Raw genomic sequence first — 71,485 nt, 5'->3', positions numbered from 1 at the left:
GATACTGGTGGTCCTTAACGTCTTACATCAGGGTGGTCTGACTGCCACGGGTCAAACTATATGTACACATGCCACATATATTACAACAAGTTGCTCTAAGTCTAGGTAATCTACTCACGACCTATGTCACACCACTATTTACAACTAAGATATCGACGATTTAGATGAACTAAAAATCATCGAGGTTGCCCACAGAGGACTGGCTACTGGAAGAGGAATGATCTGGCTGAGGATTGGGTTCTGGATCTCCGTGCTCGGAGTCGAGATCGGAAACTCCTTCGATTTCCTCCGGGTCTTCTTCTCCACCTTCAGGGGCTACAGGTACAGCAGGAGGTACTAGCTGCTGCTGGAGTTTGTCGATGTGAGCATGGGCATCATCGACCTCAAGGATAAGGTCGTGGATTTGCTCCTGCAGGAACTCAATGATCGTGTTATGTTGAGTGATTATGGCATCACTCTCATTGATCTGATCCTCCCGGTGAAGAATAGCCTCTTCCCGTGCTGTGATAATCTCCTCCTTCTCCGTGACCAAGGCTGAAGCTCCACTATCTGGGTGACCTGTCGATCAGCATTTCGATAGTGACCTTGAGCTATGCCAATCAACTGACCCACACCACGGTGTAGCAGAATCTGATAGTGGTGCTGAACATTCATGAACCTGATAAGACCATGGAGCGTTTCTTCGGCTGAATCTCCCAATAAGTGGCCATAATGGCCTATCCTGAAATTCCACTCAGGATCACCAGAATCTATTGCAGGGAATAGGCCGATAGGATACCTTGCAACTTCCATGGGATGCTGGTTGCAGAAGAGGTGGATGGCTTCAAGAGCTGCAGTCTCGATGGTGTCAACAAGACGATAACCAACCACATCGACCTCGATGGGCTGCCACTAGAACGGAAAGGGTGCTGAGGAATAGTCATCTTGACTTTGCACCGGGGAACACCTTCTTCCTGATACTCCACTCCGTCATACTGGGGAGGCTCGGTGTAGAAGAACAAACTTAGTGATTCCCATAGAAGACGGGGAAAACCCTCCCAGTGCAAGGCATTGGTATGAAGATGCCCTGCATGATCCCAAAAGATGTTGGAAGGGGCTGCCATCTGCAACAAGAATGCAAATGGTGAGATACATTTACCCTGCTGAGAACTCACAAGGTAAATGGAACGAGACAAACGATTCTGTTAACAGCAAAGATTAGAAATCAGATGGATACTTAAGGTACTCAACTAAAGCTACCACAAGAATCCTATTGACCCATACTAGAGATAAACAACACGCTATATGTCCTTACAAGAACAATACATACATTGCATTTACTTATTTCATGATGGATTATGCATGCACGTACTATTCGATCTCACAACCAAAACAACTGCCGAATATCTTCGGGCTTACGTAGTTAATTTCGGTGGCATAATACATATGTCTCTCACTAATATCTAGTCGATAAGTCCTATCCGTCCTAACCTCTTAATCGTGGTTAGTGTACCTGCAGAAGATCATATTTATATAATCTGAATCTTTCATGGCAGCACGACATGAAAGCATCCCCAAACAGTACTGTTCACTATAGAAACAGTATATGTACCATTACCGCCGTACAGATGACGTTAACATACGTTATCGAAACAACGTATTCACGGGGGTACCGCAAAATGCGGGGGTATGAACAGCGATCGCCATACCCTACACCGAACCATATACTCCCAATATACTCAACCTAAGTTGATATATTGGCAGCATCTCAAGTAGGCCACTGCTTGAGAAACAGCGTTCGGTTCGCATCACCGATAGGAAGGCCAAGTTCCCTCAGTTGGCTGAGGATCCTTACCTCCTTACCTTACCGTCGAAGGTGTCATTACTAAATATAAAGTTGGGTTATATATAAATTTAAATTTTGACAGAAAGTAGTGCTGCAAGTTAGAGCTATCTATACATATATACATAATAGCAGCCACCTGATTACTCCCATATAATTCCCTAGGGCTTTGTGTTCTAAGCACCAACTTTAACGAATCCAACGCAATTTGTAAAACTCTTTTATTAGACCAAATTTTATACTAAAACATTTTTAAGAACTGCTGCAGTTGTAAGAGTAAACCTACAGCTCTGATACCAGCTGTGGCAGAACCGCCTGAATTATTCCGGTTCAAGTGCGCTAGTCATTGCTATACAGACGATACTAACTTAACGCACTTCAAATGGAACAACCCATTGGTCTGTCGGGTTTCTGCCCGATGCAACCACGGTTCAATAGGATCGAAGCAGATTTACCTTGCACGAAGGTGAGTTTACAGTCGCACAACAGCTCATCAACTTTTAATTCACAGCATATTAAACATTATTAAAAACCATTTCAAATTTAAGGTAATAAACAAACATTGTTTAAAGGGACAAGCTAAACATGCCTGTCTAGTTCAGAGCGGAAGAAAACTAACACGCGACTACACACGTCGCGAAGGTTGACACCACACTCAGCCCGAAGTATGGCGTCATTCAGGAGGGTCACTGCCAGCCGGGGACGGATCCCACTCTACGGACCAGCCAAACGGAATAGAAGTTGGCCATGCAGGACTATCCGTGGGGTTCTCAAGGGTCATACCTGAAAAATTCACTAGCAAGACTGAGTATAATAATACTCAGCAAGGCTTACTCAGGATTCTTGTATACTTTGCCCTTAACTAAACTCATGAAGGCTTGGAAGGGTTCTGAGTTTAATTTCAGCTGAAAAGCAACAAAGAGTATGAGCTATTTTCATATTTTAGCCTTCAGATTCTAGTTTCATTAACCATTCTAGGTAAGCACCTATACTAGACAAATAAGGTAGAGATTAGGATCCATCAAGATTATTCCAACAATGGTTGCTGTTATTGCTCTATGTGGCAGAAGGAATAAGCAGTCTCAATCTCCGCGAGAAACGGACGATTCCTGAATCGAATTTCAACCCTTGCAAGGTAAACCTAACTCACACGCTTGGAACACCAACAGGTCGTTCTGAAGCAACCGTTTTCCTCATATTCCGGGTTGTGGATCAGGGCCACCACAAGCGACTGCAGGACCGTACGCACACCAATTGTGCAGGACATACGTCCGTAGAGCGATACATGATCGTGCTCCTGTCTACTATGCAGAACGTACTCCCACACGTCGGTGTGTGTGTACAACAGAAACCGAATAATCAAGTGGTGGAGACATGTCCATTTGCCGGGCCAATCAGGTACTAGGCTTACCGCTTTACCATATTTTGTGGCATGTGGCTAGTACTTTCAAACGCTTAGCCACCACTACCACATGCTGCGACCTTAACAACTTTTATCAATATAGACGGGGTAACATAAAATTGTAGTAAATTAAAATACTGGGTTGGGCACCGGGGCTTACCTTCTTGAGCGGGGCTGGGGTCAGTGGTGTCAGAGACTTCCGAACTTAGGTTCGGAGCTTCAGTTATAGTCTCGGCGATGTTTGCAAGATCTTTAGAAAATCCTTTCTCATTTTCCGGGACTAGCTCGTAGTCTCCGTCGTCGAGTGTCGTTGACTCTACATTACATCAATGATTTGATTAGATGGTTCTTGAGTTAAGGATTTTATTTCACAATATAGTTGCAATCCAATAAATTAACAACCATAAACTCATGAAACAGGGGGTGGATCCAATTCTATTATTTGTTTTTAATTCATTGTCATACTAATGGAATTACTTTAAAGTAATTTGACAAGTTCAATTTTTATTTTGAAAACCATCAAGGTTCTGACTTTGAATTTTTGGTGGATAAGCTTATTTCTAACAATAAGATTATGGTGAATTTTTCATAATTTTCTGAAAACAGAAACTAAAGTATTTGAATTTAAATTCAAATTTCAAGTTTAAATTCAAATCTTAAACAAACAGAGCTTTTATTCCTTGAAAATTTAATTAGGAACTCATTATCAACAAATTGAGTTATGTTAAAAAGATCTAAGCAGGAAAGTTTTAGGAACATGATTAAATAAATTCAAACCATTTCAAATTTGATTTGGAAAAGTTTAAAAGAACTTAAACTATAGAGCAGTACTGAGTATGTAATTTTCACACAAGCTTACTTATTATTTAAACAGGCTACACACCAAAAATCATAAGAAAATAAGCTTGTATGCAAAAGTTATGCATAAGATTCCCTTTTACTTAAGTTTAAAATAAATCAAATAGTATTTAGTTTCAACCTAAAATTTATTAACAAAAGTTCTAGAATTATACTTCTAGATTCCAACAAAACTAGTTTGGCAATTTTTTGATTTTTCTACAAATTCCTATGGATTTTACAAGTTGGCTGTTTTGAATTTGAGAGGGGTACTGTCTTTTCACAGATAGACCCCTGGAAAGATTTGAACTGTTACAATTAGACCCTTGGTCGGGGTTTACAGAGGGGACAGATCAACGGCGACCCAAATCCGGTGAGGGGCAAATGGGGGAAAAGACTCAGGGGCTCACGACGGTCACGGGGGTGGCCGGAGTTGAGGCAGGGAGGGGCTGAGGCGGCGTATCGACGACGAACAGAGGCGGCCGGCAGAGCTCCGAGGAGGGTCGACGGTGTTCCGGTGGCTAGGGTGCCGGAGGGCGGTGAAGAAGCTGCTAGGAACCTTCTACGGGTTGATGTGGTGCTGCTGGTGCCCTTGGCTGGGGTGAAGAGGCTCTGTATCGGCGGGTCGACGGCGAGGCCGAGCGGCAGCGGAGCTTTGAGCTCGCCGGCGCTGTGGAAGATGCTGCTCGGATGTAGGAAAGCGAAATTGGATGGGTCAGTGAGCTGCAGTGGGTCACGGTGGTGCTTCTCGAGCACTGGATCGCGGGTTAGAGGCGGTGTGGGCGGTTGACGACGGTGAGCACAGGCTGCGGCGGCGCTTCGGCGAGGAGCTGCGCTCGCGGAAAGGGATGGCCGGCGAAATAGAGCGTGCGTGTGGGTAAACGAGGTCGGGAAGAAGCCTCTATGCATGTTTTAAAGCCGAGAGGGGTGCTGCACAGGCGAACAGGAGCTGGCGACGCCGGCGGCGCGCGTGGCGGCTCGGGCGGCGGCAGTGCGACGTGGAGCGGCCGGGGAAAGCCAGCGCGAGGACGGGGAAGCGGTTTGAGAAGCTCAGGCGAGCACGTGGTGCAATTAAGAGCGGCGCGGGGGCAGCTGGGACTCGGGAGAACGGCCGGCGAGGGCGGTGGGGGCGGCGTAGAGAAGAAACAGAGGAGCCGTGGCTGGAGAAAGACGATGAGGACCGATCTGCAATTTCTCAAAAGTGCAGGGACTCCACTGTAAGGACTCGATAACTTTCAAACCATAGCTCAAATGAAAAAGTGCCCAAAAGCAAAAGTGTAGGGTTTAACAAGATCTACAACTTTGCTTAAAGGTTCCATTGCAGAAGAGCTAAGGATTTGAAACTAATACAAAACTTAGCAAAGTTTTAAACTTTAATTAAATCCTATTTAAAAACTACACTACATTTACATCCTTTGGGTAGTTTCACCTATATTTGTGGTTTTAAATGCAAGTTCTTCACTTTTACCAAACAACCTTCATATATTTGGATTCTACCTCCCATTCTCACCCATTTAACACTAAAGGACCCAAATTTTTCAGCATTACATTAATGTCCTTTTCCCTTTTGCATTCCAATTTAAACACACATACAAGATCAATCATGCACACTTTATACTAATATTTAGTTTGTTTATAATCCTAATACCTGAATGTCACAAGAGTGATCCAAGAAGCCAATGATATTCGCCTGCGCACGATAAATGTAATCCGAAACTCGTTGGGATTACTGTAATAGACCTACGCTTCTGGCCTCGTGATGCGGACACTTTTGCCCCACTGTTTCACATGCCTGTATCATGAACACCCCTTACTCTCACCCAGTCTGTGGCGTGGTCCACACTTTGCTGTATGCAAGCATCAACTTTTCCCAAACTCTTTTGTTGGTGCTTTTATTGCTCTAAGGGCAACGCGTATCGCATCGGCCATGTAACCAATCGATTTGCAATCGGCTATGTAACATATGGACCATCAATGAATATCGCTTTTATTTTATTTTTATTTTTATTTTTTTCGGTAAAGGTGATATGCCTGTATCGGCTATCCGACCGATTCAGAAATCGGCTATCAGTCTGTCCGATAGGCATACTTATCAGCCTAGACATCAACCCATATGCTAGGGTGATATTTCTTCAAGTATTTGCCATTTAACGCTCTAGAAAATTCTTCTCCCTCCAGTGTCTCCAAAATGTAAGCATTACCGGGAGCACACTGATTTATCCTGTATGGTCCTTCCCAAGTTGGCGACCACTTGCTGAATTTCGAGTCCTTGGTTCCTATCGGCAGCACCAACTTCCAAACCAATTCTCCTTGGGCAAAACTTTTGATTTTCACCTTCTTCTCATACCACCTGGCTACCCTAGCCTTATTCACTTCAACATTTATGAGAGCATTTAGCCGATGACTCGCTAAATCTTCCAACTCATCTTTCATTAGAGCCGAATACTCATCGGCTGTCAGTTGATCTTGAAACGTTACACGCCTAGAGCCCATCTTTAACTCTCAAGGCAGGACAGCCTCATGTCCATACACCAATTGATCCAGGGACACCTTGGTAGCACCATGACAAGCCATTCGATATGCCCATAGAGACTCACTGAGTGTCGTATGCCATCGTCTCGGTTGCTCATTAATCTTTCTCTTGATCAACTTGATAATTCCCTTATTAGATGCTTTTGTCTGGCCATTTGCTTGGGCATAATATGGAGAAGAATTCAACAATTTGATTCCATTGCTAGCGGCAACATCCTCAAATTCACCAGATATAAACATAGTTCCCTGATCGGTAGTAATGGTTTGAGGAACACCGAACCGATATATAATGTGCTCCTTAACAAATTCCACCATATCCCTAGATGTCACCTTCTTCAAAGGAACTGCGTCAACCCACTTGGTGAAATAATCTGTCGCCACCAATATAAATTTATGATTCTTGCTGGATGCGGGATATATCTGGCCGATTAAGTTGATTCCCCATCCCTGAACGGCCATGGTCTAATTATAGGATTCATAGCCGACGCTGGGGCTCTTTGCACATTACCAAACTTCTGACATTCTTGGCAACCTTTGTAATATAAAAAACAATCCTCCAGCATTGTCAGCCAATAATATCCATTCTTTCTAATCATCCACTTCATTTTGAAAGCTGATTGATGAGATCCACAAACTCCTTCATGAATTTCTCCCATCAATACCTTAGAATCTTCTTTACTGAGGCATTTCAACAATACTCCATCAACCGTCCGATAATACAATTCCCCTTCAAGTAGCACATATTTAGTTGCTTGGAATCTTATCTTCCGATCCACTTTTTTACTGGGGTCCTTGAGATAATCGGTAACCTCGTTTCTCCAATCACCGGCCAGCAACTCCAAAGCTACCACGCTTTCCATTAGCCGATACCTAGAAGCATGTTGTGCCAACCGATTTGCATCACTATTATAAAACCTAGGAACATGCTCAATAGTTACCTTCTTAAACTCTCTCAAAAGCTGGAGGCATTCTTCATGATAAATCCTCAGAACGTCATCCTTACATTCATACTCTCCAATTAACCAATTAACCACCAGCATAGAATCCCCAAATATTTCTACAGCATCGGCTTTAATCTCCCTGAGCAATCGAATCCCCTTAAGAATAGCACGATATTCAGCTTGATTATTGGTGGCAGAAGCTTCAATCGGAAACGAAAACTCGAAAGTTGCCCCCCGAGGCGATATCAGCACAACGCTGATGCCAGATCCAACTCCACAAGAAGAACCATCAAAGAATAGAGTCCAAGGAGCAAGATCTACAATAGCCGACTCCGAACCGCAATGCTGAACAACAAAATCAGCCATGACCTGTCCCTTAACTGCCTTAGCTGATTCATATCTCAAATCAAATTCTGATAAAGCCAGAATCCATTTACCAATCCTTCCATTCAAAATTGGCAAGGACAGCATATACTTAATCACATCGTCTTTGCTCACCACAATGCACTCAGCCGATAACAAATAATGCCTAAGCTTTGTACAAGAAAAATACAATCAAAGACATAATCTTTCAACAGGAGAATACCTGGTTTCGGCATCCAGAAGTCTTCTGCTTACATATTATACTACTCGTTCTTTCCCTTCAAAGTCTTGAATAAGGGCCGATCCGATGGCACGTTCATCAGCTGATAAATAGAACTTAAACGGCTTGTGACTCTGAGGCGGAACTAGCACTGGAGGATTTGTCAGGTAATGTTTGATCCCATCCAGTGCCTTCTGCTGTTCTTCTCCACATACAAACTCCTGATCGGCCTTCAACTTCAATAGTGAACTGAACGGCAGAATTTTTCCAGACAGGTTAGATATAAACCTCCGGATGAAATTAATCTTGCCGATGAACGATTGAAGCTCAACCTTGGTCTTTGGGGCCTCCACCTTGTCGATTGCTGTAATTGTCTTCCGACTGATTTCAATCCCACGTTCATGAACTATAAAACCCAAGAACTGACCAGCCGATACCCCAAAAGCACACTTGTTCGGGTTCATCTTCAAGCCATGTTTCCTTGTGCGCTCTAGAGTTCTGTGTAAATCGACCAGATGCTCTTGGTATCCTTCTGATTTCACTACAACATCATCAATGTAGATCTCCACAATCTTCCTGATGAGTTCATGAAAAATATAATTCATGGCCCTCTGATACGTAGCACTGGCATTCTTCAGCCCAAAAGTCATCACAACCCATTCATACAAGCCGACATGCCTAGGACACCTAAATGCTGTTTTATGAATATCCTCTTCTGCCATAAATATTTGGTTATATCCAGCATTACCATCCATAAAACTAATCACCTTGTGCCCTGCAACAGCGTCCACCAGCAAATCGGCTACTGGCATCAGGTATCCATCCATCGGTGTAGCCTTGTTAAGATTCCTGAAATCAATGCACACACGCAACTTTCCATTTTTCTTATATACCGGGACTACATTAGATATCCATTTAGCATACCTGCATTGCCGAATAAACTTAGCCTCAATTAACCGTGTGATTTCGGTCTTTATATCAGGCAGGATCTTAGGGTCACACCATCTTGCACCCTGCTGATATGGCCGATATCCTGGTTTTATAGGTAAATGATGCTCAACAATAGATCGATCTAAACCAGGCATCTCATAATACTCCCAAGCAAAACAATCTTTATATTTTTTCAACAATTTTTTCAACTCACACTTATACTCAGGATCCAGGCTAGCACTGATAAACGTCGGCCTTGGTCTATCACCATCCCCAATATCAATTTCTTCTAATACATCGGTCGACGTAAACCCGTGCCCCAGCTTCCCTTCATCTTCAAGGAATTCATCCATTAAGACTCATCTGAAGAACCGACTGCTTGGATCGGTGTTTGTTCATAATCGGCCGTCTTCAAGAAATCTGTTTCCCAGGCTTTGCCAGAAAAACAGTAGGCTATCTCTCAACTCCACGTGTGGGCTTCAGTCGATGCTATACTGAATGATGAATCAGCCGAGACCACCTCAACAGTATCTCCAATCCATTGTATGAGGCATTGATGCATGGTAGATGGGATGCAACAATTGGCATGGATCCTATCCCATCCCAGAAGCAGACTATATGAACCCTTACCATTGATAACAAAGAAGGTAGTAGGAAGGGTCTTACTGCCAATTGTCAAGTCAACGCATAATGCCCCTAGAGCAGGGGACACTACTCCTTCGAAGTCCTTCAGCATCATGTCCGTCTTTGTTAAATCATCGCTGCTCTTCCAAAGCTTGCGCAGCATCACGTATGGCATTATGTTTACTGCCGCGCCTCCATCCACCAGCATCTTAGTAACTGGCTTGCCATCAACAAACCCTCTCATGAATAAAGCTTTAAGATGCCGGCTCTTCTCGTCTTCTGGTTTCTCGAACGTGGCCGGTACCGGCTCTAGAGCCAACTGGGCCACCGCTTCCTCCAATTCTGATTCTTCATCTGTAACACCCTAAGGTAATTTCCTTAAATTTTAACGAATTTATTTGGGCTTAAATAAATTTTCCAGGCTTTTCTTTAATTTTTGGTGGCATTTAAAGCAATTTATAACATAAGGAAATAAAATATATCATAGGATTAAAGTGTTTGTGCATTCATGCCGCAGCATTGTTTTAATTGTGTTGAATTTATGGATTTGAATTCGAATTGTAGTTTGAATTCAAATAGTTTGTTTGAATTAGTGGAGTGTAGAAAAAGAAAAGGAATAGAAGGGAGCCCAGCCAGCCGGCCCACTTCTCTCTCCCTCAGCCCAGCCCAAAACCCTCTCCCTCTCTTCCCCCTTTCTTCCCGCGTGGGCCAAACCCGAGGCCCAGCACCCTCCCTTTCTCTCTTCCCCCGCGTGGGCCACGACCCCGGCCCGTTTCCCCCTCAGCCCCGCGCTCCCTTCTCTCTTCCTCTCGCTGCCACTCCGGGCCCACCTGTCGGCGCCTCCCCTTCCCCTTCCTCCCAGCGCCCGATTTCCCCCCTCCTCTGTTTTTCCCCTCGCCGGTCCGGCCGCCCTGCCGCTGACCGTGGGCCGCCCCGCCGCACCCTGGAGCTCCCCTCCCCTCGCTCGCAAGGCCCCACCGGTCGGCGCCCGAGCCTCCTCTCCCTTCTAGAAGCCCGCCGCGTTTGGGTTGGATCCACCCGCATCGAATTCGCGGAAGGAGCGGAGGCCGTTGCGCGAACGACCCGCACGCCGAGGCCGCTCCGCCCTTTTCTTAGCCCGGCCGTACTCTCTCGTTTCCTCTCAGCCTCCGCCGCCTCCCTCAGCTCTCCTCTGTGCCCTAGCGCCACCGTGCCGCAGCTCGGCCCGAGGACAGCGCCGCCATCGACCGAGCCCCGCGCCGCCGCAATCCCACCTCTGCGCCGCCAATCCCTTACCGCCGGCCGTCGTCGCAGCTTCCAGGCGTGGTAAGGCTCCTGCCGTGCCCCTTTCCCCTTCCCCTCTCCCTCCGCGTAAGCGCGTTCCCTGGCCGCCGTGAACCCGAACCGCCTCCGCCGCGGGAAGCACCGCCCCGAGCTCCAATCCGCCGTGCTGATCGCCTAGATAGATTACCCGTGCCGTCGCCGTTCTCCAGAGCTTGACCTAGTCCCAAACGGAGGCCGGACGGCCGAGATCGGCCTAAGCCGGCGAGGTGCCGCCGCGGAGACGAACTCCGGCGAGCAATCGCCGCCACCTGCGTCCCCATTTTCCCCCGGCCGTTGGATTGGTAGCCCACGTCCCAGATTAGATCGGGATCTCGTGAAATCGTGACCTTTAGATCTGGATCCAGTGGATCAAATCCACCCATACCGGTTCACCCTTGCTTGAATCTGAGCCGTCCGTTCCTGATCCGGCGCGTGAGATTTGATTCCCATTATGATAGGCCCTGGCGCGTTAGATCCCGATCGGACGGACGAAAACCACGCATACCCCTTCGCGTAGCAGATCTAATCTGAGCCGCCCGACCTTGATCCAACGATCCAGATTAAAACGTACCCTTTCAGCCTCGTCTTTTTGCTAAAGAGCCCTCGGGTTTTAGGGAAATCAACCCGCCGTCCAACCCTAGCTCAAAAATAATTACAAACAGGCCCTTTTCTTCCCTTTTAACCCCTGAGCTTTCTGGAATTTGAACCCGCAGTCCATGTGTGGTGTTTTCACGCGCTAGCCCCTGTATCTAGGGTTTAATTAGGTTTTAGTCCTCGGTTTTTTGTGCAGAGGCCCCTGAAGTTCTGTTTTTCTTACAAATAGGTCCCTGGATCCTGTTTTAAGCGTAGTTTTCACGTTTTAGCTCCGTTTTAAGTATTCTTTACATGCACGCGATCGTTGTAACGCGTAGAATAGCTTTAGACTAGTTTTGTATGCTGTTTCTATGTAATGTTGTACTGTTTTCTTATAGTTTGTTCTTGTTATGCATGTGTGTATGTGTGGGCTATGTTTGATGATCGTGAGTAGACGCGGAGCCTTTGGAGCAGTACCAGGAGCAGCCGTCTTCCGAGCACTTCGAGCAGCAGCCGGGAGAGTACGAGGAAGGCAAGTATAACATGAATCTCCTATCACTTTTAAATACAATTTCATACTGCATTTTAATTCTGTATGCCTATAAGGATTTCCTAGCCACTTTATATCCTTTATATATATCCTTTGGGTTGCATTTTGGTTAGTTGTGCTAGGTTGCTGCGCTATAACAAATCTTGGTCCTTTTTAATTAATTTGATTAATGGTCGTATGCAACTTAATTCTGGAGCCGACCCTCTGTGCTGTGTGCTTGAGTGGTTTGTGCGTCCTTAAAAGATGTTTTTGTTAGAAACATGGTTTAGGGGGCCAGCACGGTGCTTAGTGCTTGGTTGGCCACTCTCCCTAAGGACCGGTTCATAGAGCGACAACCTGGGACAACCGCGCAACCACAAGACTGGAATGGGACGGTCTTGACTTACTAATTAGGTCGTGTTGGTTCGGGAGTAACTTACCTGCGTGGGCAAGAGGGGTGGTAAGCTTCAATGGTCCCTGCTTCTCCGGCTTGGTCTGTGCTGTGTGTCTTGTACCCCCGGAGGTGGGCCCCATCATTGCTGATCCAGAATCCTTAGCGGTTACACCTTACCAATGTGACTCTTTGTAACGGTCTCGTAGTGTGCTTGCTAGCCATCTCACCTAAGGAAGTGTGATGAATAACTAGTGTAGCTCACGACTTGTGGGTAAAGTTGTGCAACCTCTCGAGAGTGTAAAACTGATATATCAGCTGTGCTCACAGTCATGAGCGGCCCAGATCCTCCGTCTGATTAGTGGGGTTATCAACCTTTGACGAGGGCGATTCCCCGGGTGGTTTTGGTTTGGATGGTTCTCAGTAGTTCTTAATTAATATTGATTAATTCTTATGCAATTTGGGTTATGGTAATTCATCCACTTGCAGTAATTAGCTTTAATAAAATTTGCCAAGACTAAAAGCTAATGCAGTTGAGACAGCTAACCTTAGTGCCTCATGCTCGTGTTATACTTGTTGAGTACGAGTTTGTACTCACACTTGCCTCTCTACTCTTCTGTTATATTTTGGATATCTTCGACTGCTGCTCAGTGCCCGGCAACATGGAGGACTACGTCAGCGGCTTCGACGACTTCTAGGCGTTTGTCTCCCAGTCGACGTCCCTGTGGCGCCCAGCTCTTCATGTATCTCTTTTATGCTTCTGCAACTCTTGAACCGATTCTTGATTCGGTTGTAATAAAATAATTCATTTATTGATTCATTTACGATTTATATTAATGTTATTCCTGACATGTGTTGTGATATCTTGATAATCTGTTGTATATATGCGTGACTTGATCCTGGCGCATATATGATTGCTCGATTTATGTTCTTATAAATTGGGTGTGACAGATTGGTATCAGAGCCGTGTCGACTGTAGGACAAAGCCTAGATAGAATTGGTCGAGTTTAGGACTTCTTTTCTCTTGCTTGCCTCCGCAAATCCTCAACCATCATGTTTCTGCTTCTATTCCTTGAGTCTTAATCCCTCGATTTGCTGTTTTCCCCGCCTTTTCTGAGAAGTAGCTTGAGCTCTCCGTAGACGTTGGCCTGGGTCGCCTCATCTTATAAGTTATAAGCCTAGGTTGTCCCGATAAAAATAAGCTAGAACGAGTGTGTTAGTCGAGTAGTGTGATAAACTCGACTAAGTTGTGAATATTGAATGTTTGTTATTGTGCAAATGTTTGATTTGGATCTTTGGTTGATTGCATAGTTTAGTAGTTAAATTTATTCATGCAAATCGACACTAACCCAACTTGAACTAAATAATAAAAATTTGAGTTAGATCGTTGGGGGTAAAACCTATATTCCTTTCTCTCTGATATATCCTTCCGAAGTTTCATTTCCGCAGCTGCGCGATATCTTATTCTCATAAATTTTGTTGGTTGCAATCAGATGGTGAACACCAGGCGCACCGGTTCCGGTCCTGACCAGCAGGAGCAGAACAACCAGAATACCGGTCAGCCGCTGCCGATGCCGCCACCACTGACCCCGGAGCAGTTCTTCCAGCTCCAGATGCAGATGATGGCTACCCTGAACAACACCGTTCAGGCTCTGCAGCAGATCCATGCTCAGCCACCGCCTCCTCCGCCGCCTCAGCCCCGTGACAGGCGTGCGGATTTTCTGAGAGGTCACCCGCCGACCTTCTCTCACGCCACGGACCCACTCCAGGCGGACGACTGGCTTCGTTCGGTGGAGCGCCAGTTGGTTGTTGCGCAGTGCGACGACCGGGAGCGAGTCCTTTACGCCGCAGGGCAGCTGCGAGGCTCCGCTCTTGACTGGTGGGAGTCCTACCCAGCTCGGGATCGTGACGCTCTCACGTGGGACCAGTTCCGTGAGCGTTTCAGGAACCATCACATTTCTGAGGGCATTATGAAGATGAAGCAGAAGGAGTTCCGTGCCCTTAAGCAGGTAAAAATTTAACGGAATTCCCTACCATTCTTTTTGAGCTTGATCCATCCTTGATTTCTTTCGTAAGCCTGACGCATTGAGCGATTTCTATCCTTGTTATCTGTGTTGTCATTTCAGGGATCAATGACGGTGACGGAATACCGTGACCGTTTCCTTCAGCTTGCCCGCTACGCCCCTGCTGACGTCGCTCGTGATAGCGATAAGCAGGAGTACTTCAAGGAGGGACTGGATGATCACATCCAGTATGCGCTGCTGAACCACCGCTTCGACAACTTCAACCAGCTGGTTGATGCGGCCCTCAACACCGAGCGTAAGCGCCGGGAGATTGAGGACAAGAAGAGGAAGATGACTCCATCCTCTTCGGGCAGCAACACCCGTCCCCGCTATCAGCATCCTCAGCAGCAGCAGCAGAGGCCGCCCCAGCAGTACCAGCAGCGGCAGCAGCTTCCGCCTCGTCCTCAGCAGCAGCAGCAGGCGGGACAGGGTCAGAGGCTTCCAGCGCCTCCGGCTCCACCAGCTCAGAGGCAGGGAGCGCCCACTCCTCCTCCTGGGCAGCAGGCTCCGGCACTTCCTCGAGTGTGCTTCCACTGCGGCGAGCCAGGGCACTATGCCAACGTCTGCCCTCGGAGGGCGCAGGCAGGACAGCAGGGGCGTGCAGCACAGCCCAAGGCCCCAGCTCAGGGCAGGGTGAACCACGTGACGACCGAGTCAGCGGCCGAGGCTCCCAACGTGGTTATTGGTACGTTCATGGTTAATGCCCACCCTGCTACAGTGCTTTTTGATACTGGTGCTACACATTCTTTCATCACCCAGTCTTTTGTTGAGCATCATGGTATTCCTACTAGCACATTAAAGAGGTGCATGATAGTATCTTCACCGGGAGGGCAGTTGAGGTCTCATGTCTTCTGTCCCAGAGTTAGTGTGGCCATAAGGGGGGTAGATTTCAGTGCAAATCTGATGGTGCTAGACTCCAAGGGCATTGATGTGATCCTCGGGATGGAGACTCTTGCTAAGTGGGGAGTCCGGATAGATTGTGCTCAGAGGACGGTTCTTCTGTCAGCACCGGATGGTCAGGAGGTTACTGTTGGAGCTACAGAGCCTTCTGGATTTCTTCATCAGATGGAGGCTAGACCCACGGATGGTATTCGCGTGGTGTCTGAATTCCCGGATGTCTTTCCAGATGATTTGCCAGGTATGCCGCCTGATCGCGACATTGAGTTTTCTATTGATCTCTTGCCTGGCACAGCTCCTATTGCTAAGAGGCCCTATCGTATGGCTCCTGTCGAGCATGAGGAGGTTAAGAAGACTATCGACGAGTTGCTAGCTAAGGGTTATATCCGTCGTAGTTTCTCTCCTTGGGCTTTTCCTGTATTGCTTGTAGAGAAGAAGGATGGTGCGAAGAGGATGTGCGTCGATTATCGGGATCTGAATGCAGTCACCATCAAGAACAAGCATCCATTGCCTCGTATTGAGGATCTTTTCGATCAGCTTCAGGGTGCTTGTGTATTCTCGAAGATTGATCTGCGTTCAGGTTATCATCAGCTGAAGATTCGTCCTGAGGATATTCAGAAGACGGCATTCACCTGCAAGTATGGGCTCTATGAGTATACGGTCATGTCCTTTGGCTTGACTAATGCTCCGGCTTTCTTCATGCATCTGATGAACAAGGTTTTCATGGATTATCTGGACACCTTTGTGGTGATATTTATTGATGATATCCTGATATATTCCAAGTCGGAAGCGGAGCATGAGAAGCATCTGAGACTTGTGTTGCAGAGGCTCAGAGAGCACAAGCTGTATGCCAAGCTCAGCAAGTGCGAGTTCTGGATTGACGAGGTTCCATTCCTCGGTCATGTTATCTCCAAGGGAGGTATTGCTGTGGACCCCAGAAAGGTGAAGGATGTGCTTGACTGGGTTGTACCGCAGACAGTGAAGGAAGTCCGCTCTTTTCTGGGCTTAGCAGGCTATTATCGGAGGTTCATTGAGAATTTCTCCAAAATTGCGAAGCCTTTGACTTCCTTGCTGGAGAAGGATGTGGGTTTTTCTTGGACTGATGAGCGTCAGAAGGCCTTCGGGGAGCTGAAGAAGAGGTTGACTACGGCGCCAGTCCTTACTCTGCCAGACCAGAGCAAGAGGTTCACAGTGTATTGTGATGCTTCGAGGGATGGTCTTGGTTGCGTTCTGATGCAGGAAGGCAGAGTGATAGCTTATGCTTCGCGGCAGTTGCGCCGGCACGAGCTGAATTATCCCACTCATGATCTGGAGTTAGCCGCAGTTGTGCATGCTCTGAAGATATGGAGGCATTACTTGTTTGGGCAGAGGTGTGATATTTACACCGATCATAAGAGCCTCAAGTATATTTTCACCCAGAGTGAGCTGAACATGCGACAGAGAAGATGGCTAGAGTTGGTCAAGGATTATGACCTGGAAATCCACTATCATCCGGGCAAGGCCAATGTTGTAGCAGATGCTCTGAGCAGGAAGAGCTATGTTAACATGGCCGTGGCTTTTCAGATGCCTCAGGAGTTATGCGAGGAGTTTGAGCAGTTGAGTCTGGGTTTCTTGCATCACACCTCAGGTACATCGTTCGAGGCAGAACCCACTCTAGAGGCTGAGATCAGGCAGCATCAGAAGGAAGATAAGAAGCTGCAGGAGATTCGTGAGTTGCTCAAGATTGGCAAGGCTCCTCATTTCAGAGAGGATGAGCAGGGTACTTTATGGTACAAGGGTCGTATATGTGTGCCGGACGTAGCAGATCTCAGGAAGTTGATTCTGAGTGAGGCCCATGATACAGCGTATTCTATCCATCCAGGCAGCACGAAGATGTATTACGACCTGAAGGAACGATTCTGGTGGTCCGGAATGAAGCGTTCCGTTGCGGACTACGTGGCTATCTGCGACACTTGTCAGCGTGTCAAGGCGGAGCATCAGAGGCCAGCAGGGTTATTGCAGCCGTTGAAGATTCCAGAGTGGAAATGGGAGGAAATCACTATGGATTTTATTGTTGGCTTGCCTCGTACTCAGAAAGGGTACAACTCCATATGGGTAGTAGTGGACCGGTTGACGAAGGTGGCTCATTTTATTCCGGTGAACACTACTTACTCCGGTGCTAGACTCGCAGAGTTGTACATCTCCCGGATTGTCTATCTGCATGGTGTTCCGAAGAAGATTATATCTGATCGAGGATCACAGTTCACTTCACGGTTCTGGGAACAGTTGCACGATTCGTTGGATACGAAGCTGCGCTTCAGTACTGCTTATCATCCTCAGACAGATGGACAGACAGAGAGAACCAACCAAGTGTTGGAGGATATGCTTCGAGCTTGTGCTATTCAGTATGGTACCAGCTGGGATAGATGCCTGCCGTATGCAGAGTTTTCTTATAACAACAGCTATCAAGCCAGTCTGAAGAAGTCCCCGTTTGAAGCTCTGTATGGTCGGAAATGCAGGACTCCGCTGTATTGGGATCAGATTGGTGAGAGGCAGGTATTTGGTCCGGATATTGTTGAGGAGGCCGAACAGCTGGTACAGCAGGTGCGAGAGAATCTGAGGGTCGCTCAGACTCGTCAGAAGAGTTATGCGGATGTGCGTCGTCGAGATTTGACCTTTGCAGTAGGTGACCATGTGTACCTAAAGGTCTCGCCGATGAGAGGAATCCGCAGGTTTAATGTACGAGGGAAGCTAGCTCCTCGGTACATTGGTCCGTTCAAGGTGTTGGAACGGAAAGGCGAGGTGGCATATCGTCTGGAATTGCCACTCAATCTCTCAGGAGTGCACGATGTGTTCCACGTGTCTCAGCTGAAGAAGTGCTTGAGAGTGCCAGAAGAGCAAGCACCGATAGAAGGGTTGGATGTGCAGGAGGATCTAACCTATGTCGAGCATCCGGTGAAGATTTTGGAGACATCTGAGAGAGTCACCCGAAACAAGAGGATCAAGATGTGCCGTGTTCAGTGGAGTCATCACACGGAGGATGAGGCTACTTGGGAGCGAGAAGATGAGCTGAGGAAGACATATCCCGATCTCTTCGCCAGCTAGCCTATCCGAATCTCGGGACGAGATTCCTGTAAGGGGGGTAGGTTTGTAACACCCTAAGGTAATTTCCTTAAATTTTAACGAATTTATTTGGGCTTAAATAAATTTTCCAGGCTTTTCTTTAATTTTTGGTGGCATTTAAAGCAATTTATAACATAAGGAAATAAAATATATCATAGGATTAAAGTGTTTGTGCATTCATGCCGCAGCATTGTTTTAATTGTGTTGAATTTATGGATTTGAATTCGAATTGTAGTTTGAATTCAAATAGTTTGTTTGAATTAGTGGAGTGTAGAAAAAGAAAAGGAATAGAAGGGAGCCCAGCCAGCCGGCCCACTTCTCTCTCCCTCAGCCCAGCCCAAAACCCTCTCCCTCTCTTCCCCCTTTCTTCCCGCGTGGGCCAAACCCGAGGCCCAGCACCCTCCCTTTCTCTCTTCCCCCGCGTGGGCCACGACCCCGGCCCGTTTCCCCCTCAGCCCCGCGCTCCCTTCTCTCTTCCTCTCGCTGCCACTCCGGGCCCACCTGTCGGCGCCTCCCCTTCCCCTTCCTCCCAGCGCCCGATTTCCCCCCTCCTCTATTTTTCCCCTCGCCGGTCCGGCCGCCCTGCCGCTGACCGTGGGCCGCCCCGCCGCACCCTGGAGCTCCCCTCCCCTCGCTCGCAAGGCCCCACCGGTCGGCGCCCGAGCCTCCTCTCCCTTCTAGAAGCCCGCCGCGTTTGGGTTGGATCCACCCGCATCGAATTCGCGGAAGGAGCGGAGGCCGTTGCGCGAACGACCCGTACGCCGAGGCCGCTCCGCCCTTTTCTTAGCCCGGCCGTACTCTCTCGTTTCCTCTCAGCCTCCGCCGCCTCCCTCAGCTCTCCTCTGTGCCCTAGCGCCACCGTGCCGCAGCTCGGCCCGAGGACAGCGCCGCCATCGATCGAGCCCCGCGCCGCCGCAATCCCACCTCTGCGCCGCCAATCCCTCACCGCCGGCCGTCGTCGCAGCTTCCAGGCGTGGTAAGGCTCCTGCCGTGCCCCTTTCCCCTTCCCCTCTCCCTCCGCGTAAGCGCATTCCCTGGCCGCCGTGAACCCGAACCGCCTCCGCCGCGGGAAGCACCGCCCCGAGCTCCAATCCGCCGTGCTGATCGCCTAGATAGATTACCCGTGCCGTCGCCGTTCTCCAGAGCTTGACCTAGTCCCAAACGGAGGCCGGACGGCCGAGATCGGCCTAAGCCGGCGAGGTGCCGCCGCGGAGACGAACTCCGGCGAGCAATCGCCGCCACCTGCGTCCCCATTTTCCCCCGGCCGTTGGATTGGTAGCCCACGTCCCAGATTAGATCGGGATCTCGTGAAATCGTGACCTTTAGATCTGGATCCAGTGGATCAAATCCACCCATACCGGTTCACCCTTGCTTGAATCTGAGCCGTCCGTTCCTGATCCGGCGCGTGAGATTTGATTCCCATTATGATAGGCCCTGGCGCGTTAGATCCCGATCGGACGGACGAAAACCACGCATACCCCTTCGCGTAGCAGATCTAATCTGAGCCGCCCGACCTTGATCCAACGATCCAGATTAAAACGTACCCTTTCAGCCTCGTCTTTTTGCTAAAGAGCCCTCGGGTTTTAGGGAAATCAACCCGCCGTCCAACCCTAGCTCAAAAATAATTACAAACAGGCCCTTTTCTTCCCTTTTAACCCCTGAGCTTTCTGGAATTTGAACCCGCAGTCCATGTGTGGTGTTTTCACGCGCTAGCCCCTGTATCTAGGGTTTAATTAGGTTTTAGTCCTCGGTTTTTTGTGCAGAGGCCCCTGAAGTTCTGTTTTTCTTACAAATAGGTCCCTGGATCCTGTTTTAAGCGTAGTTTTCACGTTTTAGCTCCGTTTTAAGTATTCTTTACATGCACGCGATCGTTGTAACGCGTAGAATAGCTTTAGACTAGTTTTGTATGCTGTTTCTATGTAATGTTGTACTGTTTTCTTATAGTTTGTTCTTGTTATGCATGTGTGTATGTGTGGGCTATGTTTGATGATCGTGAGTAGACGCGGAGCCTTTGGAGCAGTACCAGGAGCAGCCGTCTTCTGAGCACTTCGAGCAGCAGCCGGGAGAGTACGAGGAAGGCAAGTATAACATGAATCTCCTATCACTTTTAAATACAATTTCATACTGCATTTTAATTCTGTATGCCTATAAGGATTTCCTAGCCACTTTATATCCTTTATATATATCCTTTGGGTTGCATTTTGGTTAGTTGTGCTAGGTTGCTGCGCTATAACAAATCTTGGTCCTTTTTAATTAATTTGATTAATGGTCGTATGCAACTTAATTCTGGAGCCGACCCTCTGTGCTGTGTGCTTGAGTGGTTTGTGCGTCCTTAAAAGATGTTTTTGTTAGAAACATGGTTTAGGGGGCCAGCACGGTGCTTAGTGCTTGGTTGGCCACTCTCCCTAAGGACCGGTTCATAGAGCGACAACCTGGGACAACCGCGCAACCACAAGACTGGAATGGGACGGTCTTGACTTACTAATTAGGTCGTGTTGGTTCGGGAGTAACTTACCTGCGTGGGCAAGAGGGGTGGTAAGCTTCAATGGTCCCTGCTCCTCCGGCTTGGTCTGTGCTGTGTGTCTTGTACCCCCGGAGGTGGGCCCCATCATTGCTGATCCAGAATCCTTAGCGGTTACACCTTACCAATGTGACTCTTTGTAACGGTCTCGTAGTGTGCTTGCTAGCCATCTCACCTAAGGAAGTGTGATGAATAACTAGTGTAGCTCACGACTTGTGGGTAAAGTTGTGCAACCTCTCGAGAGTGTAAAACTGATATATCAGCTGTGCTCACAGTCATGAGCGGCCCAGATCCTCCGTCTGATTAGTGGGGTTATCAACCTTTGACGAGGGCGATTCCCCGGGTGGTTTTGGTTTGGATGGTTCTCAGTAGTTCTTAATTAATATTGATTAATTCTTATGCAATTTGGGTTATGGTAATTCATCCACTTGCAGTAATTAGCTTTAATAAAATTTGCCAAGACTAAAAGCTAATGCAGTTGAGACAGCTAACCTTAGTGCCTCATGCTCGTGTTATACTTGTTGAGTACGAGTTTGTACTCACACTTGCCTCTCTACTCTTCTGTTCTATTTTGGATATCTTCGACTGCTGCTCAGTGCCCGGCAACATGGAGGACTACGTCAGCGGCTTCGACGACTTCTAGGCGTTTGTCTCCCAGTCGACGTCCCTGTGGCGCCCAGCTCTTCATGTATCTCTTTTACGCTTCCGCAACTCTTGAACCGATTCTTGATTCGGTTGTAATAAAATAATTCATTTATTGATTCATTTACGATTTATATTAATGTTATTCCTGACATGTGTTGTGATATCTTGATAATCTGTTGTATATATGCGTGACTTGATCCTGGCGCATATATGATTGCTCGATTTATGTTCTTATAAATCGGGTGTGACATCATCACTATCGGCTGAAGCCATGAACTCCCTCGGCATCGCGAAAACCATGTTGATAGGCGCAGCCGATGAGCTGGAATCCTGCTGATCATCGGCTTTGGGCTTAACGCGCCATATCTGTGACTTAACTCCCTTTCTGTTGAGAGTTCATTTTTCTTCTTCTTCTATTATTTCCAGCTTACGCAACCTCTGGACACGCCTCTTTTGAGACTTGGTCAACCCTGCCGGGCACCAACGAGGTTGACTGGTGCGTTGCGTTACTGGCTCTCTTTTGGGATCCCTGCGCATCGGCTGATCATCAGGTACTCTGTCATCGGCCATCCGTTCCAGCCGATGGTGTACATGAATTCGACCTTCAGCAGGGTCACGAAGCATAGTCCTGCCCCCCAGCCGATCAAGTACGGAAATTTTTTCTCCCAGCCGATCATGTATCGGAGTATGTTCCCATCTTGCCATCGGTCTATGCAGGCCATCATCAAATCGTGGCTTCTTGTATGATCGGCCACCACGAAACAGATTGTTGCACTCAGGGCAATCTTTGGCCGTTGGCAAGGTCAGACCTTCTTCCCAGCAATGTACGAAGAAAGGACACTTCCAATGCTCCTCTTTTTGGTGCATCTCTTCTTCTTTGCTCTGTTGTTTCTCACGGTCGCGCTGGAATTTATTCAACAGCATCCGAGATGTGACTCTCTTCTGTGGTGCTACGGAGCATTCAGCTTCTCCTTGCAGCTTCTTTCCCTTAACCTCATCAGCCAATACCTATGCACTAGGATCAACACTCCTAGATTCTTTGGCCGATTGTGATGTCAAGACCTTAGTCTTGCCCATACCTTTCTTTTCACTGATTTCCACCATATTCACAGCGAACGGGTGTTGATCAATCTTCATCGCTTTCTTGGGGACTTCAAACTTGAGCCTCCCTTGTTCAAGAGCCAACTGTATTTGCTGGCGGAAACCTTTGCATTCATTAGTGTTATGAGAGGTTGCGTTGTGCCACTTGCAATATTTCATATTCTTTAGCTCCTCATCTGATGGGATCTTGTGATAAGGCTTTAACTTGATCAGCCCTTCCAACAACAACAGATCGAAGATCCTATTGGCTTTTGTGACGTCAAAGCCAAACTTCTCGGGCTCCTTCTTCCCAAACGGACATGACACCGATTTATTGCTGCCCTGGACCCATTCTGCCGATGCGATCGCTTCTTCTTCCTCATCAGAATCAGACTTACCGGCCAACTCGGCTAGATTGACCTTTTTCTGGAAATTACTTCTTTTCTGCTCATAAGGCCGAACTTCTCCTGTTATCCGATGCGCTATCTGGCTAATGCTATCAAACTCCTATGAAGCATATTTCTCTTTAATATGTGGCAAGAGTCCCTGAAAGGCCACGTCGGCCAACTGTTCATCAGACAACACCAGGCTGTAGCATTTATTCTTGATGTCCTTGAACCTCTGTACGAATGCAGATACTGATTCATCATTTCTTTGTCTGAGGCCAGTCAAATCTGTCAATTTTATTGGTACCAGAGTAGAAGAACTGATGAAACTGTTTCTCCAAATTGGCCCAATATAGAATGGAATTAGCTGGAAGCGTCGTAAACCATGTAAAGGCCGATCCTGACAGAGACATGGAAAACAATCGAACCTTCAAAGCATCTTGATTCGCTGCTTCTCCACATTGCAAGATGAACCTGTTAACATGCTCGACTGTGGAAACATCTCCCTTCCCCGAGAATTTAGTGAAATCTGGTACCTTATACTTGTGAGGGAATGGGAGCTGATCATAAGCAGGTGGATATGGAGTCCTGTACATAGCAGATTGCTGCTTTGGCCTTAAACCAAATTGCTCTCTGATCACCTCAGCTATCTTGGAGGACCAATCAATCTGTTGATTAGCGATCGGCATTTATTGAGGAGAAACTGGAATTGTTGGCTGTACTGTCGATACCATTTGTTGCGGTGCTAAATTCATCGACCGATTAGCCGATGCAACCTGCTGTGTATGCTGAACAATCTGGTTAGGAGGTTGTTGGTGAAGCACCATCCCATTTATAGCAATCGGCTGTGACGCCGATTGGTTAACTGACTGCTGGGTGACGGAATGAACGAACGGTACGTTGACATGCCGCACTGTTCCAACGGTCGGGTCATGAAACACCCAATTTACTCCACCCAGATGAGGCAGTTTTGATATCATGACCTCCGTCGGGGTGACAGGGTATGGCGTCATAACAATCTGCTACTGAGGCATCGGCTGCGAAGCCGATGCCGTATTCTGACCCATCGGCTGTGTTGCCGACGTACTCTGCGTTATCAGCTGAGAAGCTGATACGTGTTGCTGATTGGCCATCGGTACTGAAGCTGATGGACTAGCTTGTCCCATGGTTGATGAAGCAAAAGATCCCGAGGGCATACCCAAACTGGTGTTTGGGTCCCATCCTATAGGAAACGGCACTGCTCCGAGAGTGGAGGTCAATGGCGATGTAGTTGAATACACGGGAGCAGATGAATTTGTCGTGATTGTAGCAGGAGATGTTGATGGGAGTGTAACACCAGTGGTACTCATCTGAATCGGCTCAGAAACTGATTCTGATCTCCTTTGCCCTATTCCAAAGGCCAACGGATCCATAGTCGACCCCATGGGGATGAAGCCCATCTGGTTAGGCTGCACGTAGCATGGCCCTTTGTAGCCCTTGAACGCTCCTTCTCCTAACATCTTGACCACCGCGTTGTGCACGGTGTGGGTCATGACCGGTGCATGGTTGATAAACACATGGTTCACAGCCTGGTGCACCGCATCCAGCATCTTGTTCTCACGTTGGGCTTCAGACAGGGGTTGGAGAGCAGGGAAGTCAAACTTCTTGATGACTTCACCACTCCTCATAGCGCTGAAGGACTTGAGGCACTCTCTCCTAAATCTTTCTGTAGCTTTCTGCACTTCAGCCTTCTGATCCTTTTTGAGATTGTCCTCAACGATGGGGATGTAACCATCCTCGTCACTGTTGTTCTTAGTCATATTGAAGCTTCTTTTGTCCCACCAGGCGTGCCAAAAGATGTGTTGACGTAAAAATCTACACACCAGGCCTGAGAGTACTGTTCACCAAGCTCAGACCGCAAACCTTCGAACCAAGGCGTGCCAGTCAATTTGACATGTAAATTGACAAGAGAAAGAACAAGGAATTAGATTTGAGAGCTTATCGGCTGTGTATTCCGAATATCTCTCACACAACGTAATCAGCAGGCTTTGCCGATTACACGCAGTGTAATCGGCAGGCAATGGATCGATTGGCCAAATCTAGCCGATACGGAAAATGACAAATCGGTTTGGGCAACCGATTGCAAGCGCGTAGCAATATAGATCGTGTAAAGGAACTACTCCGACCTATCGGCCGGATTTCAGCCGACGCAAAAAATGACAAATCGGCCAAAATAGCCGACTGCAAGCGTGTAACGATATAAAAGCTATGAATGTGCAACTTAAATAAAGCTACTTGAAAGCACCTGAAACAGATCCAAATCGGCTCTATGGTATTTTAATAAAATTAAGAGATCTCGCAGCCGATTACACGTGTTTCAAGGCGGGTAGATCTGATAAAAGCTAAAACAATAGGAAAAACCTATAATTCTAGCAGATATCGATAAAATATGAACTAATCTAGAGGAGACAACAGCGATACGCCAGAAAGTCAAAACCTAGATGTAATTTGATAACTTTGAACAAATTTAAACGAAGTAACAGCGATGCGCCAGCTAACTAAAGTTTAGATCTACTCAATGAACGAAAACTTACCAGAAGATCAAGTCGCTCGAATGTAAGACGTCCTCGATCGACTTGAAAGAACTCGCGAAAAGAGAAAATAGCGAAGTTGCCGACAAAGAAAGTAAATTACGGGAGAATTGTAAAGCTTTGTTTATTGGATGTGTATCCCCCTCCTCAGGTCTCGTACAATCTATATTTATACCCTAAACTAATGAGTCCTAGCCGATTACGGCAGGCACATATCTTGAGAAATAGAAAAGAGATTTTCTAAAAACAAAACAAACTGTCCTACGACCACATCATCCTAATCCTAATCGTGTCTGGAATATTCCCTCAGCACATCGGTACGGATATCGTTGGCCGATCTCCAAACTGCATACGCAGTACCTCCCAAATCGGAGCCCCATGCCCATCGGCATCAATAAAATTGGCTCATTTCTTCATCACGCGTGCTGGCTCCATTTCGCAGCGTCAACAAGTTGATTCAGTAAAACCAGGGGGAAAGCTAGTCAACACCATCGCGGAGATCGACATTTATGTAATCAATGGTAGGAAGACAAGGGGTGCCACCAAATAGGTCATGCCGCGAGCAAGTTTTTACTTCTGTCCAATGACTACATTTTTTAGCATTTGCTAATCTTTTTTTTTCTTTTTGGCATCTTTTTTATATGATGAAACCAGATTGCAGACATTTCTGCAAAGCAATCTAATTCAAGCAGGTGCGGTCAAACATGTATTCACAAAAAGCGAAAACAATCTGGACCACCGGCAACTGGTATGCTGCAAAGCCTAACTTTTTTTTTCCTCTCCGTTTACCCTTGTAAGTTCTTTTTTTTCCAAATCTCTTATCGTTTTCTTTTGTGAACAAAATACACAGGTATTGTTCCCTATATTGCAGAAGCTAGTTAAGAGTGACGAACACTCAGGGCATTACTTCATGATTTTTCTGAATCTGCGGAATAACAGGTTTGAAATCCTCGACTCCATGAGGACATTGGAGAATGAATCACTGGCACAATGTTGCACCACAATCATCAACACAATTAAAAAGTTGTGGAAAATCCACTACGCTGAGACAAGAAAATAAATAGAGAACTATGAAATTGTTCAAATTGGAGTTCCAAAACAAGGAAACAAGTAAGCAAAAAATTGTGTTTTTAATGTATGCAATCACATGCACAACACAGGACACACTGAATTTTTATTTTTCTGGTTTCCACATGCAGTCACGACCGTGGGTTCAACAAGTTGATCCATGCTCAACATTGGGACGGGCGTTTAGTGTGCAACCTTCAAGAAAAGGACATTTCCAACATAAGGAATATCCTCCTCACGTACACGTGGTTCAATTATGAAGAAAATAGCGTAGAGTGAGAGAGTATCTTGAATTTGACATAGATATGATTCTTTTTGTCACACACAAATTGCAAGCAAATCAGTTGAGTGCATTAGGCATATCAAGTAAATTCGACAAGCATTTTTCCACAACAATAATAGCATATTGTACTAAAACCAAAAATTAGTAACTAAATTAGAAAGCTCAACCCATCACAAGCAAATCAACATAGTGCATAAAGCATCTCAAGTGTATTTATGAAGCATTTTTCCAATGAGCAGAATACCATTTTTTTGTTTCTTCATACTCAGCAATGGCACTTTGTATCGGTAAATTTTACTGTCATAAGACAGAATATATATGCTAAGAAAGTAGATAAATTGTGATATTATAGCTTCTCACACACACACCCTCACTATCCCCCCAAGTTCCCTAAAGCTCGGACACTCCCTGACTCCAAACTCCCCTCCCGCCCCCACCCCCCCCCCCCCCCTCCTGGACATCTTGCTGCATTATGATCAATGGACTTGCAAATGCTGAACTTGTTCTTCCTCTTCGCCTCTGCATTCATCCCTTTTTTCAGTCTTTTTTCCTTCTTACGGCCTTTCACCTTTAACCTCGGCGGGTTGCCTATGGGGCCGATAATGCACCAGCACCAGGTTTGTTAGTAGGCCCACCATTGCCACCTGCAAACAAAGTTTTGAATATGTGTCAGAATATTTTTTTCATGTCGCATAGTCGCTAACCAGCAGAATTAATCTAGTGCATAGTACCAGGGTTGATAGATTTTTTTTTCCATACTTGGCTGGATAGTAGGCAAAACATTTGTAGTTGCAACAGCACCTTCGCTAGATGGAGCAGAATGCATATCATTAGGAGGAGCTAAAACAACTAGCGTATCTGCAGCACTTTCAGTTGTAACACTAGGTATATTGTCCCCTCCAGGAGGCTGAGTGTTTGCACGGACCCCCTGCCTGCTTGGTTTTTTCCTCTTCTTGATTTCATTTAGTTAAGAGCGCATCATTTTGATATGAGTGTCCATAAGATCATAAGTTTCCTTTGAAACACATCCTTCAACAGCTAATCCCGCAAATGCTGTAGACAAATTTGTGAACCATAGTCTTCCTGTTGTTTAGGGGTATACCACAGGTAATAAAGTCAGCTTGCACATGTGCATTAGCATTACCATTTTCATTCTCACGAACTGCTTCTTGTGTCCATCTTTTCAATATGAAGCAGTTAGGTATTGTCTCCACACCCAGTCTAGTCATTATTTGCATAATGTGACAACATATCACACCATCTCTATCAAATCTGCTGCACTCACAGTAATAGCTTCCTTCGTCCTCAATCGCAGTCACGAGATATGTCCGCTTGCCATAGCCATAAACAGATTTGTTGTTAGGCACCAGCCAGTATTGGAATTGCCCTTCAGACTTGACATCATATTCAGCGGTCATCTCAAACTCCTTTGAGAATATGTAGAATAGGTTTTTAGTGTACATAGTAGATGCGTGTTTCTCAATAGGGTATTTAGACCATCTACTTCTCTCTCTATCTTTAGTCCTGAAGTCTTGCCTATCTCATGCAACCAAACATTTGTCTTGAATCTTCTGGTACTGCTTAACAAAGCGCAGAACAAAGATGTTTGGGTTCACATATTTCTTTAGGATAGCATTGAACCCTTAACTCCTCTGTGTGGATTGCAAAAGGGGTAGAAATAGTGCATGTAGTATGCTGGCAGAAAGCTGCTCCTGATTGCATACAACCGCTGAAAATGGACATTGTCATGCAACCCATACTTGTTTATCATAGCAACCCAATTTTCTTCAAATTCTTGCGGAGTCATAGCATGGTTCATGCATTCTTTGAAGTCCTCTTCCAGCCTTCATCTCCTTTTAACACAGGTCCTATTGTAACCACTGAACTTGTCCATAATGTGCCACCGACAGTTCCGGTAGTTAGTATTAGGGAATATATGAGCAATTGCACATCTCATAGCAGCATCTTGGTCGGTGATAATGCTCACAGGGGTTTTGCCTTTCATTGCCTCTAGAAATGTTTCAAATAACCAAGTGTAGCTAGGAGTTTTTTCATTCCTTAGGAAGGCACACACCAACATGAACGATTGCCCATGCTTATTGATCCCAATGAAAGGAGTAAAGGCATATCATACATATTTGTCATGTAGGTTGCATCAAAAGATACACAAGCATGCCTAGCTGCCTAGCTGCACCATCAACCCAGAAGAGGCTCTCAACCCTGTACTCAGCATCAAGTTTAATCTTGTGAAAAAATTCAGGATCTTCATGTTCTAGTTCTCTAAAGTAGTGCAATGTCTCTTGCATGTCCTTGCATTTTTCTATTCTTCGAATGATGAAGCGGAAGTCGCCAACATCCTTCGCTTCATATGGAACTAGCTATGCAGACCCATAGAACTCATCCATTAGCTGCATTATGCATCCAGTGCTTAAGTTGCAACCATAAAATAGTGCAATAAAATCTTTCTCCTACTTAGGGATGCCTTTGTGAGACCTCATGAACTTTTTCATGGAAGACTTCACAACAAGGTCATGGTTATGATCCGGAGCAAAGAAAATCACATGCCATCTATCACCAATTAGCTTGACAACCATTCTTGCTTTGTAATCTGTATGATGCATCTTCTCCCTTTTTCTTCTCTTTCCACCATCCAACTTCTTCTTCTTCTCACCATCTTCATTGTCATTTTCTTTGTTGTTATTCTCAGGTTCAGAATCCCCCACCTCATAATTGCTATCATCAGATTCAGCAGCTGACTTGCCTTCTTTCGTTTTTCCTCCCATGCCGTTCTTTGTTACAAACAAATAGAACCTTCTGCTGTTACCTTGTTAAACCTGAGAGGCGCAAAGTTCGTGTAGGAACTGTGAATCGAATCCGTTTTGCATAAGAGTTGTAGAACTCCCTCGCCTCTTGCTCAGTGGAAAATATTTGCCCAGTGTACGTCACTGGAGATGTCAACCAGATCTCCTCCACAATTGCTAATTCTTGGGTGTTATCAGCATTCGCCTGCACATCCTGGGTGGTTTCAGCTAGATTGTTGCCATCAACAGCTAAATAGTTGCCAATAGAAACTGCAGCCGGCTCTTGATTTGGAACATGCTCAATATCTCCAACTTTTGCCTGAGTGCAATAGGGTGGATTTGCATCTAACTCATCTAGAAAATCATAATCAAATTTTGGTGGAAGCCCATTTAAATCTAACTTTTTTATCTTTCCAACTCCCCCTCAAAATAATTCAGCAGGTCAGAAACCTGATGAAGAACCAGAGCATTTTTTACATGCATCAAAAAACAACTAAATGTGATTCAGCAGTCAGTAATGTACTGTTAAACAGGTAGATCCATTATTTTTTTAGACGATTCCTGTATGTTTGTTCAGCATCACAATCAATCTAATCAAGCATTTTCTATCTACATTTAATCAGGCTCTACAGCAGTGGATTCAAATCAGGTTCTACGACAGAGTATTCTACTACACACACCGTTTATTCTCTGCGACGTAGCATTTTTTTTTTTGCATTTGAAGATCTTTTGTTTTTGAATCAGGGGGCGTGGGGGTCATGTGTGTTTTGCCCGTGGATCTATGTTGTTCCAGGAGCCTGTAAAATGAAGTTGAAGATGATGGCCGCATAAGACTTTTTTTATCTGTGTGTCATGCACCTTATCTATTGTGTCCTCTTTTTTCAGCTTTAGTTGATCTGGGTGTCGCATAGATGTTGCTCGAGCTGCCGTCCCTATTTTGATTTTCTGTGTGGTTGTTGTTTTGATGAAGCAATTTTAGCGGCGGCGGCGGAGATGAGGGGGACAAGGTGGTTTCGAGGGCCCGTAGGATTGTGGCGCGTGACAAGCGCAGGTTGGCGCCAAAAATACAGTTGTGAGGAGGTTGAGGCAGGTGGCCAAAACTAAAAAGCAAAAATATAATATACTTTCCTAAAATGGATGGACCATGCGGGGTGGTTATATTACGGCCGGCTGTAATATAGCCGGATCCAAACCCATTTATTTAGGTGTTGATGATGTTCAATTTTTATTGAGTTACGATGTGCAGATAATTAAGTTATAAAAATCTTTCTAAGCGAATAAGGTAGGTAGTTACTACTTAGAATTGGACTCTTGTAAGGGATTTTCTTTAATCTAAAAGTTGCACTTTTTTATAGGATGGATGGAGTAGTTTAGTAATCTATTCTGTCAGCACAAAATAGATCGGGCTGACTTCTCTGTTCTCTCCGACTGCCCATCAGCTGGGTGCCGCCGGCCTAGGCACGCTTCCCCCTTCCGGCCATCAACCGATCCTCGAGCGCTCCTTCAACCATAAGCACAACACGCAGGCGCATCGGGAGTTCCCCGACGCCGGGCCTGGGTTCACCCACTAGGGCGTCGCTGCGGAGGGGCTCGTGGGCCAGGGCTTCGTTGCGGCGGGGCTTGCTGGCTAGGCGCATTGCAACGAATTTTTTATTAGGGTAAGTACCTTATACACATAGTATATCTCATGCAGTTCCACATAGAATTTTTGATGACGTGGAGAAGAGAGAACAAGGTGGTTGCTTCATAAAATAACTATCTCATAAGCTAAAATTAAGGATTATGAGACCGCTTCCTCGCCGTTGTACGAGTTGTTGTTATCATACTACTCATAATATTCTATTTTCCCATTCCATAAATTAAGAGATATGGTACTACTACAAGGTGATACAAAAGTCAATCCATTATACACGTTATCTGTTAAATTGTCTCAAGATGACATGTTAATGCATAAGACCGTCTATTAGACAGCTTCAATATACTTGCCTAAGAGAGCAAGACAAACAATACAATAAGGCTGAGATGGATGAGATTTGGCGCGTGTAGAGAAGTATCTTCAGTTTCTTGGGCTAGATCGCGTGCAAATACTAATAGTGACGCACGCTACAGCGAAGCGAGACGTCGTAGAAGCCACGCAGACGTTGCTGCAGGTGGGCCCAAACTCGTATTCTTCTTCTTCCTCGCGTAGCGGCGGCCGGAGTTTTTTTTTTGGAGGGGGGCTGCCAGTTCCGGTGGCTGGCGGCTTTAGAAGAGGAGCGGGGTAGGAAGGCCCGACGGTGGCGGATTGCGCGGCGAGGCGAGGCGGTAGGAGCCGCTGGCCACAGGCGGTTGGGAAGACAACCCGTGGGCCAGAATCTAGGGGGGCGCGGGAAGATGAATAATTAGCAACTGGGCAACTGTAGCAACTAGGCAAAACTTTTAGGCAAAGCAAAGATTAAGTTTAAGAGTGCAGCCTATGCCACAAATAACTGCAGTGCTGGGCTGATGGTTGGCCTCTGAAACTTTGAGTGGTGTTTGGATTAGAGATACTGCTGTAAGCTCTATGCTAGTTTCTGTTTGACGGACGGCTGCTGAAAGTACTATAAGCTTTATGCTATCAATTGGTTGACGTGGTGTTCAGTTTAGGCAAGACCAATATTTTGAATCTGGGAAATTGTATATCCCATCTACCACTATTGATGCTTCATGGAATCACACATCTGAGTTGGAGTGCATGCCTTGAATACTGAAGCGAGCTGCTGTTGGATTTGTCTAAATAATAGTATTCATACGTAGTGATCCCCTTTGGAAAGAGTACTTGGCTGCAAATCCAGAAGCTCGTGGATCGGATGGCGGTGTCTACCCGATCGGCGCAGCAAACAGTAAGAAAAGAAAAACCACAAGCTGCGGAAATTGTCAGAAAAGGGCAAGTCCTCCATAGGTAATATTGAAAATGATAAAGTAAAATTGTCCCAAGGCCAGAAGAATAATGGAAGACCAAGGAAAGACTGGAACAATACCAAGGCTGCCACAAAATCAGTTGACCATAAAAGTGTGAATAGATCGTGGTGAAAATCGAAGGGTCTCCAACCTAAGCCAGTACCAGACTACCAGTTGAGCCCTTACAAGTAAAATTAGATTATCATCACTAGTTGGGACAAAGCTTCGTGAGTTTGTGCTAGGTCCAACAACAGATCTTGTCCTTCCCCTGCAAAGATTTGTACTAATATGGATACCATTTACGAGATCACAAGCAAGTTTAAGGTAGTCCGTAGGCTACATAAAACCGGTTTAAACTAATACCTTCATTTTTTTTCTTTTGAGTTCTACATGTGTCTTTTCACCAGGAGCTCAGGATTAAGATATCTGCGGCAATGATCATCATGTGCTTTAGTTTTAGCTTCTATTACTGTTCTCATTCATGATCTGTTGAAAGGCATGTAGTATGTTTAATTCTTGGGTGTAAGTGTGATACTTTGAATAATTGAATTACTGAATTATCTTTTTGTTAAGCAGCTTGAACTCCTGCAAGGAAATTTTTTTGTGACCAATCTGTGTGGGGGCCCTCACTAGCTGCAATGTAATTATCGTGCAATTCTTTCCATGAGCATTGTATTCCTTTCACTATCGACCTTTTGATGGATCTGGATGAAGGCATTCCTTACTTATTTTTCATCTGAAAGTTATGTTACTCCTGCAAATTGAGGTATCTTTCCAACACTTTGTTTTAAAAAAATTCTAGAGGCATCGCCCCGTTCTATGCGCATTGCAACATGACATAAAAGTTTACATCGGTTTGCTTAAGCAGCATCGAGCACAGCTTGCTCTGTTCTTACACCATTGAGACATACAAAAGTGGTGTATGGATCAAAAGCGTGATTGAAACAGCAGCTAAACATAAGGCAAAGCAGTAACCCAAACGCAAAGAAGAGCAACATCCGCTACACGCTACTCTCTCTATCCTCTCTCTATCCTAAATTACAGTTCATTTTAACTTTTTTAGATACATAATTTTTGCTATATATTTAGATATAATGTACATTTAGGTGCATAGTAAAATATATATATCTAGGAAAGTCAAAACGAATTGTAATCTGGAACGAAATGTAATTTAGGACGGAGGTAGTAGTTTGAGCCTGACTACTCTGACAGCCATGCCTAGCTCAGTCATAGAACATGAGCCAGCCTGACTCTACATCTCATATGCAGATTGAGAGCAACAGAAATACAACACAGGATTCCGCATTTAATCGAGGATTTTCAGCAAGCACTCCACAGTGGAGTCTCCACTGAACTTCTAAGCCATACTGCTAGGATAGTTGATTTAGACTGCTCATCCTAGATTCGAAACTAAGCAGGCCTGCTTACTGCACCATCTAGACTAGTTCAAATTAACAAGCAAAAGACTCCAGGGGAATGCAAAAGCAGACAGACCTCATCCAGAGGTTATCGTTGCCATCAAAGCTGACGATCCTACACTTCCCCGTGTGGGCCCTTCCTCCAACAAGCTCGAATTCCCTGACCTGTTGCTTCCCCGCAGCCCGAGCTCTCAGCCAGGCCGGACCGGCGCGAGCGCAACGCGGCAGCTTAGGAGGCGGCGCGACAAGTACGGCGAGGACGACTTCTTCAACTCGCGCAACGCGGATGCCATCTTCACGGAGTTCTTCCGCAGCTCCAGCTCGCGCAGCGCGGAGCACACCGGGCGGCGGCGAGGATGACTTCTTTGGTCAATTTAATTTGATGCCCACACGAAAGGTGAGAGATGAAAATACAAATATACTCATTTCACTTAATCTTGTAATGAGCTCCTGATCCACAACTTGTTTCTTATAACAGGTACCTGGTTCCTTGTAACAGGTTCTTTTTTATTTTATTTTAAAACCATTAAATCAGTTCAGGACTGTTATTTTTTCCATGCACAATAATGTTCCTTAGTTTTAAAAGTTGCTGCTCAGTCAGCAGCAGGTACCATACCCCATCAATTCCGGTTTGCTTGCCATGTCTTTCATCCTGAGTTGCTCCAGGCCTTTCACCGGGCAGAGCGGCTCCTACTCTTACTCTTCAACCAAAGCCGCAACATACCTTAGGAACACCCTTCTAAAAGCACAGATGATTTCTTAGTTCCCAGAATAAGAACGCCCAATCTAAAAGCTACTGAATCGATTTTCCCATAATAAAATTTCTACAGAAGCATGATCGCCTACAAATTACACATATTATTTACATAAGAAATAATATTTCATGCTTGGTGCCGCTAAAAAGATTTTTTTCCCTATTTAATGTAACTGCTTTCAAACTGAGATCTTTATGAAAACAACAATATGAAGCAGCAAAACATACAGTACAATTGTGGACCTAAGAATCATCAGCCGTTTCTGGCCTTCTGTTCTAAGGCCAGGTTGATACAGTTTCCGACCTGCTTTTGCGTCACAATAATCTTCAGGGCCACTCAAAAGACCTCTGCTGAACCGGCTCCGTGGTGCACTTATTTCATTGGCACTGCTGCAAACATTTCTATGCAAATGGTTCAGCCGTTCCAGCTCCTTTTCTTTGGCATGTACATCCGTGATCAGGATTTCAGCTTGAGCCTAAAAATTTTTAAGACAAAACTAAGTTTGAGATGGCAGGAGCCAATACCATTCAGAAGATGTAGAGTAGGAGAATGTAGAACTGACTTGCTTGGATGTCAACTGCTCAATGAGGCTGTGTAGTTGTCTCTCCAGGATCTTCTCCCTTTGCGCTGCATGTTTAGCAGAAAAGACCACTAAGATTGCTATTACCTCTGTTCCAAATTATAGGTCATTTTGGCTTTTCTAGGTACATAGTACCTAGATACTATGTATTTAGAAAAGCAAAAACAACCTATAAGTTGGGACGTTGAGATTAGATAAGATTAACATCAAACAGGAAGAAATAACCAGTTGGCATAACTAGTCGTTGCTAAAGCGTACCAATAATCACTTCCCCAGTTATACTTTAGCCACATGAATTAGATAGAAGTATAGAACTAACCTTGTTGAGCTTCCGAAATGGCAACAGTTTGCTACCACAAATTCAAAACATTATCTACTAACTGCCCCTTAACAAGGAACCCACTCAAGAATTTGGGTCCATGGATAATGCACCTCAGATAAACAGTTAGCTACCTCATAAAACAATGTCACACAGGGCAATATGCCCTAATTCTACAATGGAGTGATCTTACTCCCTCCAAACATGAAAAACCTAAGGGTCTGTTTGGAAGTAGACATTGAGCTGTCGGAATTGATTTGAGCACCAATATCAAATCGGAGTGGTATTGGAAATGGGTTACAATACCAATTTTATTGTTTGGATGTAGATGGCATTGCTAGTTGGAATTCATTGAGGTGGTCAATACCAATTCGTGTTTGGATGAATATATCCTGGAATTCAGAATTGAACATCTTCTCTCCCCCTTTCCACCACGAACGAGCTCTACAGCTCCACCTGTTCCTTCACTAATGAAACCAGCCATGGCCACCAGAGCCCATCATCGAGGCCATGGATGCCCATATTGAGTTGGAGCACCTGGGCACCGCTGGATTTGGGGCCCTTGTCTTGCCGATTCGGGAGGTAGAATGGGAGCTGCAGAGATGGGCGCGCACCGCCGGAGTTGAGGATGTAGCGGTTGCCGGAGTTGAGGACGGAGCCATGGCCGGAGTTGAGAAAGAAGGCGGCGGCGGCCCAAACCATCACCGAATCATCCTTGTGTTGCCGCCACGACCTCCACCATCGCTGGATTGAGGCTTGCCAGCACTGAATCAAGCTCTGCTGCTGCCGGATTTTGGTTTGCAGGCACCGAATCGAGCTTTGCAGCCGCTGGATTGAGGTTCCCTGGCCCCGAATTGACCTTCTCTCCATGCCGAATCGAGAGTCCTCCACGCTGAATCGAGAGATAGGAGAGGGAGAGGAGTACCGCAGCGGGTGGTCGGGGGTGAGGGAGGGAGGGAGGGGAGGGGGGTGTCTGCTGTGAAGACAGACGGTGTCTCTCATGGCGCTCGCGCAGAGTCGTCGGTTTGCTTCTTTTTCGAGGGCACGGCCAATTCACCGCAAAACAGAGGGGGTTGGCTCGGTATTGAGGGCGAGGGGGTGGCAGTGGAATGTATACCGGTTGGTATTGGGGTTGATTTCCAATTCCGAATTCCAAACCATCCAAACAGCCGATATTTAAATCTACCAATGCTAATTCCAAATTCTAAGGCTGAATATCTACATCCTAACGCAGTGTAAATGTGATGATTGGGTTAAGCTTTACTTAAAAATATGAGTTGTAACCATGTAGAACTTAACTTCCTGGATGCCCAATTAATGTGAATATGTGATGATATGTTTTTCCTGAATCATTATGCTTTCTGACAGTTTAATTTCGAGAAAAATTATCTAGTTCCCTTGTGCATTCTAAACAGTAAACTGATAAGAAAACTTCTCTCTACCAAGTCAACCAATAGAAATTGGGTGCTGAGTGCTGTGCATAAGCAATGGTCTACTAGTACACATAGCAGCAAGGAGTAAACAAACAACCCATTTTGTGTTCTTCCAATATTCAGAATATATCTCTTTGCAGTTGGCTTATGGAAAAAAGTCACTAGCAAGTAAACAGGTGTCCATGAAATAAATATCGGCTAGTCAACTCATTAAAAATCAAAGCTGTGAAAGTATGTCCATTATGATGCAAAACATTGGAATTATTAATGTTATCCATGGTTTCATGTTTTTTTATTTGTTCACACATAGCACAGATGTAAATGGAATTATTTTGTATAGGCATGTTTGGCCCCTTTAATGATCACATATTTCTAATCCAGGGACGCTTTGCAATTTGCAAAGTAGCACAAGTCAACAGGTTCGTTAGTATAATGATATCTTCTAAAGAAGAATAAGTATGAGATAATCCAACATGAGGTCAACAAAAAGGTGGACATGCTGAAAAAAAAATCAAAAGTACCAGGAGTGGGATTCTTTAAAGATTCTTCTTCAACCACAGACCACTCTTTCTCTAATGTTTGCACCTTGTTATCCAATAGTTCCTGTGATGAGGAAATAGTTTTTTAAAAAAGAATCCTACAATGCACCAAAACAAAATAGAGAAGAAAGTTCCAAACAATGGCGTACCAACACTCTTTTCTTCTCTTCCAAGTCTTTAGACTTAAGATTGATCAATGATTCAGCTTCCAATAGAGCATTTTCAGCTGTTTCAGAAGCTGTAGTTGATACTTTATGTTGAGTAGCCTCTTGCTCCTTCAGAGCATCTTCAAGCTGTGCCTTTAAATTATGCTCTGCTACTTCCATTTCCTAGAAAAATAATGTATTCTATTAAAAGAATGAGAGAGGCCTTATTGTTTGCAAGGAAAAAGTGTATACAAAAAGAAAAACATAAAAAGGATTTAGCAAGAGATGTTGCCATTCAAGTAAAGAGTAAAAGTTGATGAACATCACACGTTACTAAGGCAAGAAAATGCTCCAGACAGGCTGATTAAAGACTTCATGATAATCATCAAAGAACAGGACAACATGGATATTTCAGAAAGTCATTCCTTGTTGATGCAGAGAACTCAAACTTTCGTTTAAGTAGCAATACAAGAGACGTCCATCCAGGCGCTGCCCAGGAAACCTGACAATGAGAATAGACCCTGTCGTTATCGACCGAAACCTTATGGTCGTTAACACTACTAATCAGCGCGCAAAAAGATCAATCGGTTTCCCTACCAAAAGAGCTGTGCTGGTTGTGGTTATCCATGGAAGTTATCCTAAATATATGCAGATCTGCCTCCTGACGCCTGACCCTTAAATTCCTCTCCCCCCAGCCCCCTGCTTGGACTTTCAATCCCATCGTATTCCTCCGCCCTCCCCTCTCCGCACATTCATCTTTCATGGTCAATCCAATGCTTGCACTATCGATCTGCAGCATACATAGGATCGTAAGATTCGTACCACGGTTTGCTGCCGCCCAATTTGGTTTCTGCAGGTATCAACTTATTCCCCAACGTTTAGGTTTAGACTTTGATTGTTTTGTTATTTCAGCAGTTACGAAATTGCAGATGTGATCTGTTCTCTCGCTTCCAGCGCTCTGTTTTCTCCAAGACTGGGTAGTGATCCTTGCATTGTTCGTCATCCCCGTAATCACTCAACCCGGCTGCTTCCTGCCACCACCCTCATGCCCACCGTCAAATTGTCGCCGTTGCTGCAACCATGTCGCCATAAGTCCCCATACAGGTCCGTTAGATTCCACCTGACCTCCCTAATTCTGTTTATATGGTTTAATAACAAAAAAATGAGTGCATGTTCTTTGATCCGATTGAAGATATTCGTGCACAATTTGGATCTGTGTGCACAAAGGGTTGATCAAGTAGCAATTAGGTTTACCGATCCATGTGTAAACAACTGAACATTAAGCAATTGTAGATGCAATGAAATTTTGCAATATTCCCATGTACATGATAGATAGCTTTGTTTTGACTCCATATTGATCGGCACAGGGTAGTTTAATAATCATCTAAAACACACTAGATGGCACCCAGTAAAGCATGATGGATCTAGTTGATAATCACCTCAGCACTGAATGTTTGGATGCAAAGAAGTCTGAAAAAATGAGACTAAGCCAGGTTTGCATACTTTAGTGATAAATGCAGAGGAGTCCAAAGGTCAGACTCTGCCCCCTCAAAATACAACTAACCTGTATTGTATCTATTTCTTTTTCAATATTAACAGTTATTACTTATGTCTTGTAGTCATGAACAAGCATGCAGCCATTCGTGGGGATGTCAATCAACATTAACCACATGCTTGCAGAAGATGCACTCTGTGCAGCCCTACATGTTCTATGAAAGTGTGTATGGAAACTACTTGTGTTACATGTGTAATGCATTATTCAGTCAACTTAGATAGGAATGCATTTTCTGTGACCTCACTTTTATTTACTAACCAATCATACATCATACATGAAGAAATGTTAATGTTGTTCTAATGTAATGACGTACAGACTTCTGGTCAATCTTTACAATATTCTCATTCTACTATATATGATGTTAATCTAACCAGTCATTGAATAATTTCTCAGCCTGCATCCGAAACTTTGCCTGTGTGTACAGCATGACTAATGCAAATAAGGCAGCTCCTACATTTTTCAGTGAAGTTAGAGCTTAGTTGGATCAGAATTGTCCATTCTTTGAGTCTAGGATAAAGATCACTTCACTCAGGCAGTCTACTTTTGTAGCTAACTGCAGCATGTGTTTTCAAAAATTTTCTGGACTGTCCTCTTCTAATTAGGCAGGTTCATATGAACTAGAAATCTCACCTTTCCATCTTAATAATTGTTGTTTTTGGCTTTTGATTTTTTTATGTTCTTGCAGGTGGTTTTGTTGAGGTTTAAATGTTTGATGTATGCATAATCAACATTTATATCGGTAAAATATGATTCAAAACAGATACATAACTATTTTTTTTTCCAGTTGGGAAATCCTGCCATTGAGTCGACCGACTGCAACTGTTGTTCACCAATGCAGGAATTTGGGCATTTGGCTCTCAGTTGCTGGCACAAAAACAGCAGAAATTTGGTTCACCTGGCCTCACTTTGTAAATAATAGATTATCTGGAATAGGATCAAGAGTGCGCTGCCTGGTGGGACTGTTGGAGCCAACATGAATTAGAAAAGGCAGCTATAAGCACGTAGGCTCAAAAAGATTATTTAATGGCTGATCTGTTTGTTTTCTTTCATTTACCTGTGCTCTGATCTGATATAAAATTCACATATTTACAGGGATCATGATGAAGAAGATTCTTAGAAGCATGACATGAGAATTGTTCACGAAGAGACCTTTGATGATTTGCTGCCTTCAAGGTTCAAGCATAGCTGATTGCTAGAGTGCTTTCATAAGGCAAATAGTGAACCTTCTCATTATTTTTTCCTTATTGGATCGGTCTTAAGTCAGCGACTGTTAGATTCGTGCCTGAGGCTGGTTCATTTTTTCTGTTTGTTGCAAAGAAACATCTTAAAGTATTGAGAGGTTGCATAAATAATAACTGCTTGCTGCTGTAAATTTATTTCTTTATATGTAAGCAACAGATGCTATAAATTTGGCCCTTAACAGTTATAAAGATTGAGCCATTATCACAAGCGTTCGTTACCTCTCTGTAATACTCCATGGTATCTATTAACGACATTGCTGTTGTTATTACTAAAATGTGGTCGTTGAAGCCTCATGTGAGGTGGCATAAAAATATTAACAAATGCTTAGGGAGTAGCAATCTCACAGTACGAAAAGCTGATTAAACTGAATATACATGAAAATATGTAACATGCACGCTGTGCTTAGTAAGACCATATCAAATGGAGGAATATAAAATGCATAAAAGATACAAAATGATGTGAGGGCAAAACAGGGTTCTTAAATGGCACAATGGTGTACCTTCAAATCACTTTGAAGCTGATCGGTCTCCATCTGCCTTTCCTGAATTTTCCGTCTACAATCTGATAGAGCTTTCTCATAGGCTGCATTTTCTTCTTGGAGAGTTATTTCTCTCTGCTGGGCCTACAAAAAGTTTACAGGACCCGTTATAGATATCTGCATAGGAATGCCCAATTATCCCAGCGTGAGTAGAAACCAACTTTAATATTTGAGTAATCAATTGAGCAATATTGTTAAACTTGACGGATACTTAAACCAATGGCAAATACACCACTAACACTATGATTGTATCAGCTGACCCATCTAGAAACTTTACAACTTTGCAGATGCAAACAAGTACAAATGTAGATGAGCAAGTAATGTCCCTAGAGACATGCTCTAAAAACTAGTATCGTCTCATAACAGAACCAACATATACAAACATCAATATGTGCATTTTCAAAGTAAGATCTTTTGCAAACGAATCTTTCAAGCACCTACCAGATCCAGATCCAACAATTGCACTTCTTAACAGATCAAATGGGCTGCGCGAACTTAATTTTAGTACTACTATTCCCCGATTAACGATTATCAGGAAGACTTGTATAAAGGTCAAGAACGTCGAGAAGGAGCTAACAGCTAAGGATTCACTACCTGCTCCTTGGTGGAGGAGTGTGCGTTGAGCTGGAGGGCGAGGGCTGCGGAGGAGGCGAGGGAGTGCGCGTGAAGGTGCGGCAGCCGCTGCGCGACGTGTGGCGGGGGCACCCGGAGGCGCAGGTCCTGGATCGCGCGCCGCATCGATGCCGCCCTTGCGTCAAGCTCGGCGGCGCGGAGCCGCTGCTCCGGGGTCATCGCGGCCGAGGCCACGTCGCGCTCGTCGTCGGCCTCATCGTCGCTGGCGCCTGCGCCGCCGACCACATCGGCTGCCCACGCCAGGATCCCCGCCATGGCGTGCTGCTTGCCTGCTTCTCAGCGTCGATGCATCGAGGAGGAAGAACGGAAGATGGTGGCCTGAAGGGGTATGGGCTTTAACTTGGTGGGCTGGGCGTGATGGAGGAGGAGGGGGAGTGAGGACAGGCCCAGTCCAAGTGGCCGTTCTTTGCTGGCCCATCTCTTTTTTTCCTAAGAAAAACTAATTAAGACCTAGGGTTTCGGCGACTCGACGGCATATCCGCGGTCGAGGGTTCTATCCCTGCTTGTGCATGCTTCCTGCTTCCTGCTTCCTGCTTCCTGCGATCTCCGGGCTCCCTGCTTTGGGCTGAACAAGGGGCTGACTTGCTCAGCTTCCCGACCTTGGCAAGGGGTCAGTTCTAGGGTTTCGGGAGGTCAGGCGAGGTGGGTGCTGCAGAGAAACTTTCGACGATGGAGGCGGGTTCTTCCAAAGCCGGAGCAAAGAACAAGAAACAGGAGATGCTGAAGAAGGCAGTGTATGTTGGTGTTTCGATCACCGGCTAGTAATTTGCGCCGCTTCTCTATGGTTCGATGGCTAGCAATTGAAGGTAAGGATTTAGACTGGTTGGGACAAGTGCCCTACGTCCAGTATGAAGTGGTATTCTTCGTCTTCCTCACGTTCTAATGCTGAGTGCTTACAACGAGGCCCTTGCAAGCGATGTGTGCGTGAGCTAGAAAATGATCTCCTTGAGAGAAGGCTGGGCTGGGCTACAATGCGTGAGAGAGGGGGTACCTCGGGCCCCGGGATCAACGTCCTAGGGATGAGGTCGGCTATCCTGCATATGTCCAGTCCGGGGGCCTCGGTCGAACGTGCCTCGCCGCTTCCCAAGCCAAGCCATGTCCGCTCGGTCCGCAGCGCCGCCTGGCACGTCCTCGGTCCTGTTTGCCCTCCCTGTGGCAGGTGATGGCGCTGTTGCGGCGCGCCCCTCCTGATGCGTCGGGGTGGGCCTCTTGTCCGGCCGGTAGGGCTAACCTCCCTTGTGATGGTCAGCAAGTCGGGCGCCCTGCTACCCTTGCCGCCGGATCTTGCGGTGGGGCCCGCTAGCTCTGGGTGCCTGCCTCGCCCTACGCCTGGTGGCAGAGGGTGACCCAGTATGAACTATCCCGTCGAGCTGACGGAGAGGGGGCACGATCGGCGCCTGCGCCGGTCACAGCGTCATAATAGCCCAGCTGACCGGCAGCGCTCCCGCCGATCCATCGGTCCGTAGGCGGCGCCCCTACCCCAACTGTCGAGCGAGGGGTGTGCATGCATGTCTTATCGAATCCAACGAAGTTAATGCCGCCTCGCGCCTTTCCTAGGAGATCTTGGTGATGTTGTAGGTCGGGAGGGCGCCACGTGCCTTGCGCTTGGCCGTTGTTGGGCCACGGCATGTTTCCTTGTATGTTGGGCTGGTGCTGGCTGCCTCTCTGCCCCGGCGGGTCAGGCCGCGTGGCAACGGCTGGCTAATTCCTGTTTAGACCTTTGAAGGCTGCGGTACTTAACCCCATCACTACCAGGAGTGCAAATTCATCCCCATGAAGCACAGGGCGGCCTCCGAGGAGGAGGACCGCCGGGTGCAATGAGTTGCATTAGTTGGAACTATCAAGTGCTGGGTAATCCCTCGACAGTAAAAGAACTTCGCGATCTGGTGAAGAATTTCAGCCTGTCTATGCTATGCGTGCTTGAAACTCAAGTTCACATGTCACGTGTAGGTCTCGAGAGTACGCTAGGCTTTGACGACGCTTTTGCTGTAAGCAGTTCTGGTCGTAGCGGTGGTCTAGGAATTTTCTGGAACAATGAAATAAAGATTGAGATTTTACCTTACTCGCAGTACCATATTGACGCTTTCGTTACTGAGGTGGGTGGTGATCCATGGAGACTAACATGTGTTTATGGAGAAGCACGGGTCAGCGAGAGGTTCAAAACATGGGATATGTTGAAGCATATAAAGTCATCATCGTCTCTGTTGTGGTTGTGCATTGGCGATTTTAATGAGGTTCTACATCGATCGGAACACTCGGGAGCAGGAACGGAGCTATAATCAGATTGCCGGTTTCCGGGAGATGGTTGGTGTCCGTGGGCTGTATGATCTAGGCTATGAGGGGAGATGCTGGACGTATGAGAAGAAGGTCGCCGGGGGCTCGTTCAGCCGGGTCCGACTGGATCGGGCTCTTGTAACACCGGACTGGTGTGGTCGTTTCCCTCTGTCGACAGTTCGCCACTTGTCGGCCACAGCCTCGGATCACTTTCCAATACTGTTACACTGGAATTAGGAGCTAGAGCGTCGACATCTTAAGGGGAAGCGGAGATTTCAGTATGATGTGATGTGGGAGACACATGAGGAGTTCAGACCATGGCTAGCAGATGTTTGGCAAGGGGAGAAAGCGCTGACACTAAACGATCTGAATCGGAAGCTTTCAAAAGCCGCAGGTAGACTAGCAGGTTGGGGCCTCGGGGGAAGCAGACCTTTGGGCATGTTCGACTCGAGCTTCAGAAATTCAAGGAGGAACTTGACAAGCTGCAGTCAGATCCACATCGGTCTGGACCGTCTCATGCGGAGATCAAGATCACGGATAGGATCGTCGAACTAAACCACAGGGAGAAGCTCATGTGGCAGCAACGATCAAGGATAAGATGGTTAACAGTGGGGGATAAAAAGACCAGTTTTTTTCCATCTTCGGGCTACCCAACGCAGGAAGAAGAACAAGATCAGTAGCTTAAAGCGACCAGATGGCCAGGTTACTGAAGATGCTCAGCTTTCTACAAGAATTTGTACAGTTCAGAGGGGGTGAGTGATATGGAGCTTGGTCCTAGATACTGTCCCAACCAAAATCACACCCGCGATGAACGACCAGCTACTTGCTCCTTTTGAGAGCAAGGAGGTGAAAGAAGCTTTGTTTCAGATGTTTTCGACAAAGGCACCGGGGCCGGATGGTTTTCTTGCCCACTTTTTTCAACACCACTGGGATCTATGTGGGGAAAGAAGTGACTTCGGTGGTGCTAAGAGTGTTAAGAGGAGAAGATGACGTGTCGAGTATCAATGACACTCTGATTGTATTGATACCGAAGGTGGAAAGGGCGGATGATCTGGGACAGTACAGACCCATTAGCCTGTGCAATGTCATCTACAAAATTGCATCGAAGGCGGTAGCGAACAGGCTAAAGCTGATATTGCCCGAGATCATTGTGGAAGAACAATCTGCGTTTGTCCCCGACCGGCTAATTACGGACGATATTATAATAGCATACGAGTGTCTGCATTCTATGAAGCAGAAGAAAGCTAGGGATTTTCGTTGTTGTGCACCGAAGCATGACATGCAAAAGGGTAACGATCAGGTCGAGTTTGTTGGATTGATCTCCCAGAGTCCCTCGGACCCCAACGGATCCGATGGGCCTACTCTCACCCGCGCCCTGATCGGGGGCGCTCCAGCTCGTTCGTAGCTGGTGGGCCCCCGTCGCACTGCGCTATAAAAGAAAGGTTGGGGCCAGCGGCACAGGGTATAAGGTTCACCGGCCGCCGCTACCCCACTGACAGACTAAACCCTAGCCGATCTAGTGGAAGCGCAACAGCGGCGGGAAGACTCACCCAGACCGTCGTCAACACCGCCACCGCGTCCCCGCACTCCTCGGTTGCGACGCGAAGCTCGACTACCTCTAGCTTCACCGCCGCCTGAGACGATGGCGGGCCTTTCTGCCGCTCCTGCGATGCAGGGCCATGACGGTATAGATCCCGTGCCCCTTCTCTCTCTCTTTTGCACTCGACTTGTTTTAGATCTACCTGACTTCTTCCGGCTCTATCACGCGGTAGTCGATCCATGGATAAAGTAGTCGATCCACGACACTAACAGAGTTGAGTTACCTTCAGGCTATCGTGTCTCGGCTGGGATTCCATCAACTCTGGGTGCAAATGGTAATGCGACTGGTCTTTTTAGTTTCTTTTCAGTTCTCTTTAATGGTGAATGCCTGGATAAATTCAAACCATCGAGAGGAATTCGACAAGAGGATCCTATCTCTCCATATTTGTTTCTTTTGGCAGCAGAGGGCTTTCGTGACTTAGAAAAATCATGAATTCAATCATCGACTCTTAATGGAATCATGGTGGCACCATCGGTTCCGGTGGTCAGTCACCTGCTCATTGCGGATGATAGCCTGCTGTTCTTTAGAGCAATCATGGAGAGTGCACAGGAGATACATGAGGTTTTGCAAGTGTACTGTCGGGTGTCTGACCAGCAGGTAAACATGGACAAATCGTCAATTTATTTTGCCAAAGGTGTTTCACAAAGCACTAGAGGGGAAATCATGGATTTGTTGGATGTCAATAATATATCCTTGAGTGATAAATACTTAGGCATGCCATCTGATGTGGGTGCCTCGGTGAACATAGCTTTCAAATTTCTGAAGGACAGGGTGTGGAAACGAGTTCAGGGCTGGATGGTTTCATCGCTATCGGCAGGAGGCAAAGAGGTCGTGATCAAAGCTGTGGCTCAGGCCATACCGACATACTCCATGTCATGCTTTAAGCTTCCACGGGGACTTTGCGAAAGCATCAACAATGTGCTTCGGAAGTTTTGGTGGGGCAGTAAGGAGGGGAAGCGGAAGACGTGCTGGGTTGCATGGACGGATTGACAAAGCCGAAGTTCTGTGGAGGCTTGGGGTTTCGTGACATTGAATTATTCAACCTTGCTTTATTAGCCCGGCAAGCATGGCGAGTGTTGCAGGATCCTGGATCGTTTGAGTGCTCGCATTCTCAAGGCGGTGTACTTCCCTAACGGAAATTTCCTGGAGGCCAGTGAGGGAACGCGACCGTCTAGAATATGGTGGGCTATCATGGAAGGAAACGATGTTCTATCACACGGCATTATACGGAGAATTGGAACGGGTGAGACGACAGAAATATGGAACATGAACTGGGTGCCCAGGGACAGTCTCCTTCGTCCTATGGCTAGCTCCAAGCCTAATCCTCCAAGCCTGGTCAGTGATCTCATCAAGCAGACAAGACAACAGCGTGCTAGAATCAGCGTGCTAGAATCCAATGGATATCGAGGCGATCGACGACATCCCCTCGGTACTAGACGCCAGGATGATTTTTGGGCTTGGCATTATGAGAAGAAGGGCGTGTTTTCAGTGAGATCGGTTTATCGCATGTTGGTGACTAATAGGGAGAGAACTGCAGCATGCGAGATGGTCGACCGGGGAAGTCGGACTTCAAATCAGAAGAAAAAGAATGGACTGCTCTATGGCAGGTTCAAGTACCTTCCAAGATCAAAATGTTCTTGTGGCGATTGGCTCGGCTTTCGATTCCTTTTGGGGATGTGCTACATCACAGGACTATGGAAGTGAGCAATTCAAGTGCTATCTGTGGTATGGAGGATTCATGGAGACACTCTTTACTTGAATGTAATTTGGCAAAATGTGTTTGTGTTGGAGTTATGGGCTTGGTCCATTCATTCTAATCAATGCATTAAAAGAATTTTAAGCCCACTATTAAAGCTAGGGAATCAATGGCTTAATTCCGTACCGGAAATTGAAGAGGATCTCAACTGAGTTAAAAGGTGGACTTCGTGTACACCACTTGTGAAGCCGGTAAGAGGAGGACGGTGAACCACACGCGCGCGCGCTCGCTCGCTGCGCCGTGCCGAGGCCGTGGCCGAAGCGCGGACGGCCGGACGGGCCGTTGAACCTGAGGCACAATAACTGCCGCTCATCAAAGTCATTCATGACGTCCAGGTTCGTTGAACCTGAGGCACTGCGCGCACAGCTCTAGCGCCGCTCGCTGAAGGTCCTGCACGGGACGCGGGCAATCAGGTTTTTGGGGAGCGTCTTGACGCGACTGCTCGCTCCCTGAACGACTCCTTCGTCTACTTCCCGACGTGACCGTTCGTGGGACTGCACTGCGAACCTCTTCCTGCATCGACATAGTTCGGCTACTTCGAGCAAGGCCAGTCGAATAGCATGTCTATTCCAGCTGGTAACTGTGCCACTGGCACTGGTCCCGCCTTGGGGTACTTACTAAACCTATTCTGGTTTAATTCTTTGTTCATGCTTATTAGTAAGAATAACATGAACACATGCACATGTCTTATTCACACATTATCACTTATTTATATCATGAAATTGGTAGTAATATTTGGAATTAAAATATACCGAAAATTGCCTATAATTCTAACAATCCAAAAACCTGATATTGTTAATAGGCTTTCGGTATCTAGCTTTGCTGCATCAATCAAACCACCACCTTTTGATGGTTCAAATTACAAACGTTGGCAAGAGCGGCTTATACTTTGGTTAACACTATCAAGAGTGATCCATGTGAAAGAGGGTAAGCCTGAACAATTCTCTCCAGAGGAAGAGAGTGTGTTCGATGAGGCTGATATCCTCTTTCGAGGCTTGATCATTAGTGTTCTCGGTGATAACCTGGTGGATTCTTATATCCGGCTGCCAACTGGCAAAGCATTGTGGGATGCTCTTGAGGCTCAATATGGAGTATCTGACGCCGGGAGTGAGTTGTATATTATGGAGCAGTTCCTTGAATATAGAATGGTCGAAGACCGTTCTGTGGTGGAACAGGCTCATGAAATACATACTCTGGCAAAAGATCTCAAAAATTGCAGCAAAGAGTCCCCATGTGTGTTACCCAATAAGTTTGTGGCCGGAGGTATAATCTCTAAGCTGCCACCTTCTTGGAGGGACTTTGCTACTTCTATAAAACACAAGAGATAGGAGTTCACCATAGATGGACTCATAGGGACTCTTGATGTTGAGGAGAAGGCGAGAGCAAAGGACATACGTAGGAAAGGAGTTGTTGGTGCTTCTAGCGCCAATCTTGTTCAGAAGAACAAGTCCCACAAGAACAAGAAAAAGCCACCGCAGAACTAACCAAAGACTAAGCAGACAACCACTTTTAAGAAGAAGAAGAAGAAGGGAGCTTGCTATGTGTGCGCTAGTACGGAACACTTTGCTGCAAAATGTCCAAACCGCAAAGGCAACGACTCCGCCAACATGGTTATTAGCGAGCCTGGAGGAACATCGGGGTACGGTAATTTATTACCTACTGTTCTTTCAGTCTTTGGTTCACCCGAATGGTGGGTTGACACTGGTGCTAATATTCATGTTTGTGCTAATGCTTCTTTGTTCTCTTCTTACCAGACCGGCGGGACTTCCTCCTTGCTGATGGGGAACGGATCGCATGCGCGTGTTCTTGGTGTTGGTACGGTAAATCTGAAGTTTACTTCGGGGAAGACCGTGCAGCTGAAGAATGTGCAGCATATCCCCACCATCAAGAAGAATCTAGTTAGCGGCTCTCTACTGTGTAGAGATGGTTTTAAATTAGTCTTTGAGTGTAATAAATGTATCTTGTCTAAGTTTGGTACTTTTATTGGAAAGGGTTATGAAAGCGGAGGCTTGTTTCGTCTTTCTTTGTCAGATGTTTGTAATAAAGTTGCATACAATGTTATTAACGTTGATGAAACAAATGTTTGGCATTCGAGGTTTTGTCACGTTAATTTTGGTTGTATGATGCGCTTAGCTAATTTGAGCTTAATTCCAAAGTTTACTTTTGTCAAAAATTCTAAGTGTCATGTATGTGTTGAATCAAAACAAACTCGTAAGACTCATAAGACCGCGGAGGCAAGGAGCTTAGCACTCTTAGAATTAATTCATTCCGATTTGTGCGAAATGAATGGAGTGTTGACAAAAGGTGGTAAAAAATATTTCATGACTTTGATTGATGATAGTACTAGATTTTGTTATATCTATTTGTTGAAGTCAAAAGATGAAGCTTTACACTACTTTAAAATCTATAAAGCTGAAGTAGAAAACCAACTTGAGAGAAAGATCAAAAGAGTTAGGTCAGATCGTGGTGGCAAGTATTTCTCAAATTTATTTACTTTATTCTGCGAGGAACATGGTATTATTCATGAAAGGACGCCTCCCTATTCACCTCAGTCAAATGGGGTTGCCGAAAGAAAGAACCGCACTCTAACGGACTTGGTTAACGCCATGTTAGATACAGCGGGACTTTCCAAGGAATGGTGGGGTGAGGCTATATTGACTGCATGTCATGTCCTAAATCGTGTTCCTACAAAGAATAAAGAGATAACTCCATTCGAGGAATGGGAGAAGAAAAGGCCAACACTGTCATACTTACGTACATGGGGTTGTTTGGCAAAAATGAGTGTGCCAATAACCAAGAAACGTAAGTTTGGACCTAAAACTGTGGATTGTATCTTTCTAGGTTATGCTATTTACAGCGTTGGGTATAGATTTTTAATAGTGAAATCTGGAGTACCTGACATGCATGTTGGTACTATAATGGAGTTCAGAGATGCTACATTTTTTGAAAATATTTTTCCCATGAGAGATGAAACAAGTTCATCTAGGCAAGAGTTCATCGAGGATGATGGCTCTGCCGAGCCGATAGAACACAATGAACATACACTTGTGGAAAATCCTGAGGAGGATAACAATGATGCTCCGAGAAAGAGCAAGAGACAAAGGACTGTAAAGTCTTTTGGTGATGATTTCATTGTATAGCTCATAGATGATATACCCAGAACCATTGAAGAGGCATATTCATCTCCTGATGCTGACTATTGGAAGGAAGCAGTGAGGAGTGAGATGGATTCTATTATGTCTAATGGAACCTGGGAGGTCGTTGAACGTCCTTATGGATGTAAACCGGTTGGATGCAAGTGGGTGTTCAAGAAAAAGCTTAGGCCAGATGGTACTATTGAAAAGTACAAGGCTAGGCTTGTGGCCAAGGGTTATACCCAGAAAGAAGGAGAAGATTTCTTTGACACTTATTCACCAGTTGCCCGATTGACCACAATTCGAGTGTTACTTTCCCTGGCAGCCTCTTATGGTCTTCTCGTTCATCAGATGGACGTTAAGACGGCTTTTCTCGATGGAGAGTTAGAAGAGGAGACCTATATGGATCAGCCGGATGGGTTTGTATCAAAGGGTCAAGAAGGAGTGGTTTGTAAGTTGTTGAAATCTTTATATGGTCTCAAGCAAGCGCCTAAGCAGTGGCATGAAAAGTTTGATAGAACTTTGACCTCTGCTGGCTTTGTTGTGAACGAAGCTGACAAATGTGTGTACTATCGCTATGGTGGGGCTGAAGGAGTGATTTTGTGCTTGTATGTGGATGACATACTGATCTTTGGCACTAGTCTTAATGCGATTAAGGAAGTTAAAGAGTTTTTATCTCAAAATTTTGAGATGAAGGATCTGGGAGAAACTGATGTTATCCTTAATATAAAACTGGTAAAAGAGAGCAACGGTGGGGTGATTCTTACACAGTCTCACTATGTGGAGAAGGTGTTAAGTCGCTTTGGTTATATTGACTATAAACCTGTCTCAACACCATATGATGCCAGTTTGATTCTTAGAAAGAACAAAAGGATAATGCGAGATCAGCTGAGATATTCTCAGATCATTGGTTCATTAATGTATTTAGCGAGCGTTACAAGACCTGATATCTCGTTTGCTGTAAGCAAACTGAGCCGGTTTGTTTCAAACCCGGGAGATGATCATTGGAAGGCTCTTGAAAGAGTAATGCGCTATCTAAAGGGGACAATGAACTATGGAATTCACTACACTGGGTACCCAAGGGTACTAAAAGGGTATAGTGATTCAAACTGGATCTCTGATGCTGATGAGATAAAGGCCACAAGTGGATATGTGTTTACACTTGGTGGTGGAGCTGTTTCCCGGAAGTCTTGCAAGCAAACCATCTTAACGAGGTCAACTATGGAAGCATAACTCACAGCATTAGATACCGCCACTGTTGAGGCTGAGTGGCTTCATGAGCTCCTTATGGACTTGCCGATAGTTGAAAAACCGTTACCGGCAATTCTAATGAACTGTGACAATCAAACGGTAATTGTCAAGGTGAACAGTTCAAAGGATAACATGAAGTCATCTAGACATGTGAAAAGGCGGTTGAAATCTGTCAGAAAATTGAGAAACTCCGGAGTTATAGCCCTGGACTATGTTCAGACGGCTAAAAATCTGGCAGATCAGTTTACAAAGGGTCTTTCACGAAATGTGATAGGCAATGCATCTATGGAATTGGGCTTGAGACCCACGTGAGTCATTCTATAGTGGAAACCTGTCCTATGTGATCGGAGATTCCGTGAATTAGGATGGTGAAACAAACTAGAGTCTGACTGTGAGAAGAGAACCTTTGTGAAAAGGGCTCATTATAAGGTGCATTTCTCTTCTAATCTGTATGGCAGGTTGGTCTATACCTTAATGTGTTCCAGGTGGTTTCTTTAAAATAAATGGGTTGTTTTCTTAAAACAAAGATGTTGTCCTACAGAACATCTAAAAGGAACACAGCTATATGAGTCTAACTACTGGTCATGGTCTATGAGAACTGGGTATTCTCTAGAAACTCATGAAGAGCCTGGAGTATGACTTATAAGCTCCAAACCGCGGGGATGTTTTTGCAGCCTAGTACCAGTGTAGGACTCTGGTCAAACTTGTTTGCACAAAACTGGCAATTCAAGGCATAGTCCATTGCACAGTTGTGAACAAGTGTAGCTTTTGTCCTAGATGGAAGTTCAACTTAACAGTCTCTGTCGAATACTGGTATATCAATGAGGGAATGAGGGCATTTCTAGTGTGGCTTGAATTTCTTGGTGGGGATTGTTGGAGTTATGGGCTTGGCCCATTCATTCTAATCAATGCATTAAAAGAATTTAAAGCCCACTATTAAATGCTAGGGAATCAATGGCTTAATTCCGTACCGGGAATTGAGGAGGATCTCAACCGACTTAAAAGGTGAACTTCGTATACACCACTTGTGAAGCCGGTAACAGGAGGTCGGTGAATCACACGCGCGCGCGCGCTCGCTCGCCGAGCCGAGCCGGGCCTAGGCCATGGCCGAGGCGAGGCGCGGCGCGGCGCGGCCGGCCGGACGGGCGGTGCGGTGCGCGGTCGGACGGACGGACGTGACGTGCAGGTGCGCGTGCGCGGCCGGACGGACGTGACGAGACGTGCAGGTGCGACGTGATGTGCTGAGATGAGAAGGACGTTTTGCTGTAAAGAGCAGTAAAGAGCATTAAAACAGAGAGTTAATGTTGACACTAATGACCGGACATTCAAGGCTCTTTAGGACGTCCAGGTTCGTTGAACCTGAGGCACAATAACCGCCGCTCATCAAAGTCATTCATGACGTCCAGGTTTGTTGAACCTGAAGCACCTCACGCCTATATAAACCAGCACCCTCTCCTCCCATCCTCACTCACCTCAGCACTTGATCCAGGTACTCCTTCTTAGGAGACCTCTCCAGCTGCTTTCTGCCATTCCCATCGCTAGTACTGCGCGCACAGCTCTAGCGAGAGCAGAGCCTCCGGAACTTCCGCTCGCTGAAGGTCCTGCACGGGACGCGGGCAATCAGGTTTTTGGGGAGCGTCTTGACGCGACTGCTCGCTCCCTGAACGACTCCTTCGTCTACTTTCCGGCGTGACCGCTCGTGCGAACGACTACTTCGTCTACTTCCCGGCGTGACCGCTCGTGCGAACGACTACTTCGTCTACTTCCCGACGTGACCGTTCGTGGGACTGCACTGCGAACCTCTTCCTGCATCGACATAATTCGGCTACTTCGAGCAACGCCAGTCGAATAGCATGTCTATTCCAGCTGGTAACGGTGCCACCGGCACTGGTCCCGCCTTGGGGTACTTACTAAACCTATTCTTGTTTAATTCTTTATTCATACTTATTAGTAAGAATAATATGGACACATGCACATGTCTTATTCACACATTATCACTCATTTATATCATGAAATTGCTAGTAATATTTGGAATTAAAATATACCCAAAATTTCCTATAATTCTAACAGTTTGGGCATTGGAGAAGGAAGACATCACATATTTCATAGGGGGCGTGCAGGAGCAGGATGCTAGAGCATGGCTCGCACATACTTTCTCGTCGCTGCCCCAGGACGATCTCATTCGGGTGGCTATCAGCATGTGGTCGATCTGGTATGCGAGGAGAAAGGCAATTCATGAGGGCACTTTCCGGAGTCCTTTATCTACACACAATTTTGTGGAACGCTTTATAAGCGATCTAGACTTGACGAAGCCGAAGCAGCAGGCAGTACAACATGTTCATGACCACCACCCCAGATGGATCCCCCCACAGCTGGGTTTCGCCTGTTAGAGCTAATCTTGATTCATGTATCTGCATATTTATTTACTTGTTCTGCATGTAAGTAGAGTTGTGTAGAATATATGCTAGCAGGAGATGTGTAGGTGAGATACGTGCACAGTTAGCTCGGTTCCAGGTCATGGGCAAGGTGCCAGCGTGTCGTGCGATGCGGAGGTTGCCGTGGGAAGCGGTGTTGCACAGCAGAAGCCAGCGATCTGCATAGACAACTGATGGCCATGTTCAACTGCATGTGGATGCTGCACGAAGCGGCCGGATTGCAGGGAGGGAGAGGTCCATGTTGTTGCATGCAGCCACAAAGTGAGTTTGTGGGCTAGAGAATCAGTCCTGCCTTGCATGATGTTTTCACAATTCAGTTTAGTTAGGAGCATGGCGTGAGTTACGGCCTAGTGGTAGTGGTGGCCGTTGTTATCCCTTTGCATGTACTTAGTCTACATATGAATGAGAAAACGACGAAGCCTGTGAGTGGCTGCGTCACAAAACAACTTGTGTTGTGCTCTTGCGTGTGACCACCAGAGAAGCCTTTGTGCGTACGGTAGATAGAGAGGGAGTGATTCCCTACCAGAGAGAAGATCAAGTGTTTGTGATAAACACTTGCATCTGTGAGAGATCCTAACAAGTGGTACCAGAGCAAGGTTGATGAAGATGATGCCGCGCGACGATTCGTCATCGGGAAAAGCCATTGTGAGCAGTGGCTTGGGCAACTCGACGATGACGACAGGGAGGCTCCCGTTCCCGATGCTGACAAGGACGAACTATGCGGCGTGGGCGATGAGGATGAAGTTCCTACTGCGAGCCAACGGTGCATGGGGTGCTGTTGATCGCGAGAAGAAGCCAAAGATCGAGGCTATCGACGAGGTCCACGACCAGCTGGCCTTGTCAATCATCTCCCAGTCGGTCGACGACGAGACGCTGCTGCGAGTTTCGAAGAAGGATACCGCCTATGATGTGTGGGAGGCCCTGCGCTCCATGCATGTGGGCGTCGAGCGTGTCCGGGAGGCAAGGGTCCAATCCTTGCGAGCTGATCTTGATAACCTCAAGATGAGTAATGCGGAGTCTGTTGATGATTTCACTGGGAAGTTCATGACGCTAGTTGGGCGTATCCGTGAGCTTGGAGATGCGGTGGAGGAGAAGTATGTCGTGAAGAAGCTGCTGCGATCCGTCTCTGCCAAGTTCATCAATGTTGCGTCATCAATGGTGCTGTTTGGCAACATCAACGATATGGCCATGGAGGAGGCTATCGGGTCACTGAAGGCCCATGAAGAGTTGCTCAAGGGACAGGAGGTCCATTCTGAAGAACAGCTCCTCATGGCAAGAGGAGGAGACTCAGCGCGAGGTCGAAGTCGTGCACAAGGCAGCCGTGATGGACCCAAAGACAAAAGCAAGGTAAAATGTTATAATTGTCAAGATTATGGACATTTTGCTTGGGAGTGTCCTAAGAAAGGAAAGGAGGAGAAGGCCTTGTTAGCTCAAGGTTATGCCAGTGATGAACCAACACTTCTCTGAAGTTGGTTAGCGATCTGAGAATCAAGATTAGGGGGGAAATTGTTAGAGCTAATCTTGATTCATGTATCTGCATATTTATTTACTTGTTCTGCATGTAAGTAGAGTTGTGTAGAATATATGCTAGCAGGAGATGTGTAGGTGAGATACGTGCACAGTTAGCTCGGTTCCGGGTCATGGGCAAGGTGCCAGCGTGTCGTGCGATGCGGAGGTTGCCGTGGGAAGCGGTGTTGCACAGCAGAAGCCAGCGATCTGCATAGACAACTGATGGCCATGTTCAACTGCATGTGGATGCTGCACGAAGCGGCCGGATTGCAGGGAGGGAGAGGTCCATGTTGTTGCATGCAGCCACAAAGTGAGTTTGTGGGCTAGAGAATCAGTCCTGCCTTGCATGATGTTTTCACAATTCAGTTTAGTTAGGAGCATGGCGTGAGTTACGGCCTAGTGGTAGTGGTGGCCGTTGTTATCCCTTTGCATGTACTTAGTCTACATATGAATGAGAAAACGACGAAGCCTGTGAGTGGCTGCGTCACAAAACAACTTGTGTTGTGCTCTTGCGTGTGACCACCAGAGAAGCCTTTGTGCGTACGGTAGATAGAGAGGGAGTGATTCCCTACCAGAGAGAAGATCAAGTGTTTGTGATAAACACTTGCATCTGTGAGAGATCCTAACAAGTGGTACCAGAGCAAGGTTGATGAAGATGATGCCGCGCGACGATTCGTCATCGGGAAAAGCCATTGTGAGCAGTGGCTTGGGCAACTCGACGACGACGACAGGGAGGCTCCCGTTCCCGATGCTGACAAGGACGAACTATGCGGCGTGGGCGATGAGGATGAAGTTCCTACTGCGAGCCAACGGTGCATGGGGTGCTGTTGATCGCGAGAAGAAGCCAAAGACCGAGGCTATCGACGAGGTCCACGACCAGCTGGCCTTGTCAATCATCTCCCAGTCGGTCGACGACGAGACGCTGCTGCGAGTTTCGAAGAAGGATACCGCCTATGATGTGTGGGAGGCCCTGCGTTCCATGCATGTGGGCGTCGAGCGTGTCCGGGAGGCAAGGGTCCAATCCTTGCGAGCTGATCTTGATAACCTCAAGATGAGTAATGCGGAGTCTGTTGATGATTTCACTGGGAAGTTCATGACGCTAGTTGGGCGTATCCGTGAGCTTGGAGATGCGGTGGAGGAGAAGTATGTCGTGAAGAAGCTGCTGCGATCCGTCTCTGCCAAGTTCATCAATGTTGCGTCATCAATGGTTCTGTTTGGCAACATCAACGATATGGCCATGGAGGAGGCTATCGGGTCACTGAAGGCCCATGAAGAGCTGCTCAAGGGACAGGAGGTCCGTTCTGAAGAACAGCTCCTCATGGCAAGAGGAGGAGACTCGGCGCGAGGTCGAAGTCGTGCACAAGGCAGCCGTGATGGACCCAAAGACAAAAGCAAGGTAAAATGTTATAATTGTCAAGATTATGGACATTTTGCTTGGGAGTGTCCTAAGAAAGGAAAGGAGGAGAAGGCCTTGTTAGCTCAAGGTTATGCCAGTGATGAACCAACACTTCTCTGAAGTTGGTTAGCGATCTGAGAATCAAGATTAGGGGGGAAATTGTTAGAGCTAATCTTGATTCATGTATCTGCATATTTATTTACTTGTTCTGCATGTAAGTAGAGTTGTGTAGAATATATGCTAGCAGGAGATGTGTAGGTGAGATACGTGCACAGTTAGCTCGGTTCCGGGTCATGGGCAAGGTGCCAGCGTGTCGTGCGATGCGGAGGTTGCCGTGGGAAGCGGTGTTGCACAGCAGAAGCCAGCGATCTGCATAGACAACTGATGGCCATGTTCAACTGCATGTGGATGCTACACGAAGCGGCCGGATTGCAGGGAGGGAGAGGTCCATGTTGTTGCATGCAGCCACGAAGTGAGTTTGTGGGTTAGAGAATCAGTCCTGCCTTGCATGATGTTTTCACAATTCAGTTTAGTTAGGAGCATGGCGTGAGTTACGGCCTAGTGGTAGTGGTGGCCGTTGTTATCCCTTTGCATGTACTTAGTCTACATATGAATGAGAAAACGACGAAGCTTGTGAGTGGCTGCGTCACAAAACAACTTGTGTTGTGCTCTTGCGCGTGACCACCAGAGAAGCCTTTGTGCGTACGGTAGATAGAGAGGGAGTGATTCCCTACCAGAGAGAAGATCAAGTGTTTGTGATAAACACTTGCATCTGTGAGAGATCCTAACATCGCCAAGATCAATGTGGACGCGGCTTTGTCAAAAAAAAACTAAAACTCGGTTTCAATGGCTGCTGTAGCCAGTATAGCTCTGGCTGTTACCTGGGAGCATCAATTTTGGTTTTTGCTGGCGTGTCTGATCCAGAAATACTGGAGGCTTTGGCTTGCAGGAAGGGCCAAGCTAGCGAAAGCCTTGATGCAGTCAGGAGTATTCAGACTGGAGGAATCGGCACATATGGCCATATCAATCACCCAGAAAATCAAGGTGATAGTGGAAAATTTTCTGAATATGGAGTTCGTCCATGAACGATGAGAATCCAACACTGAAGCCCATAATCTGGCAACAAGGAGTGTCATTTATAATTCCCCTAGCCGTCATGTGTGGCTTGTAACTCCGCCAGTAGGCGTTTGTACCCAGTATGTTGTAGCTGGTTAATGAAGTGTGCTACCCTTTAAAAATCTCTTTTTTCCCCTGGCTCCGCCAATAAAAAGCATGTTTGGTAGGGTATGAAGGAGCTTGTGAGAAAAATTGCTTTCGATCCATTAAACTAAGGCATGAAAACCGGTGAGAATCACCACTATAATGACGCAATTAACGTATTACTAGTGTACAACCCGTGCGGATGCAAACATGATGATCATCTCGAACTCATGATGCTCAAGGCATGTTTTGGTGCCACGCAAGAGCATTTTTGCCCCGTGAAACCAAACACTGCCGTGTGTCGCTCGAGTACTGAATGAATTGCTTGCAGAGCAAAGAACGGAGCATATGGATCATTCTTTGTTGGTCGTCGATGTCGTGTCCCGTGAGAAAGAAAAATTGTAAAGACCACATATCAATTAATTCGACCTTCCTTCCTGGTAAGATAAAAAAATGGCTTAAACTAGGGTAGGAGCGGACAGGTGTTCGGCGGATACGGCCTTGCCCGGCGCGGCCGGCTCGGCTGCCGGCACTTGTCGGCCGGCCATGCGCCACCTCGGCCCCCTTCCCGCAGCTTCGGCAGCCGCAACGATAAAAGCTAAGGAGCGCAGCTAGCGAGCAGCAGCGACCACTGGCGCCTGCGGCAACGAACGCAACACGGACACCGATCTAGCTACAAGGCACACGAACCTCTGATCGAGAAACTACTGCTGCTGCCCGGCCGATCGAGCACGGCAGCATGTCGACCAACACCGGCTCCCAGCCCCCCCAGCAGGTACGCAACTACTCATCGTATCTCAGTTTTATCATCAGCTCGCGATCAGTTCATGATTTGACGATGAATGATCCGTTTGTTGATCTTGGTCTTTGTACATGTTGCAGGACGCCGCCGCGGCTGGTGGCGGCGGCGCGGAAAAGGATCCGCAGCAGGCCGACACGGTGACGAAGACGGTGCAGACGGTGGAGGTGCGGTCGTCGGCGGGGCAGCCCGACGAGGAGGGCGTGCTCAAGCCCGTGAGAGTGGTGCACGAGATCCCCGCCAAGGACGCCAAGGAGAATCCCGGCGTCAAGCAGGACTAGCTAGCGACTCGAGCTCGCTTAGTCCACCATCGTTGGTAGAGTGTGTTTTGTGATTGACGCTGCAGCTACTGCTGCTAGCTGCTGTGGTGGCCACATATCTAATATCTTCAGAGATCCTTTTAATTGTTTGGGAGAACCGTCAGATATGGAAGCGAATCGGAACTATAATATGGCTTTCCTTCATGTTTTATTTCTGGAAATGCAGAGTAAACAATTGATGTTGCTCGATCATGTCTGCTCTTGAAAATTAGTGGCTGCGGCTGGTTTGCTTATGTACACGGCTCGAAATTTATGGAAAGAGAGGAATCGGAGGACTCTTGAAAGAAGGTCGTTGACCGCTCTGCAAGTTGTTGCTCTAATAAAGGAGGAGATCGGCTTGAGGGAAGCAGCGTCGAGAGTGCTAAGTGCTCCCATGTTTACTTCCTTAATTTCAGGGAGAGAGAACCCTTTTGTTTTATGTAATATCTAACTTGATGTATGAACTATTGCTTCTTCTTCTTATATGATTTGGCAGTGCTCCTGCCGGTATTTAAAAAAAATAATCGAGCGTCCAATAATCAAGATCCTCTCATGATGTAATCTTGAGATTGACGACGAAATCCGTCAGAGAGAATAATGAATTAATTCACGAGCACGGAGCACTTGCTTTGAGTCAGAATCTCAAAGCTTCTGAATAAAACTTACAGGCTACAATGGCTTGAGGAATCACCTCTCCGAACGGCCGGTTCGCACCGGAAGAAATCTCTCCACCTGCAGCATCCAGAAAGACCAACAATATTAGCAGGTCTCAATCAAGCTCCACGGCCGATGACCAATGAAGAACACAAACACAAGTCGTGGGGGGATGCTACTTATCAGCCCATTTCCGAGGTTGATGCTTCGGTTGTCTGCAACGAAGAACTTGGCGCCGCCGAGAGAGAACATGTTGGACTTCAAGAGCGGCTCGTCGGAAGCATCACTGGACACGTACATTATCCCAGCTCTGCAGTGAGGACTCTGCAATTAGCTCCGGAGGAAGAAATGGCCATCCTTGATCGAGCGAATCAAGTGTACCAACTACCGAGTTCTTGCCAGCTCCGGCAGAGCTCGACATCAACGTTGTCAGGCTGGACGGCACGGAGGACGCTCTCGACGTCGACGACGGACTCCGGGGAGAGGTGCGACGTGCTGAGGATCCAGACCTCCTCGGGCTCCATGAAGTCCGGCGGGCGCCACGCCGGGACCGGGCGCAACCGCCGCCGTGGGACAAGCACGAGCGCGCCAGACTCGACCAGCGCGGCCAGCGACAGGTTGCCTGCCCCCGCCGCGGCGCGCGTGTCGGCAAGCATGGCCGCGCGGATGGGGTGGGGCCCCACCGGCCCACGCACTCCGTCTTGCGGGTCACCCTCTGCAGCGTCCGGTGAGCCGGCGTCGCGCGCGCGGCTGTGGCGGGAGGAGCCTGATTGCCCGCCCAGCGGCACGGCGATGACCTCCGGGTGCGTGGCCGTCGACCTGAACGCGAACAGGTGGGGCGCGGCGTCCGGTCCGGCTGCCGGCGGGAGGCGATGCCGGCCCACGACTTGCGGACGTCGGCGAAGCGCGCGGGCTTGAGCGCGCCCAGGTACTATTGAGAGGGACCTATGCAGATGGGGAAGAAGATGCACAGGGATGGGGAGCAAGAAAAAAGGGGAGGAAGAATGGGCGGTCGGGGCAAGCTGGGCTGGGCAGCAGCCATCAAATGAATGAGGGGGCACGGAGGTCTTTTCACTTGCCATGCTGGAACGCGGACTGGATCACCACGAAAGCAAATTTGGCAAAAATAAATATGACCATTTCTCTCCGGTGGCAATTTTTAAGATTCCATTTTAAAAATGGCATTTGAATGTGTGCCATTGGTAACGGTGGCAAAAAGTTAAATATCCCCACGCAGACCGAGGGCGGCGAGGGCCGAGCGGTGCGGGGCAGCGGTCAGCGGCGGGCAGCCGCTTCATCCGGCAGACCGAGGGCGGCGAGCTGGTGAGGGCGCAGCTCGTCACCCAACGGCGGTGTGTGGGCTGCCGGGCGGTGAGCCGATGAGAGGCGCATCGTGGCGGCCAGCTGCGGGCGGTGGTGCGTTGGCCGCTCAGGAGCCTCCTGCGGGCTGCAGGCCACGGCCGGGTGTGCACCGCCGCTTGGGAGCCTGTTGCGGGCGACGACCGGGTGTGCGGCCGCCGGCCGGGTGGGGAGGAGTCTGGGTGGTGGTGGCCGATTGGGGCAGGGGTGGGTGGTGGCTGCCTGTGTGGAATTTGTGGGCTTTAGGGTTTTCAAGTTACAGGTTGGAAGAAGTGGGATGAGCTTGGGCCTTTAATACTGAGCCTTTTTAAATATCAGGTATTTAGGGATTTTTTGGTACCAGGAGGGTATACCCGAATTTTCCAAACTAAATTAAGGTTTCACGATGTCGTACCTGAAATAGATATCGGGTATTTTGGGTTTGAGTATTTTGGGAATGGGTTCGGGTATTTCAGGTTCGTGGTCCGGAAAACTGTGCCCAGGCCTACAAATAGCAGTACTAGTATCTTCTCCCTCACATGGCCAAGCACGCCAGCAGCTAACAATCCAATTTAGCAATTAACTAGATTTTTTTTCTAAATTAACACACGCAGCGGATGATTCAATCAAACAGATTCAGAGAGGGTAGAAGATGAGAGCCTGTCTAAAAAAAGGAGAAGATGAGAGCTTTTGGTCCGCGAGATAGCATCTCAATCCGCTTGGAAGCTGTTGGACATCATCATCGCAGCGCTTTAGCCGACACCCTGCGCGTGCCGCAAGCAACCGAGCCGGCGTGGCCGGCAGCCCCACGTGCCCGCAAGCGAGCCATGCGCGCATGGCCGGCGGTGGCCGCACGATCCCAAGTCGCTGTGCTTTGGCCGGTGCCCCCGCGTGCCCGCGAGCGAACCACACGCCCACGCATGACCGGCGCCCTGCCCGAGCTCACGTCACCCCGCCTTCCTTGCCTGTCACCGCCTCGCGCCGCCGCCACGGCTGCTCGCAATTTGAGGAGTTGGCCATTCGGACCGCCTGGCACGGCACGGCCTGGACTGACTCGGCCTGACTGGCCTGACTACAGTTTCATGCCGGGCTGGTCCACGTGTCGAGGCATCGGCCCACACATGTTATGAAGGCTTGTTGTCCATGCCGGACCGGCCTGATATCCCATACGGGCTCTGTGTATCATATCAGCCCGTCGGCCCGTGTAGCTATCAACCCTTTTTTAATCCAGAATTATCTCAAAATTTCAAATTTGATAAGAAGTATATTGGAATCTTAACACATTCGTAAATTCAAACACTTTCATTCACATATACACATTCAAACATACATAGACATATAGACATCTAAAGATCAAACATTCACACATACACATTCACAAATTTGAAAAGAACAATATATATTAACTTGAGCTGTTTTATTTGATGCCTCGTTAAAAACCTTTGTAGGTAAAATCTCACACCTTGCGAGAAGAAAACCCTACAAAGGACAAAAGAGTACAACTAGCTCCAAATTGTTCAAATACATCGGTTCAAGTTTAAGTTCTGGACTACATGTCCACACCACTGTTGGGTATTTTTAACGTCACATATAAATCCGCAAGCGCACAGAATACTGTTGTAGCTTTCACCCAAGAGTATTTCAGGATATTGTATCCATTGAGAAATGTGCGTACACTCTCTTAGGTTCAGAATCATCCAAGGACACCACACTGGCTAGAGGCAAGGAGCGGAGAGGATTCCTAAGGCTAAGAATCAAAGGTAAGTTAGAACTATCCTAGTTTTTTACTTCGGGCTACTGACTCTGTCCGGATAAAATCAAGATGCCCCAGTAATACAGCACTGGGATATACCCAAATGGGGAGGGTTGCGCTGAGTAAACAGGACTGTCACCATATGTCTCCTATCTCATCAAACCGTGGGATATACCACAACCATATGTCTCCTAGCGTAGACACCACGTTTACGCTGTTGTCTACTAACTCTAGCCTCAGCCAAGGACATCCATCTCTATCAGGAGTCCTAGAATAGAGCACCCACTAAGCTAGTGAACTATCGATCTAGTAAACAACTAAAGAGCTAGAACTACTACTTAACTATGAAACTAAAGCACTAAGAAAGTCACGAACACTTACTTTGATTTATAAGCATCAGTCGAGGTACAAACTGGAGAAGAGTGCCGACAACCCGGCACTTCCCCTACTTCCCCTCACTCTCCTCCTATCTTCTAACACTGCCTAGGCAGCGCTACACATCTAGAGAGAGCCTAGAGCTCGGAATGGGAGAGGAGAAGGTAAAAGTTGTAAGTGTGAAGTGTGTTCTAATTCTACCCCCTGCCCTCATATATATAGGTGTGGGACCAGGGGTCTACGGCCGGAAAAATAGCATAGGCCTCCTTGAACCACCATTTAGGAGCCAATGAGGAAGCGCCACGTGCAGGGGTTAAGTCGGTTGTGCCCTGGTTGGTTTGGCCGAACCACCTGGTAACAAGGTTGGGCACCAACCGACCTCAGCTTCATGCAGGAGGCTGGCAGGTGGGCCCTCTGATCCCTGGTAAGTGACTTGGCACTTTTTTTGGCTGTTTCCTACGCTGGTGGTCCCTTTGATCCATGTGAGCCTGAACTGTGCATTCTGATTGGTCAGGGCTGCTTAGCCTTGGATTGAGAGTGTGTTTAGGCTATCATGTGGGTCCTTCAATCCTTGTGCTTGCTTGTGATTGGTCGGTGTTTTATGCTTTGGATTAAAAGGTGTGTTTTCCCTCCATTTCTGCTTAAATTCCTGCATAGCACTATTTTCCAAGGGACATGTGGAATTTGTTAGATAATGGATCTATGTTGATGTTATCCCACTAATTTTATATGTATTATGCAGGAATTGAGGCTCTAAAAATGGTATGTAATGAGCGCGAACAAGCTCCCCCACACTTAGTTTTTGCTTGTCCTCGAGTAAAGGATAGGACTAAGGTGGAACACCACTTCCTTTTGCTATGATATCTGCATACAGATAATTCCAAGCTTCACCTTTACCTGCGAATCATGATGTGTCTACCATAATGGTTTGGGTAGTTGAAGAGTGGAACAGTGTTGACTTCAGTCTCCTCCACTTTTCTGCTGTATGACTGGGTGGTTGAAAGATTTTTTGAAAAGATCAACCATAGCTTTACTCCTCCATAGGATCTCTCGAGTCACTCAGTGTGTATGTATCGTTACCAAGGCATTGCCTCTTTTCATCCTACTTCTAAAGCTAGCTTATGTGGAGCTCATAGTACGAGATTTGGATGCATACACTTGTTTCACATATATTGCAAAATCAAAGAATGGATCCATGGAGATGACACATCATACGAGTTGATCAAGATTGTGCAAGTGTATGGAAAGTGGATGATGAAAATAAAAGACTCCTCTTGTGAAACCCTCTCTCCTTTATTTGAAACATACACAAACATGGCTATATATCTTTTTTTTCTTTTCTCTTTTTTTGTTTCTTCTTTTTTTTCTTTACCATGCTTTTGAGCATGTTTTTTCCATATATTTTTTTATATAGCCCATGTCTCTTTTGCAGGAATATTGGACAGAAAGATCATTACACGTAGAGTTCTATTTCGTGGATGGATGGAATGGAATGGCTAACATCCAGTGTAGAAGTTTAGCCTATGGAGTGTACGTGATCTTGACTAAGCAAGTATGAAAAGTATCCCACTAGGGGCACCACATTTGATGAAGCTCAATGCAACAACAAGACACATATATAAATGGTTGTGTCCAAGATGATCGACATATGGCTTTGGTAGGACAAACATGGGGAGTTTGTATTGAGACTCGATTTGAGCTCAAAATTACATCCCCGACTTTGATGTTGGGTCCAGTGGCCACGTTGGTGGCGGAGGGGATGGAGAAGTCATGAAGAGTCTTTTTGGCCATAGGGTCAGGTGCAGATGGTGCTTGAACGACTGGTTCGGTTGCCAAGAGAACGATATGAGGAGGGATGACGCGAGTTCAAACCCTTCTAACGAGCTTCTCTGGATTTTCAGCGAAGTTTGTTGGCAGAGAGAAACCAGTCATACACTACCCTGTCCTCATCCATCACGAGAAAACAAAAGCAACATAAGCAATAGCTATTTCTTAAACACATTGCCAAGATCATGTATTGGTAAATCTTTTAACCAATGCCATCCCCAGCAACAGCGCCAGAAATGACTGTTGGCATTTCTTAGTGTCGCTACCAGAATTGTTAGTCCTCAGCGATGGCGCTAGCAATGTTTGTTGGCATTTCTTAACATCGTTACCAGAATTGTTAGTTTTTGGCAACGGTGCTAGAAATATTGTGGTGGTATATCTTACCGATTACAGAATGAATCAGCAAGCGCACAGATATACCGTTGTAGCATTTCACCCGGACAATATTCGGGTATTGTTATTTATATTTTTCCGTAGGATGGCATGGTGTAAAAGAGTTTACTAGGTACATAATCAGGACAAAATGATTAAGCTATAGACTATATTTCATACAGGGGTAAGTCATGATAAATAATAGATATGGATAATATGAAACACACGCTCAAGCCAAACTCAAGAAGAAAGAATAATGAAAAAACCAAAGGTTAGCGGGAGCATAGACATACACACAAGGTCCTAATAACATCTATTCATACAAGCAAGGGTTAAACGAGGTACATGGTTAGGGCTCAGAGCTAAGACTCCAGATATCAAGGAGAATGTCCCGTATCGGTGTACCAGTCCCATTACATCTTTCAGAACTCCTACAACATACCCGAATGGATGACAAAACCGCCATAGCAGACGGGCAGGGCTATCACCACCTGCCATCTACCCCTATAACACCGTGGAGCATGGTCATATCCGAAGGATCTTGCATACCCGAGCACCACGCCCGTTTTGAGGTCACTACCCTAGTGCCCCCGAGTCTACCACCCTTCGGATGGACAAGTAAAGCACTAAGGTAAGCCCAAAGGCACAACGAACCTATATCCTTACTTAGTTCATCTAGCCTAACCGCATACATTGGATAACTTGTGATAAAGGAAGGCATGGTATGATAAACTATCAAGATAGTATAACAACCATGACTGAACTCTAAATTATGAATAAGATACTGACAAGTCGAATACAATGCCATACCAGAGGCTGAGGATTGCTCACCGACCTCGAGGACAACTAGCACTCGCTAAGAGAAGTTCTATCCTAGCTCCACTAGCCTAAGGATTACAAGTCACGAAGTGAGAGAGGCTCCAAGTTGTGGTGTGTGTTGAATGAGAAGGCTCCTCCTCCTTTTATACCCTCCAAGGGCGGTTCCTACCATCCTTCTGTATGGAAACTTCGACAACCGACCTTGGGAGGATAAGATCAGATCTCACGCCAAAGCGTACCTGGATAGGGCCCTGTCCAGGTTTGGCCGACCCTGGGGTTCGGCCAAACCCCAAGTGGGCCCTCTAGCCACCGCCTTTAGATGGTGGGCTGACATGTGGGTCCTTATGCTGACCTTTGGTGATTTGCTCCTTGGTTAGGCGGTTTGCTCTGTTTGGTGGGCCCTTTTTGTAAGTGTGATGCTGGATGTGATCTTCTATGCTTTTCTGTCACATCTTCTACGTGTTTTCTTCTTATTCCAGACTTGCATCCCTAAAATGGCTTATTGTCCAGAACAACTGTGGAACTAGGTTAGAGATACAGATATGTGAGTAAGGTGCATAGTTTTCCTTTATTTATGAGTATGGTTGACAGTCTAATTTGGCATTTAAGGACCGTCAACATGTTGTAGAATATTTTTAAGAAATTGATTTGATGGTTAAGATAGGAAATTTAGTTAGAAATTTGAAAACCCTAAATTACCGCTCAAAAAAATTTCTTATCCCGAGTAGTTTTGCAGCGTCCAGCCCCTGAGCTTATAATCCTGGTGAGTTGTAGGAGCCACATCGAGTCGTTATTGGTGTCCAGCCCCCGAGCTTGGGAGCTAGCGAAGCCATTGGAGATGCACCGAGCAGTAATTGGCGCTCAGCCCCCGAGCTTGGGAGCTATCGAAGCCAATGGAGATGCGCCAAGCGTCCTGGAGAGTTGTCATCGAAGATTGATAGGAAACAGGAGATATACACATTATGTAGCATAATGCAAAGATACGGAAATAAGTAGTCATCGTTGCGACAAAAAGAATGCTCGTTGGCATAAAATAGTCGGTGAGAACGTGGGTTGCGCGTAATGTAGTCGGCGAGAGCGCGTGTTGCAGCGCATAAAGTAGTCGGCACATGATCAATCTTGTCATTAACAAGTTGGAGGAAGGTATAAATTCACTTAGCTTGATCCATGGGCGATTTGTTGATGAAGCCATCTTGCTGGAGTCGATTCCAACTAGTTATCAAGCGTGCGACAGCCATCTCCGACTAGTTTCTAGTTGAGATAAGTAGTCAAAGTAGCAGCACACGCCGATGTTACGGCGCGAGCTGAAATCGAGCCGAGTAGTCGAGATCATCGGGGTTTTGATCAAATCAGAGTTGAATCTCGTCGAGAACTTCGATGAGGTCGTCGATGATCGGGCGAGGAGTTGATGTAGATGCCTTCAGACCCATCGTGGTTATAAGGTGATGATAGAAACTTCCTGCATCATTAGCAACACACATCTAGGAGCTGAAGATGAAAATTTATGCCTTCAACCAACGCGACAATGAGGTCGAACGATGCCATCGAGTTCGCCAAGGGATCTTCGATGAACACCCATACCTGGCGCGTGAGCTATAAGTATTTTACCGCCAAGCCCACCAAAGGGATACCCTCGAGGTGTTAGGTTGTAGGTACGGTGTCACTGAGATCAAGAGCTCGAAGGTGTAAGCAACACAAGGTTCAGACAGGTTCGGGCCGCATGTTGCGTAATACCCTGTCAGACTCGGGGCTACCGGGCTGGGCATGTAGCGTAGTCTACGGAGGTTTAAGAGATTAAGTTCGTCTTATCTCTTATTCATTTTGTTTATCTTTTATTTATCCCGTTTAAATAGGAGATAGAGCTAACCAACGCGGAGAGGATCTATCCGAGACATGTTCTGGTAGGATCCCTCGGCAAAGGTTGGTTGGCATCTTTGTAACCCTGGCCTCTCGGATATATAAGGGAGGTCAGGGACCCCCTCGAAACAGAAGATCATTAGGTCATTCATTCTATACAGAAGGCAATACAAACCATACAGGACGTAGGGTGTTACGCTCCGTGCGGCCCGAACCTGTCTAAGTCTTGTGTTCCTTGCACCTTCGAGTTCCTGATCTCGGCGTCCCCTCACCCAAAACTTACCACCTTGGGTACATCCCACGGTGGGCAGCCGGTTAAACACCGACAGCTGGCGCGCCAGGTAGGGGAGCGCGTCGAAGATCCACCGGCGAGCTCGATGGCTTCGTTCAGATTCATCAGGTCGGTTCCCTCTCAGGGCACGACGTTTGTTTTTGGTTCATGGGTCTGCATCGCAGATGGTGCGGGCAGTTTCCGGCGATTCCTCGTCGACATGAAGCCAAAGACCCCCGCTACGGATTTCCGCAGCGACCTCGACAAGTTTGTCGACGACCTCGACAACTTGCTGCTCCACGCTCCCGCAGCACAGGTCAAGGTGGAGTCCGCTTCAGCCTCGACTTCTTCTGGTGTTGCGGCAACTCTCCCTGGTTTGGACTTGTTCCAACCTAGGGATTTGCTTAGCCGATCTCAGCTCGGTTTGTGCGAATCGGCCACTGGTCTTCAGGAGGCCGACGCCTTTGGGTCCCTCTCCATGTTTGAGAAGGACCTGGACTTGTTACTCCAGATCGGAAAACTTGAAGCCACCGCGTGTCGGGGGGCTTCGGGTTGTTCCGGTACCGGTGATCTGGTGGTCACCTCCTTGCCGGGGGGGCACGTGGTGCACTGGAGGGGCGTAACGCTCCCCAAACCACTCGAGGCGGAGGGTCGACTCGTGGCTCACCTCGAGCCCTTGCCTTTTCAGGAAGGCAGGCCGTTGGCCACCGCGGCGGAGGGGACGACTGAACTAGTCGACGAAGGTTCTCATGAGCTTTCCTCCCGCCAGGTGCTGATGGCCGAAGAAGGCGAGGACGGTGGGGATTTTCTCATCGACAATTTTGAAGCGATCTCCGAGGATGAGATCACGGCCAATGTTGGTGACGAGAACGACGCCGATCGTGAAGCGCGGAGGGCCAGAAACAGGGCCCGCACAATCCGGCGGAGGAGGGCCAACGAGCGTAGGCGATCTATGCATCGCGAGCTTGATCCTGAGTTCGCCGCCGTCAGCGAACGGGGGTTTCGGACTCCGGTGGCCAACATCGCCAGGGTTACGGCCATCCTCGAGCGCAGCCATGACCCGGAGGTACGTCAAGCACTCTTGTACGCGCAGAGGGCTTGGATCCAGTTGGATCAACACAACCCGGCGCCTACCATCAGGGAGGAGCGCGTGGGCGAGAGTCGAAGTCAGACCCACAGCCGAACGGCTGGCGGCCGTCTTCGACGTCAACCCAGCAACGACAACGCTTGCGGGAGCCAGACCCTTGGCGGGAGGCAGCAGCCACCGCAAGGGGGTCAGCCACGACAAGCCCATCATCGACTCCCTCCGGAGGATCTGCGCCAACACATCAATGAAGGCCGCGATGCGCGCACCGTGATTTCTTCCAGGCGCAAGACCCGTGAAGAAGTCGAGAATGAAGGTACTGACTGTAGCGATCGATTTCCTGCTTTTTCTGCTCGTTTCAGCAGCTACAAGTACCCGGAGGGCTTCAAGCCGATCGGCATCACCAAGTACGACGGCAAGCAGGCTCCCCAGCAGTGGCTTCGTTGCTACTCCACGGCCATTGACGTTGCGGGGGGCTCAAATATCACCAAAGTCGTCTACTTTCCGATGGCTTTGGACCCTGCGCCGCTCACTTGGCTGGAGAGCCTGTATGGTGGTTTGTATTGCCTTGGATTGGTTGTTGATTGGAGGGGTCCCTTCCCGCCCTTATATACTCTGGGGGGACACGATTACAGGTGTCCTGGTCCGGTACAAGCTTAAGAGTCCTACTCTAGTCATACCAAGTAGTTCTTTGTATACCAAGTAGTCCTACTCGAGTCCGAGTATATCACAACAGGTATAAGGTATGGGACATGCCCCATCCCTTATCTTAGAATTATCTATGCCACGTAAGCAGTCCCGTGATCCTGGATCTGACATGGAGCCGTTCCAGGGTGTGCGAGCCAAAACAACTAGCTCCCTGCATCTCCTCCTATCATTTTGACACCCTTGTCCTTATGAGGGGTAGCGGATAGAGAGCTCTACGACTACGAGGTGGCCAGCAGCGGCGTGGAGGCGGAGGCAGATGGCGACGGGTGCGGAGGTGGAGGCAGGCGACGACAGGTGCGGAGGAGGTCGGCGGCGGCAGGCATGGAGGAAGCCGGCTTCGCGAGGCGCGACGGGGACGGAGGGAGCGATGCGAGGTGAGGGCGGCAATGGCCTCCGACGGTGGGAGCGCGAGGCGAGGGTAGCAGCCGGTAGCGGGAGCGCGAGGTAGGGGAGGCCGGTGGTTGGTGGCGCGAGCGCTAGGCAGGGGCGGAGAGCACTACGGAGGTGGGGATGAAGGCCGTGTGGGAATGAACGGAAAGAAGAGGATAAGAAGGAAAGAGAAGATGGGAAGAAAAGAAAATAAGAGGAATAAATAGAAAGAAAAATTGAAAAATAAAGGTATTATGCAAGGACGGGCATTAGTCGTGAGCAGATAAGGTTGAGAGAGAAAGGATAAAACAAAAATAAGAAGGAAAAGAAATAAGAAGAAAATATAAAAAAATTAGAAAAAACATAAGGGCATTGAAGCCGTTTTGCTAAATATTTTCCAAAATGGCTTCAGTTCCACCAGAGAAGTCGCTCCACAAAAGAAGCGG

The 71,485-nt window shown here is 47.0% G+C and overlaps 3 protein-coding genes and 1 long non-coding RNA gene across 6 annotated transcripts; 2 read left to right on the top strand and 2 right to left on the bottom strand.

Moving 5' to 3' along the window:
* Positions 1 to 35,006: 35,006 nt before the first annotated feature.
* LOC112881875 (golgin subfamily A member 5) lies at positions 35,007 to 42,264 on the bottom strand. The gene is made up of 6 exons (XM_025946778.1): positions 41,921 to 42,264; positions 41,288 to 41,410; positions 37,995 to 38,174; positions 37,828 to 37,909; positions 35,537 to 35,601; positions 35,007 to 35,449 (listed from the first exon to the last, which is right to left on the bottom strand). The coding sequence occupies exons 1-6, from the start codon at positions 42,212 to 42,214 to the stop codon at positions 35,153 to 35,155; spliced, it is 1,041 nt and encodes a 346-aa protein (XP_025802563.1). The 5' UTR covers positions 42,215 to 42,264; the 3' UTR covers positions 35,007 to 35,152.
* LOC112881876 lies at positions 38,580 to 41,011 on the top strand. Of its 3 annotated transcripts, XR_003226540.1 has the most exons (4): positions 38,580 to 38,847; positions 38,946 to 39,095; positions 39,611 to 40,547; positions 40,639 to 41,011. It is a non-coding gene; the product is annotated as an uncharacterized LOC112881876 (long non-coding RNA). The 3 variants fall into 3 exon arrangements; XR_003226541.1 differs by lacking the exon at positions 38,580 to 38,847 and having other exon boundaries at positions 39,079 to 40,285; positions 40,385 to 40,547; XR_003226539.1 differs by lacking the exon at positions 38,580 to 38,847 and having other exon boundaries at positions 39,079 to 40,547.
* A 16,859-nt stretch (positions 42,265 to 59,123) lies between the features above and the next one.
* LOC112879451 lies at positions 59,124 to 59,977 on the top strand. The gene is made up of 2 exons (XM_025943699.1): positions 59,124 to 59,289; positions 59,397 to 59,977. The coding sequence occupies exons 1-2, from the start codon at positions 59,254 to 59,256 to the stop codon at positions 59,592 to 59,594; spliced, it is 234 nt and encodes a 77-aa protein (XP_025799484.1). The 5' UTR covers positions 59,124 to 59,253; the 3' UTR covers positions 59,595 to 59,977.
* Positions 59,978 to 59,988: 11 nt separating this feature from the next.
* On the bottom strand, positions 59,989 to 61,348 carry LOC112880901. The gene is made up of 2 exons (XM_025945632.1): positions 60,655 to 61,348; positions 59,989 to 60,576 (listed from the first exon to the last, which is right to left on the bottom strand). Exons 1-2 carry the CDS (start codon positions 61,346 to 61,348, stop codon positions 60,566 to 60,568), a joined length of 705 nt encoding a protein of 234 aa, XP_025801417.1. The 3' UTR covers positions 59,989 to 60,565.
* Between the last annotated feature and the right edge of the window lie 10,137 nt (positions 61,349 to 71,485).

This window comes from Panicum hallii, chromosome 2 (genome assembly GCF_002211085.1).
Source record: "Panicum hallii strain FIL2 chromosome 2, PHallii_v3.1, whole genome shotgun sequence".
NCBI classification, from domain to species: Eukaryota; Viridiplantae; Streptophyta; class Magnoliopsida; order Poales; family Poaceae; genus Panicum; species Panicum hallii.
Note: the sequence above shows the minus strand (reverse complement) of the source record. Positions and strands in the feature narration are given on the sequence as shown.

Coding starts and splice junctions, on each gene's coding strand:
- LOC112881875 (XM_025946778.1), bottom strand. CDS start 42,214: ATGGCGGGGATCCTGGCGTGGGCAGCCGATGTGGTCGGCGGCGCAGGC. Junction 37,910..37,994: donor AAGAGAAGAAAAGAGTGTTG/GTACGCCATTGT, acceptor TCCTCATCACAG/GAACTATTGGATAACAAGGT. Junction 35,450..35,536: donor AGCAGTTGACATCCAAGCAA/GTCAGTTCTACA, acceptor AAAAATTTTTAG/GCTCAAGCTGAAATCCTGAT.
- LOC112879451 (XM_025943699.1), top strand. CDS start 59,254: ATGTCGACCAACACCGGCTCCCAGCCCCCCCAGCAG. Junction 59,290..59,396: donor GCTCCCAGCCCCCCCAGCAG/GTACGCAACTAC, acceptor TACATGTTGCAG/GACGCCGCCGCGGCTGGTGG.
- LOC112880901 (XM_025945632.1), bottom strand. CDS start 61,348: ATGGCAAGTGAAAAGACCTCCGTGCCCCCTCATTCATTTGATGGCTGC.